We start from the raw sequence: 72089 nt of genomic DNA on the forward strand, positions 1-72089 counted from the left end.
CAGCCCTAAGCAGTCTCTAATCTTTCTATCTCTGTAGATTTCCCTGTTCATATAAATGGGATCATAAAATACATGGTGTTTTGTGACTGGGCTTCTTTGTTTGTTTTGCTTTTAACTAAGCTGCCTCTGCCTGTGAGAAGCTGTGGGAACCCAGTAGCTCTGAACAAGCCTACAGGTTTAGAAATTTTAAAGTTTTTCCACGTATAGCAGTTTTAAGTTTTCTTATTATAAAAGTAATATATGTATTGCAAAAATCTCAAAGGATATAGAATTAACAAAAATAATAAAATAAAAATTGGTTCTAATCCCACCACCCAGAAATAACCACTGTCAACATTTTGGTAAATATTCTTTCAGAGCTAGGCATATTATAAACACACACACATACATATATCATACTACATGTATTTAAAATTTTTTCCTGATTTTAAAAGTTATAGATGCTTGTGAATGGCTATTAAAATAGTATAGAAATGTAAAATTTAGGATAGAATGTACTTCAGAATCCTTCTATGTGTCTTCACTTAAGAATATATCAGAACATTTTCCATGTTCACTCGTAGAGATCTATTTCATTCTTTCCAACAGTTGTTAGTAGTCCACTATAGGAATCTGCCATTGTTTGTTTTGGCATTCTCCATTGATAAAATTTGTGTAGCTTCTATTTTTTTTCACTGAAATGACACAATCAAGATTGTGTCACTTGATTCTTTGTGTTGGTATTTCGTAGAAGTGGAATTTGCTGGGTCAAAGGGTATGAAAATACAGTGTTGTGTAACCTGTTTGTTTTGTTTGACCTATTAAGATATTATGAACATTTTCAAGAGCATTAAATATTTAATTTAGCTAGCTGGTTGTATAATCTATGAATATATTAAAATTTATTTTCCCAATCCCCTAACACTAGAAATTGAGTTATTTCTAAATTTTTCACTATTAGAAACAACCTTGCAATAAACATGACTATAGCTAAATCTTGCATGCATGCTTACAATTTTTTCCTTAAGATGAATTCCTAGATATCAAATTGCCCCCTTAAGGAGTATGTATATTAAAAATAATAACTTTTATTGTTTTCTTCTTATTACAGAAATAATACCTGGTTGGGTAATCCTAGATTAGAAAATATAGATAGGCAAGAAAATGAAACGTGCATTACTTTACCACCCAGAGATAACCACTGGTAATATTGTGGAGGTGATCATTCATAACCTATACTGTTTGTATACTTTTTTTACATGAATGCAAATACAGAACACATGTTGCTTTAAACTGCCTGTAATCAGTGTATTTTTATATCTGTTATCATTTAAAATATCTGCATAGTCTTATATCTTATAAATGTACCAAAATTTATTTGCACAGTCCTTATTGCTGAGCATTTAGTTTGTTAATGTACGTACTTTGAAAACTTCTCAGGTTGTTAATGTACGTACTTTGAGAACTTTTCAGGTGAGTGCTGTACACATGGAGGGAATCGTCTCACTGTTAAGAAGCCCAGAACAAAAGGCTCCTGCCTCTTTATAGACCTGAGAGACAGGGGGAGAAGGTCTAGGAGTAGAAAGGTACTGAGTCAAAGTGGGAAAAAGTGCCTCAGCAAAGCCCCCGGTAAGGAGGGCGGTGAATGAAGGCACCAGGGCCAGGATTGTGAATATGCATGGCTGGTTGGGGTGGGGAGAAGAAGGGCTGAGTTCTTGACTGCAACTCCCTTCACAAAGCTACAATGCACTGACAGTGCAAGTGTGGTATGGGGAGGCAGCTTCTCCTCAATCAGGCCTGCCAGACAAAGCCCAGTAATTGCTTATGATCAGGCCTGAAAGATCACACATAGGATTTTGACCTGGAGCTGGACTCCTTAATAAATAATAACAAATTGCCAAGACTTGTTCAGTCTCCCTCCCTACCAGAGTACACAACAGTGCCAGTAGAAATGGAAATGTGTCAGGGATCCCAGAGAAAAGACTAAAATGATTTCTTTTGGGGTGTGTAAACTGACAACTGAGGGCAGGTCAAAGAGTTCCAACATGACTGGGCAACTGAATGAGCCTCAGCGTATCCTAAGCAGGCTGAGCCAAGTCTGGTGTAATCTCCTTTCAGGAGATGAGACTGAGTCATTGCCATTTATCTCCTCTGAGGCCTCTACTTCTGGAGTGAATCCTAAGCACATATTGTACAAATGCTTGATTCTGCTCTATGACCTCAGAAAGTTATGATAAATTTCCTGAATCTTTATTTTTCCTTAATAAATTGTCTATTTTAGTTTGTATTTCTTGAGTTTCCTTTAAACCCTTTTGATATTTGCAGTTTGCACTATTTCACAGTCTGTTATCCACTGTGTGTACTGCTTGCGTTAAATTTTCCAGCTCTGGGTTGCCTCCGTTACACTTTCCACGATTTCATAAACTGTCATCACATTTCCTTTCCATCTTTATTGTTTTGGCTTGACCTTTTCTTTTTTAACCCATAAGATAGGTGATTCTCAAGCCCTTTGACCATATGTGGACCTTCCTGAGTTCTATTAAATTATTGTTACTGGCCAGGTGTGGTGGCTCATGCTTGTAATCTCAACACTTTGGGAGGCCAAGGAGGGCAGATTGCCTGAGCTCAGGAGTTTGAGACCAGCCTGGACAACATGGCAAAACCCATCTCTGGAAAAAAAACCAAACAACAACAACAACAAAAAAAACAGCTGGGTGTGGTGGTACATGCCTGTAGTCCCAGCTACTTGGGGGGCTGAGGCAGGAGGATAACTTGAGCCTGGGGGGTCATTGCTGCAGAGAGCTGAGATTGCACCACTGCACTCCAGGCTGGGTGACAAAGTGAGACACCATCTCTGTAAGAAAAATAAAATAAAATAATTATTACTACTACTACTATTACTACTATTATTATTTTAATTATCTATCATAGGGAAGCACTCTTGTAGGTTCTCAGAGAGGGACAAAAAGTTGAATAACTTACAACCCTTGATGAAACTATTAACTTCCCTTGGCCTATAGAAGTAGCCTATCAGGCCAAGTCTTTAGAACAGAGATATCAAAGAACATTCCAGAAGGACAGTCCATTTGCTAATTCACAGAGTTGCTCAAGTCTTTAGTAATGAGCATGAATGGAAATTAATTTTCTTAACCCTTTGTGTCATAGAACTAGACTCTCCCCAAAGGTAGGGGTGACTGGACCTCACAGTCCCAACTTCTGCCTAGAGATTCTCCTTCCCTATGAGTTCTAACACCAACTACCGGAGTTAGGCCAAACTGCCCTCACTTCAGGCAGTATCTGCTAGTTTAAGGTCCCCAGGTAACCCTCACCTCTGACCAGTTGGCTACAAAGAATTCAGGAAAGCACTCTACTTACAATCACAGTTGTATTATAGCAAAAGGACACAAATGCACGTCTCCTTTATTCTTGCAATCCCACAGTTAAGAATTGAGACTACAGATGTAATAGCTAATATATGACAAATTGTATTTTCAAGGATGGTATTTGTAATAGAAAAACCAAATGTAGCAAAAAAAAAAAAAAAAAAAGCCACAGAAAAACTGAAAAAAAATAACACAATAGGATACCTGTTAAATTATCTCATAATCACGCATTTAAAAACAATGAAAAGAATGAGATAGAGCTGTGTGTGTTGACATAGAAACAGCTCCAAAATATTTTATTAAATGTAAAAAGCAAGAGGCGACACAATGTGTATAAATCTTTAAAAATGAAAACTGCCTGTGTAAATACAAAACAGCACACACATATGTATTAATTGCTGGAAGCATCCATAAGAAACTTGAATAATTTCCTTAGGAAAGAACGACTGGGAGACCTTCAGTTTTCATTTGATACCTTTAGAAAATATTTGCATTTGTTACTAAGGGCATATAATTTTGTTAATGGAAAAAGTAAATAGGTTGCACACCAATGTGAATGTGCTTAATGCCACTGAACCGGACACTTAAAAATGGTTAAAATGGTAAATTTGAGGTTATGTATATTTTTCCATTTAATTTTTTTAGTAAACAAATATATGTAAACTTATTTTAAATAAAAGAAATATCAAGAGGGGAATCAAGAAGTCACAGGAACAGAGTGTCTGAGTGCATGAGAAGCTGCAGGGTGGCAGTAGAAACAAGCTCAAGGCTCTGCCTGTTGACTCCCTGAAGGCGATTTGCGTAGGAGGCCTACCTAGGCTTGGGTTCAGAAAGGAGCCAGGACATGCATATTTGTCTGAAACAGGTTGGGGAGGGGAACCTGGTAATGTTTTATTTCTATTCAAGCTGTTGATTAGACTCTGCACTGTGTGAAATTAGAGAGCAGGAGGATTTATTGGGCAGTGTGACCAGTTTTCTCCCTGAGTAACCAAAGTTGGACTTGTACAGATCCTATATAAAACCTGAGATGGATTCTTCTTGGTAGTTGAGAAACTGTCCTAGACTCATAGACTCCTTGAATATCAGAGCTGAAAAGAACCTTGGGGAGGTTCTCCTTTTACTTGAAGATACAGGACCAATGAATGACTTGTACTGGTCCAAGTCACATGGATGGTACGTGACTAAGCCAGGATTGTAACTCGGGTCTCCAGGCAAATACTGTTTTTCTAAAAAAAAAAAAAAAAAAAAAAGGGTGACACCACCAGCAATGTTCTAGGCATGGCTTCATTACCTTCACTCAGTTTCTCTTCCTGTTAACTGCCCAACTGCTTCTCAAATACCAAAGTCTGGGTATTTGGTCATTATTCTTTAGACACATTGCAGGGTTCCAGTTGCTAATATCTTATCTAGGATGATTGTGCCTGTACTCTATGTGTGAGGTTAATCTATAATTTTCTGGTAGTGTACTACTATATTTCACTGATTCCATGATGCATATTTTTTTCACATTTTAACATCTCTGAAATCAGGATAAGGCGGATGATTGCCGTTGGCCAGGGCCGTCATGACAGTTATCATCACCTGTGCCTGTACCTGTGCCTGTGTGAACTTGCCTGGAACCTTCCATTAACACCTGCTGGCAATAACAAGAAAGCTACAGCATCAAAACTTGCCAACGGAATGTCAGAAGTTTGGAAAAAATCACAGAGACGATAATGGACGCTTCTTTTGGAAAAGGTCATATTACTCATGATTTTTGGTGCAGAGAACAGTATTACATAGAGAAACGCTGACATCAGCAGCTTTGACTTGAAAAGTGATCCAAAAGAACAAAACTCTGAGCATGAAGCTATTTCCTTTTTTATAAATGCAGAAGAATGAGGTCGGGCGTTTTGGCTCACGCCTGTAATCCCAGCACTTTGGGAGGCCGAGGCGGGCGCATCACCCGAGACCAGGGGTTCGAGACCAGCCTGGCCAACATGATGAAACCCCGTCTCTGCTTAAAATACAAAAAAAAAAAAAAAAAAAAAATTAGCCAGACGTGGTGGCACATTCCTGTAATCCCAGCTGAGGCAAGAGAATTGCTTGAACTGGGAGGCACAGGTTGCAGTAAGCCGAGAACATGCCACTGCACTCCAGCCTGGATGACGGGAGTGAGACTGTTTCAAAAAAATAAAAAAATAAAAAATGCTGAGGAATGATCGATGTTCAAAAATCTCTTAAAATAAGCCCGAAGCAGGCCGGGCGCGGTGGCTCACGCCTGTAATCCCAGGCAGGCGGATCATGAGGTCAGGAGATCGAGACCATCCTGTCTAACACGGTGAAATCCCGTCTCCACTAAAAATACAAAAAATTAGCAGGGCGTGGTGGCGGGTGCCTGTAGTCCCAGCTACTCGGGAGGCTGAGGCAGGAGAATGGCGTGAACCCGGGAGGTGGAGCTTGCAGTGAGCGGAGATTGCGCCACTGCACTCCAGCCTGGGCGACAGAGCGCGACTCTGTCTCAAAAAAAGCCCAAAGCAGTGCTTTCGGTAAACTTAAAAATAAATATTCTAAGTGCTAAGAAGTGTAATGGTACATAATGTGAATTTTATAATCATTGGCAGATTAGATGAACTATGTTAACTATATTAATATTAAACTATGAAATGAACCGAGGAAAGTCCCTTTTTTTTTTCTAGGCCTTGACCATTTAAAATAACATTATAATTCAGTAAAAGTTGCAGTGGTTGGGTCGCGGCTACCGCTCTCCGGCGGCGCGTCTCCCGCGCTTGGTACAGCTCAGCCCGTCTGCCCCGAAGCCGCGAGCCCGCGCCCCTCAGTCGATGGAGCCCGCAGCCCCCTGTGTGGCCCGCGGCAGCTCCCCGCCCGCTCGCCCCTCGCCCGCGCCGGCCATGGTCAGTCCGCGCCGGGCCCCGTACCGCTCTGGAGCCAGGGGCCCCCTAGGGGGTCACGGCTGCCCCGCGCGGCCCCTCGCAGTGCGCGCTGTCCGCTAGCGCTCCTAGCCGGCCAGCCCCCGAGGCCCGCAGCCTCTGCAGCTCCGGGCCTGCTCGGCCCCTCCCATGAAAAGTGCTCGGGTCTTCGGGGCGCTGGGTGCCACCGGTCCCTCCTCACCTGGGCTCACCCTCAGGGGTCTGACCGTGAGTGAGCACCGGCTCAGCAACAAGCTGCTGGCCTGGAGCGGCGTCCTCGAGTGACAGGAGAAGCGCAGACTCTACTCCGACTCCACTGTAAAGTTGAAGCGCGCCCTGCTCTGCCAAGCCTATGTGAACCTGGAGACCAACCAGTGGCAGCTGAAGCTGATCATGCAGCTGATCCCGCAGCAGCTGATGGCCACGCTGAGACCCCTGTTGCTTGCTCAACAGGCTCTGCCGCATCATAAGCAACGGCTTCGCGGGCTGCATGTCGTTTCCCCACATCTCCCCCTGCAAGATGTGCGTGCTCATGTTCCTGTACTCTTCCAGGACGAAGATCTTCATGGGCTTCATCCCCTACGACCAGAGCGGCTTCGTCAGCGCCATCCGGCAGGTCATCACTACCCACAAGCAGGCAGTGGGACCTGGTGGTGTCAACTCAGGCCCAGTCAACAACAAGTTCCTGGCGTGGAGCGGCGTCATGGAGTGGCAGGAACCCAGGCCTGATCCCAACAGTCGGTCCAAGAGGTGGCTGCGGTCCCACGTCTACGTGAACCAGGGGAGATCCTGGGGACCGAGCAGTGGCCGAGGAAGCTGTACATGCAGCTCATTCCTCAGCAGCTGCTGACCACCCTGGTGCTGCTGTTGCAGAACTAGCGCCTGGTGCACTTCCACTTCACCAAGGACCTGGAGACGCTGAAGAGCCTGTGCCGGATCATGGACAATGGCTTCGCCGGGTGAGTGCACTTTTCCTACAAAGCGTCGTGCGAGATCCGTGTGCTCATGCTCCTGTACTCCTCTGAGAAGAAAATCTTCATCGGCCTCATCCCCCAGGGCAACTTCCTCAATGGCATACTGCAAGTCATTGCCAACCAGTGCAGGTCCTGTAGTGGAACCTGGAACAGGAGCAGCAGCAGCAAGGAATGGGGGGTAGTGGCTACCCTGGATGGGCCCCTTCAGGAGTCACAGACTAGGCCCCCGCAGAGACTGGTGACACGCTTCTGAGCAGGGGCCCCGGGGAACTTCGACTGCCCAGCAACATGGAGGATGGCGTCCTGGGGCCTCCAAGGACGGTCTTCACCACTGTACGTTTCCCCAGTAAAGCCTTTTAAAAACCAAGAAAAAAAGAATTCAGTAAAAAGTCAACTAACACTCAGCTGTGAACCCATGTAATCGTGGGATCTTTCCCAATGCAAGACTTTTAAGGACAATTCCAAACTTTTCTGTGCTAATTGATCTATTTATACCATCCTTATTTCAGAGTCAATTTTGGTAATTTGTATTTTTACTAGGAAATCAGCTATTTTCTTTAGGATTCCAGTTTGTTGCCATGGGTTTCTCTTATTATAATTTTAATTTCTCCTCATTTGTAGTTTTCTACAGAATTCTTAATTTTATTCCTTTTGCTCAGTCTTTTTTCTTAATCAGAATAGATCTTTTTCATCTTTTGCAAAGGATTTTGTATTTATTTGTCCATTCTACTGTTTTCTATTAAATTAATTTTAGCTTTTGTCTTTATAAATCCTCTTTCTAATTTTTATTTTTATTTTTATTTTTTTTGAGACAGAGTCTCACTGTCGCCCAGGCTGGAGTGCAGTGGCGCGATCTCGGCTCACTGCAACCTGCGCGTCCCAGGTTCAAGTGATTCTTCTGCCTCAGCCTCCAGAGTAGCTGGGACTGCAGGCGCCCGCCACCATGCCCAGCTAATTTTTGTATTTTTTTTTTAGTAGAGATGGAGTTTCACCATGTTGGCCAGGGTGGCCTCAAACTCTTCACCTTGTAATCTGCCCACCTCGGCCTCTCAAAGTGCTGGGATTACAGGCATGAGCCACTGTGCCCGGCCGTCTTTCTAATTTTTAAAAATTGACTTTGTTGCTCTTTTTTTAAAATTTCTTGAAATGAAATCTAACATTTTTTTATATTATTTTATGAAAAAATTAAGGTACACATTTTCTTCTGAGTAATTTCCACTGTGTCATTTGGATTTTGGTAAAAAGTCTTCTCTTTTTCGTTGCTCTATAGATATTTTATAACTTAAAACATTTTTTTCTGTGTATGGTTTCTTGCTATCTTTACATTATTTGTTTTCAATCTGTTGGCTTGAAATCAAGGAATGTGGTTTTTAGAGTCTGTTAAGGTTTTCTTCTTGGTCAAATATGACTGACTTTTGTAAATATTCTATCGGTACGAAAACATGTTTTCTTGTTGTTCGAGGGATGTTAGATCTTACACATAGATACCACATCATTTATTAATTGTATTATTTAATTCCTATGCCATCCCACATTTGCTATATACCAAATTTATCCAATTCTGAAAAAAAAATTTAAGTTTTCCAATATAATTTAATCAAATTTTTCTTGTATTTCTTACAGGTTTTGCTTCATATATTTAGCTATTATGTTGTTTCATATCTGCACTTATACATTCTCAGTCTGTGATTATCTAGACATATTTCATCTATATATGTCTTTATATTGACTTATTTGTTCTACATTTTGTTGCTCACTACTGAAGCAGTGTTGTTTGTCTGGGGTAATACTCGAGGTTCATTGCCTCACACCAAAGAAATCAAGGAAACAGACTAACAAGGAGTGAGTTTAAGAGTGAAAGTTTAATAGGCAAAAGAGAAAAGCTCCCTTGTGCAGCGGGAGGGGGTTCCAAATGGATCTCCTGGTACCTGGCAAGATGCGGCTGGTTTTACAGATGGGCTTGAGAAGGTGGTGTCTGATGTACATAGGGTGCAGAGAATTGGTTGGACCAGTGTGCCATTTGCATAGCATCCGAAGAGGCTGGCCACTGCACCCTAATCTTTTATTATGCAAATGAGTTTTCTACCTAGCTGGCACCATGTTCCCTGTTTCTTTACTGCACATGTGGTGACAAAGAAAATGGAAGATGGAGCTTCCATGTTGAACATGCCTGGCCCCCAGGTAGCCTTTTCCTCTTGACACAGCTGCCATCATTCACCTGTGCAAGCTTCCAGCTTGTTTATCTATGTCTGCAGCTCGATTTTACTGGCTGCTGTTTGTTAGAAAAGAAATGGTTTTGAGTGAAGCCTCACTGAGGACTCTCTTACCCTCACTAACTGCCTAAATAATTTCTTTTCAGCTCCTGTATCACTACCATTTCTTCCCTTCTTTATCATCTTGTAGTTTCTCTTATGGTTAATCTATCACCTGGCTAGAGTCACTTCTTAAGTATTTTCTTAAGGTGGGAAAATGTAGGCATTAGTCTTTGACTTCTTACATACCTACAAATAATTTCTTCCTATCACTCTGACAACTAAATGATTCTTTGGTTGGTCAATAAATTCTTGAGTTGGAGTCCATGCATTTCAGAAGTCTGCAGATATTCCACTAACTTCCAGCTGCTGCTGATGCACAAGAGGTCTGATTCGGTTTGCATTATAATTAATAAGGCAATTTATTTTTTCTGAGTGGAAAAGTTTGTAAAGACTTCTTTTTTTCCTTGGAGTTCCAGAATCTTTCCAGGGTATTGCTAAGGGTGTGTGTATGTGTGAATTTATCAATCCAGCCTGGAGCCTGGAACTTGGTGAATCCATTCAATCTGTAGATTCAAGTATTTCTTGGTCCAAAAATTTTTCTCCTTTCTTATGTTGCCTTTCCTTCTATGTGCCTTTTTCCCCATCTGGATCTCCCAATATAATATACTAAACTTCTTGGATCTATCCTCAAAATGTCATATCCTTTCTCTCACGATTTTAATTGCTTTTGTGAACCCAGAAAATCTGAGACAGGTCTCAGTTAATTTAGAAAGTTTATTTTGCCAAAGTTGAGGATGTGCCATGACACAGCCTCAGGAAGTCCTGGTGACACGTGCCCACAGTGGTCAGGGTAAAGGTTGGTTTCATACATTTGGGAAGACATGAGACATCAATCAATGTAGTTAAGAAGTACATTGGTTCAGTCTGAAAAAGCAGGACAACTTGAACTAAAGGCAGGAAGCAGGGAGGGAGCTTCCAGGTCACATATAGGTGATACACAAATAGTTACACTCTTTTGAGTTTCTGATCAGCCTTTCCAAAGGAGGTAAGTCAGATATGCATCTATCTCAGTGAGCAGAGGAGTGACCTTGAATAAAATGGAAGGCAGGTTTGCCCTAAGCGGTTTCCAGCTTGAGTTTTCCTTAGTGATTTTGGGGGCCCAAGATATTTTCCTTTCACATTTCCCCCTTTTCCTTTTTAAAAATCTTTTGGAGAAAGCATTTTACAAGAAAACGGTCTCTGGTCTCAGGTTTCATCTGATCTCTCATGGCTAGGACAGTTTATTCCTAGCTGGGTAGTCCCAAAAGCTCATTTTTAGCAGGTTGTGAAGTCTCATGTCCTGTGAAGAGAAAATAGCAGGGAGGAAGAGAGAAAAAATAAAATAATCATCCTAGAAAAATCAGTATTGGCCATATTACTCTGAAGTCCATACATTAGTAGGCAGCTATGAAAGTGGCTTATGTATGTAAATAGTTTGCTGTTATTTTCTTCTGAAGTTCAAGTTGTCTGGCTTCAGTTCACAGGGTCTTAAGAAAGCACAGCTTAGTGTTCAGTGACTCCGAATTAGGAAAAACGGAAAAAAGAAGGAAAAAAATTGAAAGCATTATTTTGAAGACTTGTAGCCAAGAAAAATTGGAATTCAGTCTGAACTGTAGAGAATATTATAAATTGAAAAAAAATTAGGCAAGACTAGAATCTAACAATAGGTCTACTGAAGTTTTGAAACACAATTTTTCTCTCTCCAGTTTCCCATTTTTACTGAAGACAAATCATGGTAGGACTGGTTTTTTTTATTATTATTATACTTGGCTAATTATTTGTATACAGTGCAGGAAGAATAATTAGTTTTTACATAGGCTTTTAAATTGGCTTTGATGGAACTTTGTTCCATAGGAGGAATCTCAGATAAGACTTTTTAAAGCTGAGCCTAGCCATGGATTTGTGCCATAAAATAGCTATGATTTGGGTGAATTTTCTCTCCTCTTGAGGTTCCAAGATAAACCTGGGATTCTGCACCTGTCAGAAAGTGACATTCTTTACTTACCACAGGTCAGACTCCCTGTACAGGGACTGTGTACACAAAATATGAGAACAGTTTTTTCAAGGGCTTTATTGGCTCCATAAGTTAAGTTTGATTCCTTAAAGGAAAGCACACCATTCCAGTCAAAGCCTTAGTAAAATAACCAGTTTCTCTAATTGTGGCCTATTGCAAAAGAAAACAGATTCTTATTGTACTTATTCAAATAACTATAATGCCATAAATTAAGAATACTCACAGAATAGTTTCCAAATTCTGGAGAAATCAGGTAGAGAGAAACAAATATGCTCCAAATTTTGTTCACAGGAGTATACTTTACTCAATTGTTAAAAGCTGTAAATAGCTTAAAAGAAAAGTTTTAACTATGCAAAACAAACTTTCAGCAATGTTTTAAGCAAAAGGTCAAAAAGATTACTTCAGTTTTCTATTGGTTCAGTTAATTCAGTTAACTCCTCTTCTGTTTGATAGTCATGAACATTTCAGCTATCCATGAGAGTTCTGAAAGTTTTTTCCTTTATTCCAATGTCACAATTTCCAAAGTCATCAGAAAACTTGCATTTAAGTGCACCTGTTAGAGTCCTATAGCTGATTATAAACCAACCTTTTAAAGAAGATTTAAAACAAGACAAAACAAGACAATTGTCTGTGAATGAAAAAAATGTTTTAAGGCAGCCATAGTTAAAAGACACAATTGGTCAGGCACAGTGGCTCATGCCTGTAATCCCAGCACTTTGGGAGGGCAAGGTGGGCGGATCACCTGAGGTCGGGAGTCCAAGACCAGCCTCACCAACATGGAGAAACCCCATCTCTACTAAAAACACAAAATTAGCCAGGCATGGTGGCACATGCCTGTAATCCCAGCTACTCAGGAGGCTGAGGCAGGATAATCACTTGAACCTGGGAGGCGGAGGTTGCAGTGAGTCGAGATTGCACTGTTGCACTCCAGCCTCGGCAACAAGAGCAAAACTCTGTCTCAAAAAAAAAGACACAATTGACAAGGAAATTTGTTACCTCTGTGGCACAAAATAATTTTAACATAACAATTATGATTATTACTGATAATGTACACTAAGTTGTATCAGAATTACAGGAGTTTCCCATAATTTTGGAACACATACCAATAACATATTTATACAAACACAGTCCAAGAAAACCAAATGCCATTTCATATTTGACAATGCTTCCTATATAATTTTTATACCAAATAAGCCAAATTATGTCATTTTTGGACTTTAGAGAAACTAATATTGTAAAGGATTAATTAGGTTAGAAAAAGACATAATTTATAGTTTGATTTTGGAAAGTTTGTCAAATATAAAAGGTTTAAAACTCTTGATATTACAAAATAAGATTACAGGTCACTGTAAAGTCATTTATTTAACCAACATGATAATTCAAGCATTTTAAAAAAAGCAAAAAACTTCATTCTTTGAGAGAGGAGACTTAATTGTCTAAATAAGAAGCCCTAATAAAAATAGCATGAAGCCAATTATATTTGTTCTTCAAAATTTTGTAAACAATCTATAAAATTTAATCTTGATTATAAAATATAACTTCAATAAGCTTTTTATAACCTTTATTAAGAAGTTGGTTAATGCTTCAAAAAAACCTTGTTAATCTGACACAGGGGTCCATATACTGGTTTTGTATCAGTGTGCCTTTGACATTAATCATTAATTTATAGAGAAACTGAACTTATTATATCTTTCAAAATTGGCCCTTACAATCTTACTTGCTCACCTCTTCTGTGATAGTTCCTGGGCCTTGAGGAGTTGAATAGCTTTAATTTCTTGCCCTATGTCTCAGGAATGCAGTTTGTTTTGACTGGCATCTTCTATGGGGCCTGAAGATGAGGCTTTAATTGCTGTCAGTGTTTAAGATTTAGCAGGACTTGGTGTCCTTTTTCAGACCCAGGAGTTAAAGCCCTGTAACTCAGTGTTATAAGGACTTTAAAAGCACATACAGGAAAATACATGGATATAATAACCTTTGTTTTAAAAAAAATTTATCTCAATTTTTTTCCCTAAGCCAACCAAAACTTAATAATAATATGAGAACTTGATTATATAAAAGTTTTTGGTGTTTTTTTTTAATATATAAATCCTCTTATTGTGACTTACACTGTTCATGACATGGTCGGACTTTCTGATTTGTTCTGAACATCCCTTCTTTTTAAACAACCAGTTATTTTATTTTAGGACTAAACTTACCATACAAGATTATTTGTTATATAAAATTATTTCTCTTTAAGCATTTTTACCTAAAATAAATAAATAAATAAATATCACAGCTGGGCACGATGACTCACACCTGTAATCCCAGCACTTTGGGAGGCTGAGGCGGGCGGATCACAAGGTCAGGAGTTTGAGATGAGCCTGACCAACATGGTGAAACCCTGTTGGTACTAAAACTACAAAAATTAGCTGGGTGTGGTGGCACATGCCTGTAGTCCCAGCTACTCAGGAGTATGAGGTGGAAGAATCGCTTGAACCCGGGAGGTGAAGGTTGCAGTGAGCTGAGATCATGCTACCACATTCTAGCCTGGGCAACAGAGTGAGACTCCATCTCAAAAAAATTTAAAAAAAAAAGCATCTTTATTTTTATAACTTTCTTTACATCTTTTTAAATTCCTGGTTCCTTTCCTCTTGTTTTATCCATAACCTTTAATAAGCTTTGAATTAGACAAAACTTCTTCACCTTTTTTTTAAAAAAAGGATATACTTTTCCTTTAGCAAGAGTGTTTTCCTACTATATATATATATGTTGGAAAATACCCAAATAATGAAATATCTATTCTCTAAGTTTATATTCTAAATTACGACTAGTTTGTCTATAAGTATTTATCCCCATTATATTTACCTAATTGTTTTAATTGTTTACCTGGATTATTTATGAAAACTGTGATAGTCATGATTTAAAGTTATTAAACTACCATTGCAAAATTATAACTGAGACAGTGAAGAAAAGATTTGACCTAACTGACTCCATATTGCTCTTAACCTCCAAGTTTTTCTTGTTTATTGCTGGGCATAGGTCAAACTAACTTTGGGAAGACCTTAGTTTATAGTTTAGCTTTGAAACAAAGATAACAGTCCTTTCCCAAAACAAATCTTATTGTCTGTGAACCCAGACTGATCAATGTCTTATTTATTAAAAATTACACAAGCGAAGATCATTCTGTTTTGGGCTGGGTATACAGTTTTGTAACCCTTATGCCAAATTTTGACACCTTATAGTATTTGGCAGGGATAAGTATGAAATTGCTGGATTAATAAATGCAAACAAAAATGTATGCTGGGCAATTCTTAAGACACTTCTAATATTACTTTACCAATAATTTTAAAGGTAACTTGTTTATTAAAGATTTTACTTAAGTTACATAAGCTTGAAAAAGCATTTGATTAGTCTTTTTTTAGTACCTAATTTAAGCACTTTTTTTTAAAGCTAGTTAGAGCTTTTCATATATTTTTAGTAGTGAAACATTCTGTACACAACATATAAATACATATAAAAACATATTAGGTATGCCGATGAAGTGCATTTTATAGATTTATAAAGACACCCCAACCCCCCTGCCTTTTCTTTCCTATCTTAGACTTTCAGATTCTTAAAACCCTGTTTCACAACCCTAGCCAGTTGTCAACTAAATAGCCTTAAATTTGCACATTAAAGGAAACAACTCAGGTGAAAATTAAACAGCAAAATATACATCATAAAGTACAGAGAGGAAAAAGTCTGGTGGGGCTAGAAGAAGACATGTTTATTTTAATTTGAGCCAAATTAAACATAAAATTAAACTACACTCTCTTAAAAACCCAAGAGTAGCATCTGTTGCAATAACTATTTTAGAAAACAAACAAACAAACAAATCAGGTGAAAACAGAATTCGGTCAACTGAGAAAAATAAAAAACGAAAAAGACAACTTTGGCTCCAAAGAAAGACAAGGTCTTGGGAGAGAAAAACAAAAAAACCCCAAAACCATGAAGGCCTTTCAAATACAAACACGCACACATGCACACACTCATCTTGGATGTTAGTCTTTTAATTAAGCTGGCTTTTAACCATTGAGCTCCTTTAAAAAAAATTTTTTTTTAATCTTACTACCATATTTCAGCTAGGACAAAATGCTGCTAAACTAACAATGATCACACAAATTACACAATTTCTGAGGGCTCTAAGTAGCAGAAATTAACACCAGCTGGTTGTTAAATGCTAACTACAGTCCTTTAAAAGGAATTTGCAAGACAGAATCCCAAACCAGCTTTTTACCTAGCGATGGGTCTCAGGTTGTAGGCTGCTCTCTACCATCCTAGAAGCAGAAAAAAACAAAACAAAACAAAACCCATCTCTGTTGGAAGCGAACTCAAACTCCATAAAGGAGTTACCTGCTTTCCATCATCATGGAAGCAGGAAAACTTGCCTTCCTGTTGGAAGAAAGTAAAACTCCAATAAAAGAGGAGTTGTACAGCAAAATAAACTTTAGATCTCTACCAAATTTTGGGAGATCAGAGATTCTCTGGAAAGGGTGCTCTCAGACCTCAGCAAATTTTCCTATTGGTTTGAGCCATAAAGTTAGCTCATGCTGGTACCAAGCACCGACAGATATGTCAAAGGTCAGGGGCATCTTCACTCAGAATCCCCCCGTGGTTACCAAAATGTGAGCCCAGAAAATCTGAGACAGGTCTCAGTTAATTTAGAAAGTTTATTTTGCCAAAGTTGAGGATGTGCCATGACACAGCCTCAGGAAGTCCTGGTGACACGTGCCCACAGTGGTCAGGGCAAAGGTTGCTTTCATACATTTGGGGAGACATGAGACATCAATCAATGTAGGTAAGAAATACATTGGTTCAGTCTGGAAAGGCAGGACAACTTGAACTAAAGGCAGGAAGCAGGGAGGGAGCTTCCAGGTCACAGATAGGTGACACACAAATAGTTACATTTTTCTGAGTTTCTGATTAGCCTTTCCAAAGGAGGTAAGTCAGATATGCATCTATCTCAGTGAGCAGATGAGTGACTTTGAATAAAATGGGAGGCAGGTTTGCCCTAAGCAGTTTCCAGCTTGAGTTTTCCTTAGTGATTTTGGGGGCCCAAGATATTTTCCTTTTACATTTTATATCTTTCCTCCTTGTTCTAAGCTATTTTCCCCATTTGATCGTCTAGCCCACTGATTTGGGTCTTAACAGTGATCATCTCCCTTCACTGATGTAAGGAATTTTAAGTTGGAAAATCTTTTATTTCTTTTTTTTTCCATTAGATATTAATATATTGTTTTTTCTTTTGTTGACTCAGTCGGGCTCAGGATTTGTTGTGGAGTATCCTGAGAAGCAGGAGTCATAGTAAGGGAGGAGACCACCCCTCATATTGTCTTATGCCTAATTTCTGCCTCCAAAGAAAAAAGAAGTAAAAACTAAAAGGCAGAAATGAAATCCACAGGCAGACAGCCCGGCACCATGCCCTGGACCTAGTAGTTAAAAATCAACTCCTGACTTAACTGCTTGTGTTATCTACAGATTCCAGACATTGCATGGAAAAGCATCGTGAAAATCCCTGTCCTGTTCTGTTCCGTTCTGATTCCCAGTGCATGTAGCCCCCAGTCACATACCCTCTGCTTGCTCAATCGATCACGACCCTCTCACTCAGACCCCCTTAGAGTTGTAAGCCCTTAAAAGGGACAGGAATTGCTCATTTGGGGAGCTTGGTTTTTTGAGATGTAAGTCTGCTGACGCTCCCAGCTGAATAAAGCCCTTTCCTTCCTCAACTAGGTGTCTGAGGGGTTTTGTCTGCTGCTCGTCCTACTACAATAGATGTGATGGAAGGCAAAGTGGTCTCCTCTGTTTGAACTCATTGTGTAGAGATAAGCTTCAGTCTTCTACTGAAGCTGGGAGGAAGACACCTGGCTCCCTGCTCTTCGTAAATCCTCTCAGAGGTAGGGAGAACAAGGGCCACCATTCAGTTCCTTTTGTCTTTTTAGAACCAGAAGTCACATATTCATGTGGGGGTGAAATCAACCTTTACCCTTAGGATCCGTAAGATCTCAGAGAACCAAGTTTTCCCTGGATCTACTGGTTTGTTCTTGCCCTGATTTCCAGTGATGGTGTATGTTGTAGGCTTTGGTGGGGGATCCTGGTACCCTTTCCTCTAGGACTGATTGAAAGCCCACAGCCTTATATTTACTCATAAATCCACAGGTCTTAGCTGTCTTTTGATTAAAGATTGGAGTCACTAATTGGAGGGAAGGAAACTATGTTTAAATTGCTGTCTTCTTAGTGTTCAAGTTCTCAACTACTTACTAAGCCCTTGGAAGACAAGACTGCTTCTTGTGTCCTCTATGTTTAATTCTGTCACTTATACATCATTATCATAATAAAAAAGAGGAAAAGAAGATTAAAAAAAGGCAGAGTGAGAGGGGGCAGAAAATAAGAGAAGAAGAAGAAAATGCAGGAAATCAATATAACAGTACCAAAAATCTTCAGTGATGCTGCTGTCTTTTAAAGATTGGTTTTTAGTACCAAGGGATTTCCTTTAATCAACATCTGCATCTAACATGACTTTCTAACCTTTCTAACAGCGTAGTTTTATTGGGTTGTGCACCTGTAGGGCTTGTATTTCTGGATCTGTTAGCATATGATTACTTCATCTTGTCTTGGTTCTCACTGTTACATAATAAAAGAGATTAGATGTGGACCTGGGGCTAAAGGACATGTACAGAAAATCATCTCCATCAGGGTAACAGGCTCATTAATTTTATGTACAATGACCAAACATCAATCTTTGGTCATACTTTCTGTGTGTAGTATGTATGTGTGTAGTATGTGCTCATGGGACTGCATAAATGATTTGGTTTTATCTTAATGTAAATATTGGTTTGACCCAGTTCAAGTTCCTTTCCTTAGTAGTACCTTGAAAAGATTATATTACCTGAGAATTCATAAAGATCACAAAGAATAAATAAAAGAGTGAATCTTCTCTTTGGGATAAGTTTATAATTAACATGTATGCATACATTTATGTGGCAATTTACAATCATATGCATATATAACTTCACTGTGGTTCAGGTATTAATCACCAACTTTCCTCGCTGGGGTAACCATGGTACACTCAGCCAAGAATGGCTGGGAAGTACGCTGTCTTTCTTTCCTCTTCTGGGATACATCAACTACACTAGTCTGGCTGCTTCTTAGTGTTGAAGTTGAAAGCTTCACAAAGGTGAAAGTCGAGAATTCCATTTTCTCAACTTATCACAGCTTAATGTCCATTCCTTATATTATTGGATTTATGTTTCAATTACATAAAGCTGATTCTGTTGTTCTCTTACTTTCTCTTCATGGTTGTTGCACAAACACTTAAAAGGTAGGAACTATTGGAAGTGTGACTCCTGTAAGGTTAGCCGAGAGAAAGGATGAGAGAGACTCAAGGTCAGGCAAGGAAGTTTATTAACCTGCTGGCTGCTCCACCACAGACAGGGGAGGCAGCCCCAAGCTTATAGAATGAGGGGTTTATATTGTGGAGGGAAGTTTGAGGGAGCTCTTTGGTACAGCCACATCCCGGGGTTGTTTGCTGGTTAATTTTGCCACATATCACCTTGTGACATTTATTACAGGAGGGTGTACGTAGTTTATGCTTCCCACAACTTCCCCCTGTGCGGTCCAGATGGTTTGTAATTGGGGTTTGCTTATTGCAGCAAGGTCTGATAAGTGAAGTCTGCTGGCTTCACTGCGGCACCTAGACAAGGGCTTAGAAATGTAGAGAGACTTGGGCGAAGGGTGGGCAGCACCAAGAAGCTTTCTTGGGGAAGTTTGTCCCTAACAACTCCTGTGTGCCTTGACGTTTATAGTCGTGGGAAGAATTGTGGATTGGGAGAAAGTGAGAGCAGCAAGATTTTAGAGCCAGACCAAGGTACAAAAATAATATAATGGGTAATGAGCGCACGTCTTAATGTCACTATGCTTCTCTGCTGACATAAACAATTTAAAAGTTATCTGCACGTCTAATATGGCTAGCACAAATCACCAGAACCTTAGAAAATACTTCCTTCAGCTGTGCACGGTGGCTCACGCCTGTAATCCTAGCACTTTGGGAGGCCAAGGTGGGCAGATCACCTGAGGTCAGGAGTTCGAGACCAGCTTGACCAATGTGGAGTAACCTCGTCACTACTAAAAATACAAAATTAGCCAGGCTTGGTGGCACATACCTGTAATCCCAGCTACTTGGGAGGCTGAGGCAGGGGAATCGCTTGAACCTGGGAGGCGGAGGTTGCAGTGAGCCGAGATTGCACCACTGCACTCAGCTTGGCGGCTGAGGTGGGTGGATCACCTGAGGTCGGGAGTCCAACACCAGCCTGACCAACCTGGAGAAACCCCGTCTCTACTAAAAATACAAAAGTAGCTGGACGTGGTGGTGCATGCCTCTAATCCCAGCTACTCAGGAGGCTGAGGCAGAAGAATCACTTGAACCTGGGAGGCGGAGGTTGCAGTGAGCCAAGATCAGACCATTGCACTCCAGCCTGGGCAACAAGAGCGAAACTCCGTCTCAAAAAAAAAGGAAAGAGATCAGAATTACACTCTATGTGTTTTCTCTTCTCCCTCAAATTTCTTGGGCCATCTTTGCCAAGAAGTCATCTGTGTTAGTCCATTTTCATACTGCTATGAAGAAATACCCAAGACTGAGTAATTTATAAAGAAAAAGAGGTTTAATGGACTCACAGTTCCACATGGCTGGGGAGGCCTCACAATCACGGTGGAAAGCAAAGGAGGAGGAAAGGCACGTCTTATGTGGCAGCAGGCTTGTGCAGGAGAACTGCCCTTTTCACAACCATCAGATCTCATGAGACTTATTCACCATCACAAGGATAGCATGGGAAAACCCACCCCATGATTCAATTACCTCCCACTGGGTCCCTCCCACTGGGTCCCTCCCACCACACGTGGGATTATGGAAGCTACAATTCAAGATGAGATTTGGGTGGCGACACAGCCAAACCATCCTATATATTAACCAGGGAAATGCTGAGTTTCTTCCATCTTAGCACATTTGAAACATTAGCTGTTTTACAAAGCACATGTCCTTGCTATCCACTCTATTTACACCAGCTCATAACCACAGCATTTTTCCATATCCTGGAATCTAGAAAAATGTTAGGTGTTCTAATGTCACCAAACTAATGGCACTATAAAATATTGATATGAAGTGCTATGTCAATGTGCTCAGTTAGAACTGTATTACTCTGGGTTAAGACTGTGTGATTCTGTACTAAATGCAAGAAATAACTGGCCTTAGTCAGCAGGATGATGTCACCAATTTCTTATTACAGCATGCATCCGTTAAGTCTATTGAGACTGTGGAAGCAGAAGGAAGACTAGTAGACAAGTCTAATTTATCTTATCCATTGCATCTAGAACAGAGTCAATGTTAGTACATACTTAATGTATGTATTCAATGATATAACAAGTAATCAGGCAAATATCAACATTATAGAGACTTTAATATAGAAATGGATTCCAACAAAACAGTTTTATTAAAATAAGGCACAATGCTTGATATGGCGAAATTCACATAGAGGATTGGCTAATATAAGATCTTTTGTATGTCCTGGGGGAAGGGAAAGAAGGTGGTAGAATTGAAGTAGCCCAAATATTCTTTTAAGAACATTTAGCATTACAAGGCAATACATAAATTTGATATTAATATAATAAACGGTAACTTATCCTAAAAATAAAAACTGTTGAATCATGTTGCTGAATTACACTTATTTCTACCATTAAGTTTTAGTTATCTATTTATCTACAGATGTAGATACTCCAAATTCGCAAGATTTCAAATACAGAAAATTAAGAAATCAGATCATAAAAAGTAATTTGACCAAAGTAAAAGTATGTTTTCAGTATCCTTCGTTAATACTTTGACATCCCAAACTTTACAAAAACTTACAATGCTGGTTATTTAAAACTTTTCTCCCATTATGTTTTTGTTTCTCATGAATACAAAGTGGGCTCAGAAATGCAAAAAAACCTCAACTGCAAGCACACAGGTCTTTACATGATTGTTGTAAAGTGACTGTTTAGGTTAATACTCTTTCTCAATATCACAATGTTAGCAATTTAAGTTAGTGAAAGGATTCTCTGAAACATAAGTGGTAGACATAATTAACCAATTTAGTCATTTTTGCAATACTGCAACAGCCTTGCAAATAAAAAAAAAGATAATGTCAATCTTATCCCCACATCTTCCAATAGCTGGAACTTACAATAAAAAAGTCTTATCCAATTTATTCACAGTCAAAGGAACAAGTACATTCTGGTGAATGCAGATGCTCTTTCCACCATAGTTTTGTGGTATGACAGTATATAAATAACCTTCATTAAACTAATATAATACACTTTAATATTTACTGGACTGAATACTGTCCTTTACAACAACTACTGAGAAAGACTAATGTTAGGGAAAAGTCTGGTAGCACCCAAATCAATATTGCCCTATGAGTGTTCAATAATATGCAGAGTTCATTAGTGAACTGTTTTTTTTTTAATAACAATTATTAGTAAATATAGACCAAGGGAGATAGAAAAAGAATGGGAGATATTCACATACAAAAGTATTCAAACATGTCTCACTTTCAACCTATATTACAAAGAAAACCAGTGGCAAAATACGCTAAGCCTTACAATATCTTCATATGATGCTATAAATATGAAGTTGGTTGGAAACTGCTGTCATTCTTTGGTGGCACCAGATAAATTTTTAAAATAATATATAAGAGAACGTATCTTTTCAGTGATTTTATTTCAGGGGACCCTGATTCTTATGGCTTTGACATTCTGGGACAGAATGCATGGTAGAGGTTCCCTCCCCAGAAGTCCTAGACTGATACACATTAGGCCATTTTATGAGAAGGAATCTTTCAGGATCACAGTCTTTTTCCCTCAAGTCAAATGAAAAAGGTAACAACACTGTCACAAACAACTTATTAAATAATACAGGTCTCCAAACTTTGGGTCTAGAGTAGAGGATTTAAGGCACATACTTCCTGACCACAACTGAAATCACTGATACCTTTAAAAAGATATGACTATGAAAATACAAAATTGCACATAATTTTTTATTTTTATTTTTTTTTGGGATATCGAGTCTTGCTCTGTCACCCAGGCTGGAGTGCAATGGCGCAATCTCGGCTCACTGCAACCTCCACCTCCTGGGTTCAAGCGATTCTCCTGCCTCAGGCTCCTGAGTAGCTGTGACTACAGGCATGCGCCACCACACCCGGCTAATTTTTGTATTTTTAGTAGAGACATGATTTTGCCATGTTGGCCAGGCGGATCTCAAACTCCTGACCTCAGGTGATCTGCCTGCCTCTGCCTCCCAAAGTGCCAGGATTACAGGTGTGAGCCACCACGCCTGGCCCCAAATTGTACACTATTAAATTCATTAATGTTATACAGGGCATAACACTTAATATGGAAACAGGGACATTCAATATAGAAGGAATCAGAACTATGCCTTATAGGTCACATTGCATAAAAATCTACACAGTAGCTTTTACTATTGTTAAGTACCTGGCACAACTTAAAAAGCCCACTATTTTGGACTAAATGGAGAGTAATATTTATAGTGACATAATAAAATCTCTACTTTTGGATAAAAAAAGAATCATTTAGGTAAAAATTAAATGTTCCTAACTAAATGCAGCTTAACTAACCTTATATATACATACTATAACTGATAGTTTTGTCTACCAAGGGTCTTATGAAAATTTAGGAATAATAACCATTAACTTTTTACATATATAGCAACTGCTAAAATGCTTTAAAAGATCAAGTTTTATTTGCACTATTTGCTTACTGTTTTTTCTTTTTAACATAGTGAAAAGGTAAAACATTAACCAAGGCTACCTGTTATACCACAATTCCAGGTTAATGACGTATTACTTTCTCCCTTTGGGAACAGCAAGGTTGGCTGTAAGAAGATCCTATTACTTGCTGGCCCTTAATTATGGAGGGATATGGATGATCTCCCAATAGCAAACACTGAACAAATTTGGTGATAAAGGTTTTTGGATGGTAGTCAGTAGGCCACTCAATAACTTCATTTAAAAACAATTCACTATTACTTTAAAGGGCTTTCTTGGCCTAGGACTGTCCCTAGGTGTTTGGTGACTTCTCTTCTAGCCCTGTGGCTTCTAAAACACTCCAGAAATCAGCCTCTTCCTTCTCTTTTTTTGTTTAAATCTGATAGTTACAAAATCTGGTAAAACTGGTGTGCACTATTACAAAACATTATTGTGGATTGCTTTTTACTTTTATTTACACAAACACAAAAACTTCTCAAATTGAGGTACAATTTACAATGCAAATCTTTTTTTTTGTTTGAGACAGAGTCTCACTCTCACTCAGGCTGGAGTGCAGCAGAATGATCTCAGATCACTGCAACCACTGTCTTCCAAGTTCAAGTGATTCTCTTGTATTAGCCTCCAGAGTTAGCTGGGACTATGGGCGTGCGTCACCATGCCCGGCTAATTTTTGTATTTTTAGTAAAGATGAGGTTTCACCATGCTGGCCAGGCTGGTCGCAAATTCCTGACTGCATATGATCCACCTACTTCGGCCTCCCAAAGTGCTAAGATTACAGGTGTGTGCCACCGTGTCCAGCTAAGTCTTTACTTTTAAATGTGGTAACCTGAAGTTCTAAATATCAAGAATTTTTTAACAAAAGACACTTCAGCACACATTCAGAAGTAAAATATGACCAGTCGCCTTTGGATTTACCTCCACTACTCAAATACTAGAATACTGAGGACCCTGGCCAGCTGGTCCTTAATAGTAGTCAGCCAATCCCTGGCACCCTGGAATCCATGTATCATATTCACTAATATTCCTATTGCCCAGAATCTTAGCACTTATTTCACCAACTCAGTTTGGTGATGCTGAGAGAATTGATTCTAGGGATAAAGACTACTAAGAATGCACAGTGTACTAATTCCAATTTAAAATACTAGTATTGAAGAATGCCATTCTAAATATGTTAATGTTATGCTTAAGCAGTTTTATCTGTAGTTTTGGTCACTAAAATTGTCCAAGTAGAGCAACATCAAAAACTTATTTCATTATAAAAATTAGACTTCGCTAATTCTGTCTTTTAAAAACCCCAATTAAAGATTATTTACCGTAATTAAACACAAGTATATGACTTAGGAACTAAAGCGACAGACTGTTATTTTAAATACATAGTTAGCTATATGACTTGGGAGCTGATTATCTGGTTTCTAGATTATCAAGTCCCTTGAATCTGACTTCTGGTTAATTTCCCTAATCAGTTACGAGAAAAGGAAAGGTAGGAAAAAGAAACAGGGAAAATCTTAGAAATTATTAGCTGCTCTTATAAAACGTTAGGTCAAAGATTTACGAAAGATAAAACCGACAGCTAAACGTATACTTCATTAAAAATTACCAAAAGACAACGGTACACTGATCATAGATTTTTCAACTATACATAGAACCATAACATTTTGTTGAAATAATACTGTGATATACATCTATATTCTTATATGCAAAGGCCAGAAACTCTCTGGTTGGACCTATTTACATCTGTAAAAGATGAAGCAGTAGACCTTCTTTCTAGGAAGTTGGAAAGGCTATGTAAGATTATATATTTACATACCTATCCATTTATTTTACGAAGACTAACTCTTAGAAGACTACTCAAGCAGTTGCTCAAGTCAAGTTGGTGATTGATTAGGAAGTAGGCATAAGCATTCAGGCCAAAAAAAGTTGGTCCTATCAATTCGAGTATTTTACCATGAATACATCATTTTCTATGAAAATATCTTATGTATCTTAGCTAAGTCACTTATTTACAAAACATTTTACATTTGTCACTTAGGCACAGCCTAAGTCATCTTCACCTTTCGTAATTGTACACTCTGTAGTTTGCTGTGGCTCACATGGAGAAGCAAGCAAAGACTTTATACCTCTATTCTTTATACCTCTATTTTATGATATAATCACCCATGTATTACTCTTCTAGCCAGTAGGAACATATTAGATTACTTCTATAGACACAGAAAATTTCTGAATGAAAAGGAAAACAAAATCTTACTACATTATAACAGGGTAAAGGTAAAGGGATTCATTCTATAGCAGCGTTTCACATCTGCAGTTCATGAAACTCTCATGTTTCATGAATTAATATACAAATAAACACATAAATCCTAAATTATGCTTGTTTCTTCTAAAATAAAATATATATATATGGAAAAAACCCTAATACATGTATATGTTATTATACAACAATCTGCTTTTAAGAAATGGTGTGCCATGAATGCCAGAAATCAGAAAAGGTATCACCTGATGTTCTAATGCCTATCTGACCTGTATATTTGACATTTCTTACTGCATGTTTAACATTTAACAAGTGATGTTATTAGTTATTTAATGATTACCAGTAAGCATTTACTTTATATCAACTTATATTGTACTTAAATTGTACTTAAAATTCAATTTGTATTGCATATTAAACTAGTTAATAAAAATTTGGTAATTTCTAATAGCAATTAATTTGTGAAACTATTTTCCTGCTATACATTAAGGATATAATATATTAATAAGTTTTTTCTATTTTATTACTACTTTATTTTTGAAAATGCTTCCATAATTAAAGTAGTTCTGGAAACTGTTTTATTAGGTATAAGGACAATGACAACTTTTCCCCATTTTTATTTGGCTTGTTGTGATATTTTTCTAGTTTTATTAGTTTTTCTTTAAAAAGTAGAGAAAGATGGTTCAGTACGTGACATGGGCAAGAGTCATATTTTTTCCCTACCCATTTAATGCAAGATATACAGAAGCTTTCCTAGCTTATATCTCTTTTAGAATTTTTTGTTAAAAATTCTTACTCTGTCTTACGATGACCAGACTGATCAAGACTATGGCCTACCATTAAGTGTAAAAGTAATGTGCTTATAAGGGATGAGTGCACATTTAAACAAAAAAATATTAAGAGGGCCATGGATATCAGACATACAGTTATTTACCTAGTTCTGCTAAAGAATATTTTTAAATGTTCTGCATGGTATGTCAGGTTATATGTTGCTCTGGCATTATTTCTTGAATACATTTTTATATCCTTGCTGGATTAAGGCACTATAACAATCACTGCTAGATTATATAAGGTTAATAGCAATCCTATAGAACAAAGGAAAAGAATGAAAAAGTTTTAATATCCCACTTAACCGTTATATGCCTTACTTCACCAGTTAGTTTGTCAGAAAGGTTTACGTCCTATGTAACCATCTGTGAGCTTCTCTGAACTAATCTAGACATACAGGCAATAAAAAAAGGGAGGGTTAATCCTGTTTATGGCATATAATACATATATATATATGGCACATATAGTATATATGGTATATAGTGTTCTACCTAAACCCAAGGGCAACTCTGGCAATTATAGCTTTGATTATTTCTCATTTTCTCCATCTCAACTGCCAAAAGGTATACTACTTATGGCTTATTGTAGAACTGCTCTTCAAAAGGTACCATTCTGCTTTCTGATTCAGGCAAAACTTGAGTGAAAACTGCAAACCATCAGCCAAATGTGGAACTATCATTCATAATAAATTATGTTAAAAGAATCCAAACGTGGGACTGGACTCATTCCTGCTGAATGGGTAGATGAAACACAAAATGTTTTATATCATCCCAGACTCTTTCATGAACACTTAAGATGAAGATAAGGTTTCTAGTGAACAGTGAACTTCAAGCTCTGTTTTCTTATCTAATCGCCTTTGCTCAGTTTTTTAAGTATTTCACACCAGTGTGCACTCCTATTCAACCAAGAAGAACTTTCTGCATTCTGCGTGCAGCAACACTAGCTTCATCTTCTGAGTCAGATTCACTCTGGGATGTGGAGCTGTGAGAGGCAGAACTGCAAGGGGAAGAGCATTCTGGGGAACACAAGTAGTGCATCAGTGGGAGGCGATACTTCCCACAGAAGTCCACAAATTTAATTTGTCTGACACAGCAGTCAAAGTAGACTCCTAAAGAGAAGAAGGAATACAAAGTAATCATTACAAAGCAAGGAACCAATTTCTTTTTCAGCCCTTTCTCCAGTGTTCTGGAGAAACGTCACATACCATTTTCTGTTATGAATTTTAAGCAGAAATAGTACTTGCTCGTATAGCTGTCTACAAGCCTCCTGGAAGGTCTTAAAGGTAGAATCTGGGTATAAAGAGGTAAACAGGAAATTTATCTTAAAGGGAGCAGGTACAGAAAGGACACTGTGTACCTAGCTTCTTTTCTCTGGGAGACTTGGGGCAATGGCTGATGGAGATTTTAGGATACCTGAGGTGCCTTTTCTCTATTACCCAAGCCACCCCCTTGGTACTACCCTACAGTCACAGACTAAAACAAAACAACATAAAAACTCCTTTAATAATTATCTTAAAGAATTAGTATACAAAAAATTTTCAGAAAGGGGATGACTTTTGGTACTCCTATTCTTATGTACTGGGAAGGAAAAATTGAAAGAAATAAAATGTCATTTTACATTTCCAAAGACTGTAAATCTTCAGGCCTCAGATCTGTTTCACTGATGATCTCACTTGATTCTCATACAATTACACACCTTCAGGTAAACTGAAAGTAATATCTGACCCTTTTTATTCCTAGGTTAGTGCTCCTCGACCGTGGCCCTTCGGTTAAGTAAAAACAGAGCTAGAGCCGAGAGGAAAGCAGATGTTGCTGTGCCTCTGGATTCTAGTTGGTCCTTAAAATGATACTGCAAATCTCTAACAGACAAAGACTGTCACAATGGTTGCAGTATAACCAGAACATCTAGAATTTTGGTCCAACCACCTCTCTGGAGAGGAATCTCAAGCTCTATACTCTGCCTAAGTTTCTTCTGGCACCAAATACTGTGTGTTTATCACACAAGGGACCAAAATTAAAAGATGTGATCCAAGCAAAGGAAAAACAATGAATTCTACTGCTATTTTTTTTTCCTGATATCTCAACTAACCATGTAGTTTTTTTGATCTTGTAGTAAATATAAAAAAGGGGAAATTTGTGGTATATTACTTGGAATGATTTAGGAAAGTAGATACATTCAGTAAGCTGGTCAATCAAAAACCGATACTAAATCCCCCAAAAGTAGATACATTCAATAAGTTGGTCAATCAAAAACCGATAATAAATCCCCCAAAATGTGTTAGCTTCTCGAAAACAGATGAAAGAAATAAAATAAAGCATTATGGGAGATACGATGAACTAAAGCAGTATAATACTATCTTGTGATTTATAAGATTTCAGATTATACAAAGAGAAAAATATCTCTGAGAATATAAAAGTACTTTTAAGTTAGTTTAATAACTAACAAATTTGAGGGGGAAAATGTCTAACAGATTATCTCAAATTTTAAACTGATAATTTTTTTTTTTTTTAAAGAGACAGGGTTTCACTCTGTCACCCAGGCTAGAGTGCAGTGTGACATGATCACAGCTCATGGGAGCCTTGAACTCCTGGACCCAAGCCATCCTCTTACCTTAGCCTCCTGAGTAGCTGGGACCACAGGTACATGCCACTATGCCCAACTAATGTTTTTATTTTTTGTAGAGATGGGGTCTCGTTATGCTGCCTAGGCTGGTCTCAAACTCCTGGGCTTAGGAGATCCTCCTGCCTCAGCCTCCCAAAGTGATGGAATTACAGACAGGCATGAGCCACCACACTCGGTCTTAAGCTGTTAATTTTTAAAGCATTTTTGTTCCTAAGATAAATGGCACACCAGTATACTAAAGAAGTCATTAAGGAAATATTTAAGAGAGAAAAGAGAATTCCTGTAGAGGTCCATTTCCAGAAAAGCATGAATTCAAAGAAGAGATTTAGACTTTCAGGCCTGAGGGTCTGGTGTGAATGCTGCCCTATGTGTTTTCCTCTGTCACTGTGAAAGCTAATTCAGGAATGGAGAATCACAGAGAAAAGCGTAAGCACTTTGAACTTGGCACAGTGCTGCAATCTCTACTTCTAAGAGTGGGTGGCCAGAAATGACCCAGAGCATTATCTTTTTTAAACTCAAAGTGTCTTTTTTATCTTTTAACAATCTTTGAATAATTTGATAATTTTCTCCCTTTTAATGTTGTAATAGCTTCAAGACAAGATCGGACTGCCAGAGAAAGTCTCACCTGGTTTTGAACATCATTACACAGCATTTCCTCAGTACCTACTGGATTTTTTAAAAGTAGTCTTTTATGAAGGAGCCAAAGTAAAAAATGACCTACTATCAGTCAGTAATTCTCACCCACACACCCTGGCACTTCAGGCTCTTCACAACCTGGACTCAACGTAGCTTTCCACTCTCATTACTCCCCTAACCTTACATTTGGGGCAAATTACTACTCATCCAACAGTCTGCCCCATACTCTTCCGTCTCCACTTTGTATTCTCCATCTGAAAAATTTCCTATCCTCAATCTTACCCTATCAAAATCTAATTCATACCTCAATAATTAGCTCATTGTTTCCAGATCTAATTAAATGTACTCTCCCCCTCCTTTGATTTCCAGAAGCATTTTGAATTCCTTGGGATACTTACCTGACTCTGCCTTATATCATTTGCATAATTCTCTCCAAATGCTCTAAACTCAAGACATTTTGAACCATGGACTTAAAGTAACATAAAGTTTTGTGTGCAATCTGTAACTGGCACACATTCAGCCCATTCTCATACATCTTGAATCATACCCTATTAAATCTGATACAGGGAATGGCGGGTCTAAGAAAATATCCTTCAAATAAATATAAAAGGTGTCCAAACATTTTAGGAACAGTTTTTAAACAATTAGAACTGTTTATACTTCCTTGAGTTTCCTCTCATTTTACCATCTTGATTTATTATCTTGTGACAAGACAGGATGAGACTTCCCGGGTATGTTCCTTATGTATGAATCCTAAAATATTATGAAAAATAATTCTTGGCCGGGCGCGGTGGCTCAAGCCTGTAATCCCAGCACTTTGGGAGGCCGAGGCGGGTGGATCACGAGGTCAGGAGATCGAGACTATCCTGGCTAACATGGTGAAACCCCGTCTCTACTAAAAATACAAAAAAAACTAGCCGGGCGTGGTGGCGGGTGCCTGTAGTCTCAGCTACTTGGGAAGCTGAGGCGGGAGAATGGCATGAACCCGGGAGGCGGAGCTTGCAGTGAGCCGAGATCACGCCACTGCACTCCAGCCTGGGAGCACAGCGAGACTCCGTCTCAAAAAAAAAAAAAAAAAAAAGAAAAATAATTCTTAAAAAAAACCCAGAGTGAAATGTCTTTTTCATAAATGAGTGAAAAAATAAAGGGAACAGAAATAGAGACAGCTTTTGTCTGACAGAAGACTTAATTTTAAAAAGAGCTAAATGAGTGGGAAACATGAATACTGAATTAACTTACCTCCACATTTTGGGTTTGGGCAATTGCTGGCTGAACCCAAGTATCTAAGAAGATTCCCAGGAAGGTCATAGGGAGTGTAGGAAATATTTCGGATCTTAATGGTCCGTGCAGCTAATTCCAGGAGAGTTGGAGGATCATAGGTTAGATCTCTAACAAAACGAACAACCAATGGATTTCCTCGTAAACTCAACTCTTCCAAATGAATAAGGTTGAGGATCTCCCGTGGCAGATATGTCAGCAAGTTATTGTGAAGACTTAGGGAACGAAGTGAATGCAACCTAGAATAAATGCAGTATAAAAACCAATGGCAGTAAGCAACATAACTATCAAAAATATTGAATATATGTGTATATACAGAACTTGATTTCCCCTTAAGAATGAGCAATTAATATTATGGTCAACTGAAGTAAAACAAAAAGGTGCTGAAACTAGATCAAAGTGCAGATTTGTAAATGTCATGAAGGACTTTTGTCCTTAGAATCTTGGCGAATTTAGAATACTTACAGAGTGTTCTGATGTGCTAACTGCTATAAAAGCTAGATTTGAAGATTAGGGGTGGGCAGTGGGCATGCTTTTTCATTTAGATAACTAAAAAAGGAAAGATTTCAAATGCAACAGAAATTAAGCTCCTTCACATTATAAAGCCTAATTAGGATATAAATGTTTCATATCAAATATAAAATCACTAAAAGTCCCATAAAACCTAAGGAAATAAATGCTAATGCTCAATTCTTTGATTACAGAAAATAGACTGAATAAATATTTTGAGGAATAAACCAGAGCATTTAAAAGTGAAATTTTAAAAACCCAGCTCGCAGCAAACCTCAGAACTATAATTAACATGTATCACTTACTTTGAGAATATCTAATTCTTTTCTACATATAAAACATGTGAGTGAATACAAGACAATAATTACTAAGCACAGATGTCTGTGTATATACAAATGCCTGGAACTACTCACTGTGAAAGCTGAGGAGGTACACTTTGGATTTTGTTGTCACATAATACCAAGTAATTCAGAGAAGGCAGATTTCCTAATTCTGGTGGGATTTCTTTAATGAAATTTCCTCCAAGATATAAGCACTCTAAACTGCAAAAATAAATGAACAAAACCAAAAAAGTAAATAAAGTTGAAAAAGATACCCCATTGTGTCTACTACAACAAACACATTTCATCTATTTATTCAGCAAATGTTTTACTTAAGATTTGCTATGTTCTATCCAGTCTCTAGAGAAACAATGCAATTTTCAGGGAGCTTATACCATAGCTAAGCAGACAAGACAGACCAATGTTAGATAACTTTACAATGAAACACAAAACAAGGCCAAAAATAGGCATTACAATACCAAAATAAGAGGGACAAACCATAAATGGCATTAGGAGTTGAATGAAAAGGAAGATAAAAGTTTTAAAAAGGCCACAGTAGTTCTGAATGGAATAGGCTTCCCCAAAGGGCTGTGACTTCAGCTGGGCTATGGACTTAGCCCATTTAGATGAGAAGAGAGAGTACACTTCAGGTTGGAGCAGAGGGCTTGTTAGGCACAATGAATATACCTTTTAATAGAAGAGAATTCATCTTGAGGAATCAAAGATTAAGGTTGTAGAGAGACCAGATTACAAGAACCCTGAATTCTATGCTAGTATGCTTGGATTTGATTGATGCCCTGACAGGCAACGGGAAAACCACTACCTTGTTTTTGAACAGACTTTAAAACTATGAAGCCTCTACATTTCTTCTTTGCTCTTATTATAGCAATTACATACCTCAGAGGCTGTGTAAATTGCCCACTACTATAAAATCAAAGTTCCAGGTAATTATACTGTTTTCCAACAATAGGTTAACATTTTAGACATGGCATATATTGCACCAAAATAGAAAAAAAGAGAGTACTCTTTGATGATTACTGTCGAAAGGCTTCCTTCAAAAGATTTTTGCAGGGGGTAGCACGATCAGTTCTATATATACACACACACACACGCATATACATACACATATATAGTATACAAACACATACAGATTTCTTCTCCCAATACTGTATTACTTTTATCTTCCTGTTAAATCTGCTAACTCAGTAGAACCACTGTTTTTTCAAAACACCTTTAAATGTGGGAGAAAACAGCCTACTAAAGTATTACCTAAACTTCCACAGTAAGAATTCCCTATGATATTTTTAAAGCTATGGAGTCCTGATCCCATCCAGATGTACTAAATCAGAGTCTCCCTCCCTTGAATTGCCTGTGAAGTGGCAGATTTTAGAATATAAGGTGTAATTTTAACAGATAAAGCCAAGTTACCTTGTGCAGTCATGGCTATTTACAAATCCATAATTGGCATTTAAGAGCACTCCTTAACCTACAACTTTGCCAACACCTAGTATTATCACCAGCATTTATTTATTTATTTACTATTTGATGGTATAAAAAATGGTACCATTCTGTGTTTTTAATCTGCAAATCTGTAGGTCCCTATTATTGAAGTTTAGCATCTTTTTATAGTTTTAGACATTTGTATATCTTTAGAGAATTACCTATTCATATCATTTACCTATTTTTCTCACAAATTATACAGCTTTATCTCACTGATTTGTTGGGAGCTCTGCTGTTGTTAAATACACATATTCTGCATAACTTTGTTCCTTTGTGGCCTCGCGCATGGTCTATTTTCATTCATGTATTATATGTACAAAAAGAACATGTAGCTATTATGATTGAGCTCTTAACTGAGTAAATTTTTTTTCTCTTATTATTTTGCCTTCTAGCTCTGGTGGTTAGTCTCCTACTATAAACATGATTTTCCTTCTTCCCTTAGAGTCCTGTCAATCTTTGCTTTCTTTCCCATTAATATACAGAAATTATACTACAGATACATTCAAGCTCATGACTGCTAAAAACTTCCTGAAGTGAGCCTTAAATCATATGAAGCATTTCTATTTGTTCTTTTTTTTTTTTTTCTTTTTTTTTTTGAGACAGACTCTCACTCTGTTGCCCAGGCTGGAGTGCACTGGCATGATCTCAGCTCACTGCAACCTCCGTCTCCCAAGTTAGGTCAAGCAATTCTCCTGCCTCAGCCTCTCGAGGAGCTGGGATTACAGGTCCCTGCCACCATACCTGACTAATTTTCACCATGCCTGACTAATTTTTGTATTTTTAGTAGAGACGGGGTTTCACCATGTTAGCCAGGCTGGTCTCAAATTCCTGACCTCAGGTGATCTGCTCACCTCAGCCTCCCAAAGTGCTGGGATTACGGGCGTGAATCACCGTGCCCGGCCTCTATTTGTTCTTTTTTTTTTTTTTATTTATTATTATCATACTTTAAGTTGTAGGGTACATGTGCATAACGTGCAGGTTTGTTACATATGTATACTTGTGCCATGTTGGTCTGCTGCACCCATCAACTCGTCATTTACATCAGGTATAACTCCCAATGCAATCCCTCCCCCCTCCCCCCTCCCCATGATAGGCCCCGGTGTGTGATGTTCCCCTTCCTGAGTCCAAGTGATCTCATTGTTCAGTTCCCACCTATGAGTGAGAACATGCGGTGTTTGGTTTTCTGTTCTTGTGATAGTTTGCTAAGAATGATGGTTTCCAGCTGCATCCATGTCCCTACAAAGGATGCAAACTCATCCTTTTTTATGGCTGCATAGTATTCCATGGTGTATACGTGCCACATTTTCTTAATCCAATCTGTCACTGATGGACATTTGGGTTGATTCCAAGTCTTTGCTATTGTGAATAGTGCTGCAATAAACATACGTGTGCATGTGTCTTTATAGCAGCATAATTTATAATTCTTTGGGTATATCCCCAGTAATGGGATGGCTGGGTCATATGGTACATCTAGTTCTAGATCCTTGAGGAATCGCCATACTGTTTTCCATAATGGTTGAACTAGTTTACAATCCCACCAACAGTGTAAAAGTGTTCCTATTTCTCCACATCCTCTCCAGCACCTGTTGTTTCCTGACTTTTTAATGATCGCCATTCTAACTGGTGTGAGATGGTATCTCATTGTGGTTTTGATTTGCATTTCTCTGATGGCCAGTGATGATGAGCATTTTTTCATGTGTTTGTTGGCTGTATGAATGTCTTCTTTTGAGAAATGTCTATTCATATCCTTTGCCCACTTTTTGATGGGGTTGTTTGTTTTTTTCTTGTAAATTTGTTTGAGTTCTTTGTAGGTTCTGGATATTAGCCCTTTGTCAGATGAGTAGATTGCAAAAATTTTCTCCCATTCTGTAGGTTGCCTGTTCACTCTGATGGTAGTTTCTTTTGCTGTGCAGAAGCTCTTTAGTTTAATGAGATCCCATTTGTCAATTTTAGCTTTTGCTGCCGTTGCTTTTGGTGTTTTAGACATGAAGTCTTTGCCCATGCCTATGTCCTGAATGGTACTACCTAGGTTTTCCTCTAGGATTTTTATGGTATTAGGTCTAACATTTAAGTCTCTAATCCATCTTGAATTAATTTTCGTATAAGGAGTAAGGAAAGGATCCAGTTTCAGCTTTCTACTTATGGCTAGCCAATTTTCCCAGCACCATTTATTAAATAGGGAATCCTTTCCCCATTTCTTGTTTCTCTCAGGTTTGTCAAAGATCAGATGGCTGTAGATGTGTGGTATTATTTCTGAGGACTCTGTTCTGTTCCATTGGTCTATATCTCTGTTTTGGTACCAGTACCATGCTGTTTTGGTTACTGTAGCCTTGTAGTATAGTTTGAAGTCAGGTAGCGTGATGCCTCCAGCTTTGTTCTTTTGACTTAGGATTGTCTTGGAGATGCGGGCTCTTTTTTGGTTCCATATGAACTTTAAAGCAGTTTTTTCCAATTCTGTGAAGAAAGTCATTGGTAGCTTGATGGGGATGGCATTGAATCTATAAATTACCTTGGGCAGTATGGCCATTTTCACGATATTAATTCTTCCTATCCATGAGCATGGTATGTTCTTCCATTTGTTTGTGTCCTCTTTTATTTCACTGAGCAGTTGTTTGTAGTTCTCCTTGAAGAGGTCCTTTACATCCCTTGTAAGTTGGATTCCTAGGTATTTTATTCTCTTTGAAGCAATTGTGAATGGAAGTTCATTCATGATTTGGCTCTGTGTTTGTCTGTTATTGGTGTATAAGAATGCTTGTGATTTTTGCACATTAATTTTGTATCCTGAGACTTTGCTGAAGTTGCTTATCAGCTTAAGGAGATTTTGGGCCGAGACAATGGGGTTTTCTAAATATACAATCATGTCATCTGCAAACAGGGACAATTTGACTTCTTCTTTTCCTAACTGAATACCCCTGATTTCTTTCTCTTGCCTAATTGCCCTAGCCAGAACTTCCAACACTATGTTGAATAGGAGTGGTGAGAGAGGGCATCCCTGTCTTGTGCCAGTTTTCAAAGGGAATGCTTCCAGTTTTTGCCCATTCAGTATGATATTGGCTGTGGGTTTGTCATAAATAGCTCTTATTATTTTGAGGTACGTTCCATCAATACCGAATTTATTGAGTGTTTTTAGCATGAAGGGCTGTTGAATTTTGTCAAAAGCCTTTTCTGCATCTATTGAGATAATCATGTGGTTCTTGTCTTTGGTTCTGTTTATATGCTGGATTATGTTTATTGATTTGCGAATGTTGAACCAGCCTTGCATCCCAGGGATGAAGCCCACTTGATCATGGTGGATAAGCTTTTTGATGTGTTGCTGAATCCGGTTTGCCAGTATTTTATTGAGGATTTTTGCATTGATGTTCATCAGGGATATTGGTCTAAAATTCTCTTTTTTTGTTGTGTCTCTGCCAGGCTTTGGTATCAGGATGATGTTGGCCTCATAAAATGAGTTGGGGAGGATTCCCTCTTTTTCTATTGATTGGAATAGTTTCAGAAGGAATGGTACCAACTCCTCCTTATACCTCTGGTAGAATTCAGCTGTGAATCCATCTGGTCCTGGGGTTGGTTAAATACATTTTGCCCTGAAATCTATGTCCTCTGATTATCAACACTGCTTACCAGTTTTATTTTTATTGGTATTTATTTCATTCAATTATTTCATTCAATCCCAGCTCCACAACTTACCAGTATAAAAATTTGGACCAGTTACTTAATCTTGCAGCATATTATTCTTTTAAAAATGGAATAATATTATCTATCATATAAAATGTCCAGTTAACAAATATGAACTAACACCCACAATGTGCCAGGCACCATTCTAGGGAATAGAATGCAAATAAGTTCAAGTTCTTGACCTGAATAAGTTTACATTTTAGTGAGAAGACAGACAATAAATTGATAACATGTCTATTATGCCAGATAGTTTTCAGAGTCACAAAGAAAAAGGGGGAACAATCAGATAGTGATAGAAGTGACACTCTAGAGAGGGTGGTCAGAAAAAGTTTCTCTTAGGAGATGACATCTGAACGAGATCTAAATGAAATGACTGAGTACAAACCCCATGGAAAAGTGATTGGTGTGTTGTGAAACAGCAACACAGCCAGTTTGAGTAGACGAGTAGATTAGAGTGACTGAGGTGGGACTGTGGTCATCAAAGAGATCAGGGAGGTAGTCTAGGAAGGCCACATCACTGAATGCCCTTTGGGCCTCTGTAAGCGCATTTTGAAAAAACAGTTCTGAAGAAAGCCTAGTCATTTAACTTGACTTTTTAGAAGGATCACTTTGGCTTTTGAGTGGCAAACAACTGGAGAAGTGGTTAGGGGAGCACTGTGGGCAGGAGTAGAAGGAGGAAAAGCAGATTGGAGCCTAATCCAGTACTTCAGAAGAGAAATGACAGATTTGCCTGGTACATCATTTCCTATCCCTTTCCTTATAACTTATTGGTGTAATTTTATTTTAAGTGTAAATCTTTATAAATGGAGCATAACTTGATGACTGATGTTCGGACTTGTGTTTTCTATTATCATGGTGTCTCCACTGTGTTTTCTATTATCATGGTATCTCCACATACTTTTTCCCTTTAGTTCTGCTTCTTATTGTGCTCCTCAAGTTTCTTTTTGTTCTTTTCCCTCTACTTCTACTGTTTTGAACTGTATATGCTATTTCTATTTTGCTAGGAGTTACCTCCTTCACTTTTCTTTGTACTCTCTCTCACTCTCAAACCCATACCCATGCTCTCTTCTGTCCTTCTCTTCGTATGATCTTCTAGAATTAGTTCTACTCTGATTTTCTACTAATGTATTTTATTTCCAATCAGTAATTGATTCAGATTTATCAATATGTTTTACCAATTTGTTCATCATTTTTTTTTTGAGGCTTATTTCTTTTAAGGTTTTTCTTGGAGTGTATCCTTTAGAAGTTCTTTCAGCAAGAACTCATGATTGTTAATCTTTGAGTCCTTTGTCTCCGGCATTTTAATTTTTCCCCCTCACTCTTGAGCAATAGTTTAGCTGGGCATAAAATCCTAGGTTGGCAGTTACTTTTCCTCGGCACTACGAAGATGCTGCTCCATTATCTTATTACAGCCAATATTACTATTGTTCCTTTGCAGGTAATATTTTTTTTTCTTTCTTCAATAGGAATAAGGATTTTTTCTTATTCACCTTTAATGTTCTGAAGTTTTACTATGACATGTTAAGATATCAGTTTAGAGAGCTCCCTTTCTTTGTGGGAAATTTCAGCCATTATCACTTCACACATTGTCTTTCTTTCATTGTCTTTCTAGAATTGCTCTTAGCAGTTTATTTTTTATTTTTCTTATTTTTATTTTTTGAGATAGAGTCTTGCTCTGTCACCTAGGCTGGAGTGCAGTGGCACGATCTCGACTCACTGCAACCTCTGCCTCCCGGGTTCAAGCAATTCTCCTGCCTCAGCCTCCTGAGTAGTTGGGATTACAGGCGCCCGCCACCAGGCCTGGCTAATGTTTGTATTTTTAGTAGAGACGGGGTTTCACCATGTTGGCCAAGCTGGTCTCAAACTCCTGACCTCATGATCTGCCTGCCTCAGCCTCGCAAAGTGCTGGGATTACAGGCATGGGCCACCGCACCCGGCTGCTCTTAGCAGTTTTAACTTCAGGATCTATCCTCTATGTCTTAATATTTCTTTCATACTTTCTATTTCTTTATCTCTTTAAGCTGAATTCCAGGAAAATAACTCAGTAAAATCATTCAGCTTATGGATTCATTCTTCAGCTGACTTCTGTTCACCTTTTAGTCTAGTTAGTTAGTTAGTTAATAATTATATTTTTTCATTTCTAGAAACTCCAATTGCGGTTTTCCTAATTGTCAGTTTTAAAACTCCCTATTCTTGCTTCACTGATGAAGGTCCTTCCTTTACCTCTCTGAAATTAGTAAATGTACTTAAAAATTCGTTGCAGATTGCCTTATTACAGATATTTTCTCAAGTATAATTTTTCTTTCATAATCTCAGCCTTCCTTGATGTGTGGTTATTCAAAATGCCAACTTGAATCAAACATTTTGTCTTTTTAAAAAATACATTAGGCCAGGTGCGGTGGCTTACACCTAATCCCAGCACTGTGGGAGGCTGAGGCAGGCGGATTACTTGAGGTCAGGAGTTCGAGACCAGCTTGGCTAACTGGTAAAATACCATCTCTACTTAAAAAACAAAAAACAAAAAACAAATTAGCCAGGCGAGGTGGCAGGCACCTGTAATCCCAGCTACTCAGGAGGCTGAGGCAGGAGAATCACTTGAACCTGGGAGGCAGAGGTTGCAGTGAGCTGAGGTCGCAGCACTGCACTCCAGCCTGGGTGACAAAGTGAGACTGTGTCTCAAACAAACAAACAAATATATGCATTAATGACACTTTAAAAAAAATATTTCTGATCGTGTAAAGCTTTTCAAAATTCCATTTCCCTCTTTAGACTTAAAATGTTTAGAAAAAGTAAGCTGATAACTTTGATTTTATGTTATTTTCTTTCTCTTTCAAAGATTATCTTGCAGCAAAAGTCAACTGGTTACAAGACTGAATTCTCCTACTGCAAGTGCTTAAGCATTGGTGAAAGAAGCTCCTAGGCAGGGTTTTAAAAATTCTACTAAGTATGGCATAAGTTACTGCCCAGTTACTCAGAAATCCCTATTTTTCAATGATGATAGTTACTTGAATAGAATAGAACGGAACAGAAAGGAATAGAATATTTGGAGTTCAAATAACAGAAACTACTAGGTTCCTGGAAAAGGAACTATTTCAATGAGAAGACTGAGGGAAAAAAACTGAGCAAACTTCGAAGTCCTTTTTACAAAGGATTTGATAGCTAAATAATAACTTGCAATATAGTTTAGAGAGGGAGGTAAAAAAGTGAAAAAAAGGAAGAGTGAGTCTGAGGGCAAGTGTAAATGTTATCCTTTCTATTTGCTTAGGTCAGTGTTACGGATTGAATGCCTGTGCCCTCCCAACATTCATGTTGAAACCCTAACTCCTTAATGTTAGGGTATTAAAAAGTGGTGTCTTTGGGTGGTAACTAAAGGATTAGATAAGGTCAAGAGGGTGGAGCCCTCATTAATGGGATTAGTGTCCTTCCAAGAGTCCCAAGGGAACTTGCTTCCTCTCTCCATCATGTTGATGTAGCAGGGAGGCACAGCTGGGGCTGCACATTCCATGGAGTTGGGGGGCACCCTGCCCCTTCTGTGTTGGGACCGGAGCTCCCCAGGTGCAACTGTGGTGGCCCAACCTGCAGCTGCAGACCCAGGCCTCCTGCTCTATAGAGCAGGGAAAAGTCCCACCCTCCTGGGTGGGGCTACAGCCACCTAAACTGCAGCTGTGGATCCCAGCCTCCCTGTGCTCTTGGGGGAGGGCTAGGAGCAGGCAGAATCTGCCTTCCTGCGAGCGGCTGCAGCTGTCCTCCCAGATGCAGGAGCTGGGTATCTCTGCAGCCTGCACCCTTGGGGGCCCTAGGAAGGATCCCCCCCAATCCCTGCAGGCTAAAGGGTGTCTTCTCCAGCTGCCTGGCCTCTCTCCAGCCCCTGCTCCAAGATGGGAGTGGGAGCTGGGGCTGAGCCAGGGGTCCCATGAATGGCAGCAGGAGGCAGATTGATTCCTGGGCAGAAGAGGGTGGGTCCCCAGTAAGGCCCCACCTTTGGGCCAGGGAGGGCCTGCAGGCTGGTGGCCAAGCTGCCAGTTGGGCACACAGGAGTGGGGACTCCTGGTGCCTCTTCCCGCCCACCCATGGTCACCCATGGACTAATCAGCATGTACTTCCTCCCCTCTGAGGTCCACAAAAGCCCTGGGCTCAGCCAGAACAGGGCAGAAGAGGCAGAAGACAGAGAGAAGATGGGATGGGGTGACCAACTGCAGAGAGAAGTATCCTCTCAGCTGAGCACTGCAGAGACGACCTGTCGGGAGAGAGGAACTGCCCTCTCTGCTGAGAGCTTCAGAGACCTCCAAGAGCTTCAGAGACCTGCAGAGACATTCAAATGACTTGCCTGAGGAGAGGGGCCACCCTCTCCCACGCCTCTTCTCTGCTGAGAGCTGAACACTTGAAGGGACGACCTGCCTACAGAGAGGAGCTACTCACTCCTCTGAGCTGTTCTAACACTAAATAATACTCTTCTTCTTCACCCTTCACTTGTCTGCGTATCTCATTCTTTCCGGATGCAGGACAAGAACTTGGGCAAAAGTGCCATGGCCACAGAGGTTTCCGGCCAGAAAAATCAACACCCCAGAGATCCCATAACAATGTGAGGCCACAGTCAGAAGACTGCAGTCTATGAACCAGGAAGAAAGCCCTCACCAGACATCAAATCTGCCACCACCTTGATCTTGGAACTCCCAGCCTCCAGAACTGTGATACATAAATTTGTATTGTTTATAAGTCACTAGTTTATGTCTTCTTATAGTAGCCTGAACTTATTAAGACAGTCAGGAACCAAGAAAAACTAGTCTCTGGTGGTCATTTGCTACTCAATGTCTTCTTTGAATGCTTTGGAAGTGGACGGGGAAGGTAGACGGAAAGGATGCCAAACATTAGTAGTTACCTTGACTTTGGCAGAAAAGGATTTGATGTTCTAAAATGTAACTAAGGCCATGATTTTGCAATTACGTAAATTCTCTTTTGCAACTGATGAATAACACTAATCAAATTACATAACCACCATATTAAATTTACAGTTTCAGTCTTATTTTTTACTTTCTAACTCAAATAATTTCCAAATTGCTAGGGACTTGACACCTTTTGATGATTTGTGGGAATCAAATTTCTATAACATACTCTACTGTTTCCAAATACACTTTTCTGTAAGAAGGAAACTGTTGCTGAATTTGTAGCAAAACTGTAGGATTTAAGTTCTTGTGGTTATCAACATTGCAACTCTGTTAATTAGGGTTGGAACAATTCTATTCTTTCAGTACTTGAGGAATACAGAAAACAAGAAAAGTACTCACTGAATTTATGGAACGAATTATTCCCTTCCTGTTTAGCATTAATATATTGACCTTAAAATTGTCTCTTGAAAAATAAGTCACGTTTCCAATCCTTAGGGATACTGCAGTGGATGCCTTTTCTCTATCAAGTACAGTGACCCACTGAAAAAACAGGCTAGCACAGGTAAAATTAGAAAATGCTTTCTGCTTCTCCAATCAAATAAAAATGACACCGAACATCATAAAAATATACATTAAGCTGGGCACAATGGTTCATGTCTCTAATCCCAGTACTTTTGGAAGTTGAGGCAGGTGGATCTCTTGAGGTCAGGAGTTCGAGACCAGCCTGGCCAACATGGTGAAACCCTGTTTCTACTAAAAACAAAACAAAACAAAATTAGCCGGGTATAGTGGCAGGTGCCTGTAATCCCAGCTACTTGGGAGGCTGAGGCAGGAGAATCACTTGAACCTGGGAGGCAGAGGCTGCAGTGGGTGAGATCACGCCACTGCACTCCAGCTTGGTGGACAGGGTGAGACTCTGACTCTAAAAAAAAAAAAAAGAAACAACAACAACAACAAAAAACAACCAAATAACAACAAAAAAACCCAAAAAACAAACAAACAAAAAAGTACATTAATCCTATCTTACATGGTTGGTTAAAGGGAGATGGAATTAAAGTAAGATAGGAATGTACAAAGAGGTAGAAAACAGAAAGGAAAAGAAGCAGAAAGATAAGAACATCTGTAGATAAAGAATGTTTTCGTGAAGTAGCATCTTTGTATTAAATGATTTTCAAATACTAACACCACAGGATTTTAAGGTACCTATATGTTCAAAAGCAGACACACAAATAAATGCATCATCTCTCTTTTTTTTTTTTAATACTTTAAGTTCTAGGGTACATGTGCACAACATGTAGGTTTGTTACATATGTATACATGTGCCATGTTGGTGTGCTGCACCCATTAACTCATCATTTACATTAGGTATATCTCCTAATGCTATCCCTCCCCCCTCCCAGATGCATCATCTCTTGATACTTGCCCCAAATTAAGGCAATAAAAAACGTCAGAGGGATGATGTTGAGAGCCAGTGAAAAACTCAGTATGTGACCCTAAATGTGGAAAAGTGTTTTCATTTAAACTTTACTGCATTCTATCATCTGGCTGAGTCATCTATCTCTTTCCTAAGATATCAACCTATTGTACACTAACTTCAAAACATTCCAGAGCATTAACTTTTAGCTTTCGTTTTGTCACACCCTCCTATTTCAATCTTTCAAAACCACATCAAACAGATGGTGAGAGGCATCACGAACAGAAAAAGGAAGGCATTACTTAAGAAGAAAAGATTGTAGAAGAGTACTAATGAAACTCAGTTGTGCTCAAACCTACTCTCCAAATATCTAACATACTGGATTTGCCAAACAATCCTGAAGTTTTGTTTACTTAAATAAAGTCTATTGGCCATTGAGTGATAAGCTATTAAGCTCTTCCTCAATTAATGTCTAAGCTGAGAAGAATAAAAGGTATGATTCAGAAAAATAAGTCAGAATATGAATTATACCTACTTTTTCAGCATTATGTAACAAAAACAAATTTGCCTATATACTACAGCCAAACAATTATATTTATTTGCTGAAGATTAAACACATTTTGATGGAAAGTATCTACATCCACAACTGCACAGTTCACACTGATAGCCTAATTTACTCCAGGAGAATGAAGTTAATCATAAAAATAAGTAAGATTTTCAACATCTACTTATTTGTTATACTTTGAAAGTGATCCTTCAGAAAATGTTAAAAAAAAAAAAAAAAAGAAAAAGAAAAAGATTTTGCCACTAGGGGAAAGAATCGATAGGGGATAGAAAACATAGATACCCTGCTAAATCTGGAGAGGTCAATGACACCAATTAAGCCATGAGTATTCATTTGTTAATTCTTTCCTTAAATGATGAAGAGTGGAAGGAGTAGGGGAGTTTTCATGGATTATATAGTCTGTACTATTTTAATAATTGCTGTTACAGAGGACACGTATATTCTTAATGTGCCAAAACACTAGATCTGGTTTAAAAAGCAGCATGGCATACAGTATACAATATAAATCAGAGCAACCAATGAAGTCTAGAGAATCCACAGATTTTTTAAGAGAAGATGGTATTCTTGGACAGGTAGTTTAAGAGACTAAACCTCCACCTCTACATTTTTGAAGCTTTAATGCATCATATTAGTAGTGAATAGTTAGCAGTGTTTGAGGGTTGAACCACATAACTCTTACTTGTCACTATCTGGCCTCAAGCAAAGTCACTGATAATAAATCTCAGTCTCCTCATCTGTAAATAGAAGGGGACGAATCGGCTCATTGCCAAGGCTTTTTCGAGCTCAGAGTATATTTCTACACAACCCTTTTAACTTACACTCAATCAGAGTTTACATTTGGAGCATAGCCTAAACCTTTACCGATTCTTAGCAGTAAAGAGAAATAAAGCATGTAACTGAAAAATGAAAACAGTGATGTTAAAGATATCATACATTACTGGAGTCAAAGACACAATGAACAATAAACACAGATAGCACAGGTGTTAGCCCAGAAAATTGAGTCAGAAAATCAGTCAACTATGTGAATGACTTTGACAAATCCTCCTGATCACAAATCCAACAGTACAGAAGTCCAAAGATTCAAGTTCTAGGGTGGGTGCAGTGGCTCACACCTGTAATCCTAACACTTTGAGAGGCAGATGGGTGGATCACTTGAAGTCAGAAGTTTGAGAACAGCCTGGCCAACATGGTGAAACTGTCTCTACTAAAAATACAAAATTAGCTGGCGTGATGGCACACTCCTGTAGTCACAGATACTTGGGAGGCGGAGGCAAGAGAATCACTTGAACCCAGGAAGCAGAGATTACAGTGAGCCCAGATCATGCCATTGCACTCCAGCCTGGGCAACAGACTGAAACTCCGCCTCAAAAAAACCCAAAAACCAAAACAAAACAAAAAAAACCCACGACCCTCCAACCCCTCGACAAAGATTCGGGTTCTAGTACTCTGCCACTGTGCAGAATTCAAGGGTCTGGAGTCATAGACCACAGAGGTCAAATACAGTTCCAACCCTTAGTAGCCTTGTAATCTTGTGACTTAATTTCTCTGAGCCTCAGTTTCTGCCTCTGAAAAATGGGAGCACATTATCTCATGGGATCATTGTGAGAATTAAAAAGCATATTTAGCACCTATGACAGGATCTACTGCATTGTAAGTATTAAATGGGATTTTTGCCTACTTTTCTCTCCATAAGATGGAAATAATACTTTCCCTAGGTTCCTGTTAGTATATTAAGAAAATTCCAAAGCTGGAATTATGTAACATTAAGATTAGAAGGAACCAAGGGCTGTCAATTTTACCTATAAATCTTTTCTCCATATCTTCCATTTCTTATCATTTACCCTAGTATCACCCTGGTATAAGCTACCATCATCTCTCGTCCTACTACAATGACCTCCTTCAAACCAGCCCTCAAAATCTCTATCTCTTCACCCTCTCCTCACTCCATTCCTGCACAGCAACAAGACACATGCTTCAAACTCTCTCACGTGCACTCAGAATAAAATCCAAACTTTATGGTAGCCTTCAAGACCTGACATGGGCTGACTTGCCCGAATTTATATTTGCCACTTTCCCTCTTGCTCACTTCCCAGTACAATGTCCTTCTTTCAGAATTTTAGTAGTTACCCTCCTTGCCTCTGGGCTTTCCCATGTGCCTCTGTCATTTGTCTCAAGGCATTCTGTAGGTCTTCATAGAACTCATAACCACTGTAATTAAATAATGAGGTTCACAGTTAGTTGTTTAACGTCTGTCTCCTGGATCATGTTCACCATTGTACCCCAATACTTGGGACAGTGCCTGACACAGGGCAGGTATTCAGTAAATATCTATTGAAGAGTAAACAAAGAGACATCTTAACCAAATGCTTCATTTTGTAGATTAGAAGGCTACAGTTAGGATATGCTACAGTTAGGATACAAGTGACTTGCCTAAGGCTGAGGCACCAAGAGTTCTTTTTTCCCAGGCCAATATTCTTTTGCTACACTTAACTCTGAGGTCCCTTCTACCTTTAACATTCTATTATCTCTGAAAATACAATAAAGTGTGAAAATATCTTACAGATGGAAGATACCTCTTTTTCATTTTGTACAATACATTTCGCTCTATTTTCCACTCCGCCACCGGGCACTTTTATTATCCTGTTTCTCTGCTTCCTCCTAAAGTTAAATTTAACATATTTACTACATAATCTAGTAGGCGAAGCAGATAATTCCTGTAAACAAGGAATTATATCCAATAAGGTAAATGCAACGGCAGGATGAATGAAGCACAGAGAAAGTACAGTATAGGCTGTACTTTTTTGTGTAGGGAGTAGTAAAGAAAAAAATTGTTGTGCAGGGAGTAGTAAAAAAGGAATTACAGAGATGATAACTTGAGATAGCTTTTGAAGGATGATAGGCGTTTGCCAGGTGAAGGAAACATTCCAAGCAAGGGAAACAGCACGTGTACAGAGGCACCGCATCCATTCAACACATACTGAGTGCCTACCAGCAACTCCAAGCTGCTTTCTCTACGGGGAAAATGGATAGGTCACTGAACTCCACAAATGGTAGTTGGTACTGCCACAGAGAAGACGAAGCTGCAAATGTAGTGGAAAGCAAGGGTCAGGTCAGAGCACCTTGTATGCCATGCTCAAAGGCATGTACTTTGATCTATAGAGATGGAAAACCACAGAAGACTTTTGAGCAAAGAAGTGACAAACTCTGATTTACATCTGTTTTGAGTTCCCACTCAGTTCGGATTACGCCCCAGATTCAATAAGGAAGACAGAAAAAATGCCTCGAGAATCCGCATAGGCCAAACACAACATACCAAACGGTCACACAAACGATCATACTAGATATTTACAACAACTTGCTGAGATGGTTGGGCAGAACTCACTACCGCACAGTTAAAGACAAAGCTTGGAAATAGTTACGTGACAAATGTGAGGCGTCCAGGCCCGGCGCCCCAGGGTTCCCGGACACCGCCCGAGGCCTCGCCACCCTCCGGCACACACCCGCTCACCTCTGCAAGTTCTCGATCTCAGCCGGGATGCTCTGCAGCTGGTTGCCGCCCAGGCTCAGGGTCTGCAGCGCACGCAGCTCTAAGAGCGAGGCAGGCACCTCCTGGAAACAGTTGCCGCTGAGGTTGAGTACCTGGAGGCTGCGGCAGAGCGGCGACTGGGCCAGGCCCTTGGGCAGCGCACTGGGCCCGCCGAGCCGGTTGTTCTTGGCCAGCAGCGTGCGCAGGCCGCGCAGCGCGAGCAGCTCCGGGCCGAGAGCGGTCAACGCGTTGCCGCTCACGTCCAGCAGCTGGAGGTGCGGAAAGCCGCTGCCCAGCGCCCGCGGCAGCGACACTAGACGATTGTGAGGCAGCAGCAGCCGCAGCAGTGCCTCCCGCGCGCCGCGCCGCTCCTCGCCCCGCGCCTCCAGCTCAGACTCCAGCGTCTCAGTGGACACGCTGAGGCGGGACCAGTTCAGTTCGGCCTCCCCGGCCGTGACCACCGCCGCTCCGGCCTCCTCCATCCTAGCCACCGCACGGCGCTTGGCGCTGGATTCCCCAGAGCGCCGCGCGGCGTCCACAGGCCGGGAGCTCCGCGGCGCCCCGGAACCTGAACCAAGAGCTGAGTCGGAAGTGGCGCGGGCGGGCGCTAAGCCTGCGCGCTTCGGCCGAGTCACGCGACGCGAGGCCGTGGGGTGCGCGCGCCGCTCCGGGGCGGGCTCTGCCTCACGAGGCGCGGGGCGCGGAGTGGCAAGAGCGTAGCGTGGGCTGCGCGGAGCTGAGGCCGAGACCCAGAGGCTGCCAAATTGTCATCAGAGCCGGGCCGGGTTTCGGCGGCCGCGCTTTATAGTCGCTGGAGCCTGGTGACCTATTCCAGGGCTCCAAGACTGCCTCGGCAACAGCCCAAGGATGTTCGGTTATCTGGCCTTGAGGGTTCGCGCGTCACGTGCCCCTTCCCCGCCCCCCGCTTGTTTTTCAGTTTAAAAGTGGGGCCGGTGTCTGCAGGACTCTGTGAGCACACAGGAATTTAGTGATGATTTATCTCCATGACAGAAAACCCCAGGAATTTAAAGTCCGAGGATTAACAAAACCGACTTCGAAGTGTGAAAGCAGCTGGACTAGACATCAGAACCCCCGATCCTTACTGGGGGTTCCGCTGTTAAATAGCCTAGGGCAGGGATTTGATTTCAGCTGCCCCATGCATAAAATATGGGTAATACCCGCACTACTTGCCCCACAGAATTATTTTTTTCTTTTTTAAAGCATAAATGTATATCAAGTAAGGACGTTTTGCCCGTTTTAATTATAGAAGCACATACGTGGTTTTTGGTCTAAGTTGTGTTTAGGAGTGAATTTGGAAGTCTTGGAGGCAGTTCCATGACTTGAGATAGCTCAAATTAATGAGTTAGTTTAAAAACTCAGAAAGCATTGAGTTTGTACTGCAGGTCAAAACTACAGTTTGGGAAAATCCTGATCTGGTACTAATTTAGTAATTCTAATTAACATATTTTTCATCCTTGTCCCAAACTCAATCTTTTCTGAAATTACTTTTTATGATTTTTGAAAAGTCATGAATAGAAATGAGAAAAAATGCTTAGCTTTTTTTTTTTTTTTAACAAAGCTTATACATAAGAAAGTTAAGTGGTTGTGTATAATCAACGACATTAAATTGCTTTCCTCCTTTGAAAAAGAGGAAAGTCGTTTTTTTCTTGCCAGTCATTTATCTGTCTGAGAAACTATGCCTTTACTCTGCAGTCAAACTTTAATTTCTGACTGAGTTGTAGTTATAGAAGGACGTACTTTGTATGTTTAACCTGATGGTGGAATGTTTTGTAAAACTGATGAGTCATATGTTTTGGAAGAGGCCTTTTAAGAACAGACTTTATTTTGGGTCAAGCCAGCATTCTAACAGTAGTCCTAATTTCTGAAAATTACAAATATTTAAAATAATAGGGTTTTTTTTGCTTTAAAATATTTATCTGGGATTTTAAAAAGTGATAGGAATGTAATGTAAAATGGGAAAAAGAAAGGATCCAAACATAATTCAGAAATAAGAGTTGGCCAGGTGCCATGGCTCGTGCCTGTAATCCCCGCGCTTTGGCCCAGATCAGCAGATGGCTGAGGTCGGAGTTCCAGACCAGCCCGGCCAAGATGGGGAAACCCCGTCTCTACAAAAAATACAAAAATTAGCCGGGCCTAGTGGCACTCACCTGTGTTCCCAACTACTCCACAGGCTACTGGGAGGATTGTTGCAGCCTAAGCGGTAGACGTTGCAGAGAGCCATGATTGTGCCACTGCCCTGCACTTTTTTTTTTTTTTTTTTGGTCTCAAGAAAAATAAAATAAGAGGTAAGATTACAAATCAGTGGAATTAAAGGGAGAAGATAACCTCAATAATAGCAAATGAGGCTTCCTAGTACAAAGTTTGGAAAAAAATACTTAGGATGGGAACTCCACATTGTATAGAATAAAGGAAAGGATAGAAAAACAGTGGTGTAGGTAAAGAAATGAGTAACCTGACAAATTTTGAAAACCTGCTTGCAATGCTGTACTGGGAGCTATTTTAATTTAATAAAGTCTCCAAATAGTTCATTGTTGAATTTAGGATAAATGTAACTAGACCATCGAGCAGTTGAGATAACTGAGAAACTGCTTTCTAAAAGTTGAAAATTGTGTTTCTGCCTCTTTGAAGCTATTGGCAAGAAAACTGTAAATTTCAGTGTAAAATGCATATCTCATGTCCAATTAGAGTAGGTTCTTACTTACATAGAATGACTATCTTTATTCATCTTTGGATTCTCCCTCACACCACCGCCATCCCCCATTGCCTAGCATGATTTCTTGCAAATAATTTGGATTGATTGAGTTGGATATATCTCTTAGTTAGTGGACTTATTTTTTGAATAATTAGATTAAATTGTAAAGTCCTTGAAAAAAACTATTTTATTATTATATACTCATCCCCTAACAGTGCCTGGTCCATAGGAGGTACAAGTACTCTATATCTTTTGAAACACTGAATATATTTGTAAATACTAAGTTTTAGTTGAAAAGGAACTTTTATTTATCAAACACCTACTTTTATCACAAACCTTAAAAAATGTAATTCTACTTATGGCCACATTTATAAAAAATAATGTTTATCCTCATTTTAGAAATGAGGGAACTCAAGCTCAAAAATGATGAGTAAAGTTTGCTATCACAGAGAGTGAAAGACTAATTAGAAATTCAGCCTTAGGGCTGTGTGGCTCCAAAGTCCACATTCTTTCCATGACACTACACTGCTCTCTTGAGCTTAGTTTTTTTTTTTTTTTTTTTTAATGATTCAAAGCAATAAGATCTTGCAAATAGTGTCAGTATTACAAGTGGCATTTATCCATTGATGGTTCTTTGAAATATTGTGATTGTTGGAATTATACGGCGCTTGTCTTAAGGATTGGGGGTTTAGTGGGCTTCATACACAAAACTGGAGCAGAAGCACCTGAACCAAACATAATTTGGGTTGCCATCCTTGTATCATATGACCTCGCTTCAGAACCTATGTTGATTAGAGCCAAAGTGGACATCTGACCAAGGTAAGCCCATCAACAGACTACCTGGTGGCCTATCACTTACAAGGCACTGCCCAAACAGAAGCAGTTAAGATTTTTTTTTCTCACTCTCCCAGGAATTTAATCCAAAGAACCCAGAGGGAAATTGCAGTTGGTGGCAGATGAGAAAGAAATCACAGTTGAATCAGAAAGAAGCAGACATGGGGAGTGTCACTAATTTTTTGTCAATTGTGGAACATAAGTGCAAAGATTCATAAAATACTGCTGCTGAAATCTAGGACTGCCTTATATCCAGAGTAACGCACCAGGTGCAGCTTCACTGAGGCCAACTTGTTAACAGCTGGATTAAATGTGAGCATCTCATTACTGCCCAGTATAATAACCCTTCTCTATCTTAGATAATGTGGATGTATCTCTTTTCACTGCAGCCAGATGGGTTTAAATGAAGCAGCATCCCCCAATCCTACAGTGGCCCTTGAAACCATCCAGTCAGCCTGGAGAATACTGAAAACTTTCTGGGAGGTAAAAGAGCTATGGTGGCTTGTGAGCCCCCCACAGTGATGGGGTTCATCTGTGGCTAGCTGAAAGAGATGCCCGAGAGGGGAGTGGGGGCACTGGAGAAGGTAAAGGACAGAGGAGACAACAGAATATGTTACATAGGGAAAGGAACATGGGTTACGGGGAACTGGGGAAGTACATGGCCTGTTTGTCCACTTACCAGAACTTCACCATTGTGTCATGGTTGGTCAAATTGAATACATTTCAGGATGAGTCTCTTGACTGGAATAGTATTGGACATTTAGGAGACCAAATGACTTGTCCTCCTCCTTCAGCTTCCTTGTCTAGGCTTCCTGAAGGCAGGAACTGCATCTGTTTACCATGGTATCCCCCAAGACATCGTAGGTAGTAAATAGTGAGTGAATAAAATAAATGCATGAATAGTTTTTGATATACCTGACTTAAATAGGCCCTGTTGACCTACTGACTGCAGAAAAAAACAAATAGTCTAAGTAGAGAATCCTTTCATAAGCCATTCCAGTTAGGAGGCAGCATACTGATGCAGTTAAAAGAGTGGGCTTTGGTTTTTATCAGATATAGGTTTCAAAACCCACCTGTAGAAATCAGATTTCTCTTACTTAATCTTGATTTTGTTACTTAATTTCTGTAAGGCTTGATTTTATCATCTGTGTTATAAAGTATATGGTCTGTTTCATAGGATCATTGTAAGGTGTAAATCTAAAGTGCTTAGCATAGTACCTAGCACAAAGTCAATACTCTGTAAGTAGTGGCAATTATTATTATCAGCTGTAATAGTTGTTATTGTTATAACTATTGCTCTCTGCCACTTGTTATATCATGATCAGGGTAGAAAAACAAAATTGAGAACAGTCTTTACTCATGATTTCACAATTTTCTACATAAACCATGGTCCTCTGCTCTGGGCCATTCCATGTCTTAGAGATTAGGATTTGGGAGGTTGGTCTGAACTCTATTGCCCTAGATTTATGCTTATTGTCTTTTTCGTCTTCAAGGTATATCAGGACTTCATGCCTCCTAAACCCACTCTTACCTTTGTTTTAGCCACCTATGATTCAGACTATCCTTTCTAAAGCACTGCTCTCATGATTTCAATCCATCTCTTCTCCTCCTGCCTTTACCCCATGTTTCCTCATTGCTTATCAGATGAAGGCCAGTTGCTTAGGCTAGCATGCAAGGTTTTGATTTATTTCCACTGCTAAATCCCTCTCAGTCTGGTTTATCCATATTGGCCTAGGATGGTTTAAAGTTCTGCCATCTTCCTGCCAGTTGTCCAAATCTCAAAAAACCAGTTACTGTATGTTTAGGGCAGCATTAAAAGTAGAGGGAGCTATAGTCTTTCAGTCGATCCTGAGGAGGAGTTGGCTTCTATATTTATAGGGGCCAAGAGTAAGTATTCAGCCAGTTTTGTGGTACAAGGTCAGCAGTTTGATTTTCAGCAGTTCTTCCTCTGCCACAGTTTGCTCTTGCTGTAGAATTGATAGATTAAAATGCCTCCTTAAATATGTCTCCAGGCTTCTTTATTGAAGTTTAGGCCCTTTTATTTTGAAGATTCAAATAATAACATGACATCTTTGGATATCTTTGGAGTCTTAGACTAAGCATTTTTAGAGCTATAAAAGCATCTTCATGGCTACTCCCATTGAATTCACTCCGTTTAGGGGTTTATCTTAGACCTGGTGCGGTGTTTTCCTTATTGATTGTTTTGGGAATTGGAGTGGCTATCATTTAAATTTTACCCACTTGCTCAGCCTATATTGATTCCATATTGGCTTGTTTGACCTTTTCATAGATAGCTAGTCATAACTACAACTATAAATGAGCTAAAATAATTTTAATCCCTAGTTAATTCATTCACATATAGACACTGAGTCCCTACTGTATGTAAGAAACTGTACTATATATTGCAAGGCATAAAAACTAGTAAGAATAATAGGTAATGTTTATTGGTTATTTTATAAATGCCAGGCATTGTCCTAGGGGCTCTGTAGTCATTATTTTTATTTAATCCTCACATCCCTTCTATAAGGTACATATTATTATCATCATTCTTCAGACAAGAAAACTGAGATGTGGGAAAATTAACTTGCCAAGTCACGTATTTATGGTGTGCTGGATAACAACATAGTAGAATGTTCATGATTTTGTTCACATACAATCACTGCCTTCAAGAGATTTACTGTATGGTAACAGAGATTAAACATGAACCTATAAAAAATCCAAGTTAAAAAGGGCAAAAGATCTGAGTAGACATTTCTCCAAAAAAGATATAAAAATCACTGATAAGCACATGAAAAGATGATCAACATCATTAGCCATCCAGGGAAATACAAATTAAAATCACAGTGAGCTACTGTGACATACCCACTAAGACGGCTAAAATATAAAAGACAACTAATAAGTGATGGTGCAGATGTAGAGAAATTGGAACCCTTATAGACCAATACTGGTGATGAAAAAGTGGTGCAGCCACTTTGGAAAATAGTCTGGCTGTTCTTCAAAAGGTTAAAAAAAATAGTTAACATATGACCCAGCAGTTCTACTCCCAGGTATACACCCAAGAGAAATGAAAACATATGTCCTCACAAAAACTTACATATGACTGTTCTTAAAAGCATTTTTCATCATAACCAAAAAGTAGAATCAAACCAAATCTCTACCAACTGACAAAGGATAAATAAAATGTGGTATTTACATACAATAGAACATTATTCAGCAACAAAAAGAAATGAAGTGCTGATACATGTTACGACATGGATGAATCTTGGAAACGTTATTCTGACACATAAGTGAAAGAAACCAGTCATAAAAGAACACCTACTGTATGATTCTATTGCTATGAAATCCTCCAAAATAGGCAAATCTGTAGAGATAGAAAGTAGATTTGTGGTTGCCAAGAGCTAGAGGGAAGGGAGAATGGGTAGTGGTTGCTAATGAGTACAGGGTTTCTTTTTGGCAGGATGAAATTGTTTTAAATTCATTGTGATGATGGTTGTACAACTATGAATATACTAAAAAGCCATTGAACTATACACTTTAAGTCAGTAAATTGAATGATAGGAAAATATATGAAGTATATATCAATAAAGTTATTTTTAAAAACATGAACCCAAAGTAACTAAAATATAAAGTAGCATTTGGTAACTCATACAGAAACATAACCAAAAGCTATCAAAGTTCAGAGGAAAAAGACCATTTAGGCTACCACAGTTAGGGTAGCCTTCAGAAGACAATGGGATTTGGATGGAGCTGGGATGAGATATACAAAATTGAAGGAAAGAAGAAAAATATTTCTTAGAAAGCATAGCAAAAAGAAGGAAAAAAATTACAGCATATATTTGGGAAATGGTACGGGATCTGGTTTGGCTGGCATGCTTAGTGCTGGTGGTTAGAATAGACAAGTATTGATATGCTTTAGATAATTATGGGAGAAAATATTTAAAATTTTAACTTTGCCCCTCAAAATCTAAGGTGTGTTGTCAAGATACAGTACAGAGGAAGAGTAGTAGACTTTGAAATGATAGGTTTGTCTAGACCTTGGAGAAAGACGTATGAATACTAGGTAGGAAATCACCTCTGATTCTGCCCTCACTGGAAGCTCCAGATCCCATTTCCTTATTAGCTCGTGTTTCCTTATTAGCCTTGCAGTCTTGGGAGAGTCTGTGGATTGTGGCACCTGTAGAAATAGTCTTATATCTGAGTACAAAGTATTCCTCATGGTTTCTCAATACTGTGCTGGCATCAAGATATTCCTCCTCTGCTTCAGGTGAAAGTCAAATGTAAGTCAAGCCTCAGCCCCCATAGCATGAATTCGAGAAGTGACACAAACTGGTCATAATTATTTCATTCCATTACATTCCAGTTGTTTTCTTGAGAGCCTACTATGTTAAAAAAAATTGTAGTAGATGCTGTTGGGGCTAAACAAAAACAAAACCGAAACAAAAATTCCTCAACAGGTTGTGTTAATGGATATAGCTTTATTTTGAAACTGCATAGGTGTTTCCTTCACTCAGCCACTGATTAGAGAAACTGAGAGGTTCTGGAGATGCAAAACCAGGAGCTAACTGCTTCATTCATAGTCTGATGGGGCGAGGAACTTAGGGAAAAGCTCCCTTTTGCACCCATTCCCAGCAACAGGCCTCCTATTCTTGTCTTCTTCTTATTTACCCTGTTGTAATAAGTATATTTACCAAGGGAAGTGTTCCTTCAAACCCTTCTCTATCGTTTACCTGGACTGTGCTGAATGTCAGGACTAGGTCAACCCAGCTCAGACCCAGATGTAACCCATGTGCTGTGGGGTTGGAGAGAGAACGGTTCCCTAACAAAGAATTGGCCACTACTGAACTTGAGCCTCAAGGGTAATGGAAAAGGCTTCAAACAGGAGATACAAACCACGCTTATGCCTAAGAGGTGGAGAGTAAAGAACAAATCTCACTCTCTCCTTCCTGTACTGTCACTCACTGTACCACATTGTATGTGGTCTCTTCATTTCTTAATTTTTTCAATTATAAAGTATTTATTGTAATGTAAATGTAAAAGGTCACTTTAGAAAATTCGGAGATATGAAAGGAAAACAACTGAAATCACACACAATCTCATCATCCAGAAACAACTATGGTTTACATTTTGGCGTATTTCTTTCTTTTCCTATATGAACATATTTCTTCCCACAAAGTTGAAATCATACATATATGTGTATGTATATTAAGTTTTATATTTTTATTTTTTTACCAACAGTTGAATAGTAAGCATTATTCTCATGTTATTTAATTATTCTTCAAACATGTTACTTGGAACAAATAGGTTGCAGAATAATTCCCCAACATTGAAAAATTATGGAGTTCCTTTTGATCCACTCTTCTACCATAATAGCTTGCAAACACTTTTTTTTTTTAGCTAACAAATACAGCCATTGAAATATTAAGTCTCATGGAACTCTTTGCTGAGCTTTTGTAGCAACGTTTGGTAATAACAGTATCACCAAGCACGTTCCCTGGGGATAGCAACAGGTGTCCCTTCAAAGACATGCTGACTCCACCTCACTTGCTTCTCACCTGGTTGATCAGAGGAACCAGCTGTAATACAGGTAAGCTCTTTTGATAAAGAGACTATTTATTAAAAAAGGATGAGTTTGTGTCCTTTGTAGGGACATGGATGCAGCTGGAATCCATCATTCTTAGCAAACTATCACAAGAACAGAAAACCAAACACCGCATGTTCTCACTCATAGGTGGGAACTGAACAATGAGATCACTTGGACTCAGGAAGGGGAACATCACACACCGGGGCCTATCATGGGGAGGGGGGAGGGGGGAGGGATTGCATTGGGAGTTATACCTGATGTAAATGACGAGCTGATGGGTGCAGCACACCAACAAGGCACAAGTATACATATGTAACAAACCTGCGCGTTATGCACATGTACCCTACAACTTACAGTATAATAATAATAAATTAATTTAAAAAAAAAAAGAGACTATTTATTTGGGAGAAATTGTTGACTGTGTTTGTAAACTGCAGAGTCAAATGATGGATAATATGACTGAAGTGTTGAGGTATCTACATTCCCTTGACACTTTGTTGACACCTAGAGCTGGTTCATTAGAGTTCTCATTGTTCTTCTACAAACCAGAGGTGAAAAGGGTACAATGCAAAATCTGTGTGCACTGCTAGAATTTTCTGTTTTGGGATAGTTTATACTTGTCTTTAGTAGTATATGATTTTTTTTTTCTGTCTTTGTTGTTTTTCTTTCTTCTTCTTCCTGGTTTTTGTTTTGTTTTATTTTGTCTTATTTGTTTGTTTGGTTTCTCTAGATGGAGTTTCATTCTTGTTGCCCCGGCTGGAGTGCAATGGTGCAATCTCGGCTCACTGCAACCTCCACCTCCCGGGTTCAAGCAATTCTCCTGCCTCAGCCTCCTGAGTAGTTGATATTACAAGTGCCCATCACCATGCACGCCTGGTTAATTTTTTGTATTTTTAGTAGAGATAGGGTTTCACCATGTTGGCCAGGCTGGTCTCAAACTCCTGACCTCAGGAGATCCATCTGCCTCGGCCTCCCAAAGTGCTGGGATTACAGGTGTGAGCCACCATGCCCGGCCTCTTGTTCCTGTTATAAAGTGAAACTTTGTAAGAATCTTACACCAAATTCAATTCGATTCAGTTAATTCAACGAATACTTACTGGGTGCCTACAACTTGTAGAACACCATGATGGATATATGAAAGACAAAGAGAACCTAGCCATGCGCTTAGGAAACTTACAGTCTAGCAGGGCTGATTAGATAGGCATATAAATAACTGCAAGACAAAGAAGACCAGGCTATAAGAATATTTAATGAAGGAGAAATACTCACAAAATAGTGTCATGAGGAAAATTAAACTAGTCACTAAACTGTATATACAAATTGAGTTTTCTGAAAAACTACACATATAAAAAACTGAAATACTCTAAAATGGTAGTAGTGGCTGTCTGGGTGATGAATTAAAAGTGATTTTAATGTTCTTTATTCTTTTCTATTTTTTCAAAAAATTATTTACAGGGAAACTGTGCTACTATTAGGATAATTAAAAATAAGCTTTACTAAGTGAGAGTGTTATGCAACAATAGAAAATGTAGTGCAAGTGGTGAGGAGCAAAGATTATAACTGACTGGGGTGGGGGAATTAGAAAGGCTTTAGGATTTATGTCTCATAATGATGAAAAACTTTTTTTTTTTTTTAATCTCCCTCTGTCACCAGGCTGGGGTGCAGTGGCACGATCTCAGCTCACTGCAACCTCCGCCTCCCTGGTTCAAGTGATTCTGTTGCCTCAGCTTCCCAAGTAGCTGGGACTACAGGCACGTGCCACCACTCCCAGCTGATTTTTGTATTTTTAGTAGAGATGGGGTTTTACCATGTTGGCCAGGATGGTCTCGATCTCTTGACCTTGTGATCCACCTGCCTCGGCCTCCCAAAGCGCTGGGATTTTTTCGCTTGTTTGATTTCTTTTTTTGAGACAGAGTTTTGCTCTTGTTGCCCAGGCAGAAGTGCAATGGCACAATCTTGGCTCACTGCAACCTCTGCCTCCTGGGTTCAAGTGATTCTCCTCTCTCAGCCTCCTGAGTAGCTGGGATTACAGGCGTGCGCCACCATGCCTGGCTAATTTTTTGTATGTTTAGTAGAGATGCAGTTTCACCATGTTGACCAGGCTGGTCTCGAACTCCTGACCTCAGGTGTTCCACCCACCTCGGCCTCCTGAAGTGTTGGGATTATAGGCTTGAGTCACTGCGCCTGGCCGAAAAGCTTCTATATCTTAGAAATAGTAATAAAGTTTTACTGAATTGAAAAGACATTATATTTCTACAATTTTTTTCCCATGGCATTTGACTATAGTCTCTGTCTCCATTAATGATAGGCTGGGTGTAGTGGTTCATGCCTGTAATGCCAGCACTTTGGGAGGCTGAGGTGGGCAGATCACTTGAGCCAGGAGTTCAAGACCAGCCTGGACAACATGGTGAAACCCCATCTCTACTAAAAATTACAAAAATTAGCTGGGCGTGGTGGCATACACCTGTAATCCCAGCTACTGGGGAGGCCAAGGCAGGAGAATCGCTTGAATCCTGGATATGGAGGTTGCAGTGAGCCGCAATTGTGCCACTGCACTCCAGCCTGGGCAACAGAGCAAGACTCTGTCTCAAACAACAACAACAACAACAACAACAACAACAAAACCTATAGCTCTAGTAGGTGCTATCTGCCATAGTATCTTTTAAAATTTATATTATTTTAGATATGTCTTTAAAATATTTTACTACGTACCATGAAGAGATATTTTCTAAATCAGAAGATGATGTCAATCACTAATCAGATTTATAGAGTATATAGACTTGGCAAATAATCTTACCACTTGTTCTGCTGAACCTAGAAATGCTTTATTTGGTCATTGGCTGGAATGGCTACTCCTTTGTCCTCCTTTTCTTCTGTATTTCAGATTTCTGTATCTGTTACTGTTCAACCCACAGAGCACATATTTTTCAGTGTCTAATAGGCTCTAGAAAGAGTTCCTAAATATTCTGCAAGTCATCTGCTTCATCAGCCCATGAGCGTCCTGTTTTGTTGGATGCCCTGGGTGATGTGGCTTCCCATGGTGTGTGGGTGACATAGCAGAGGTTTGTCAGGTCAGAGTTTAGGTGGAATGTACAGGCCTCAGCTAACCTACAGAGTGAGAGTCTTGTCTCTGTGTAACCTGGATGAATTATTTATTTTCCCTCTGCCTTAGTTTCTCACTTATAAAATGAAGATAATAATAGTACCTACTTTATAGTAGATTAAATTTGGCATTTGTAAACATTTGATGTAAAGTTGCTATGATGATGATGATGTATCATAGATAGACTTGAAGGACTGTGGTAGAATTTTTTTTTTATCCTAAATAGATAACAGGAAGAAGAGGAGAAACTAACATATGCTGAGCAAGTACAATTATGTTATCTTTGTTTTCTTGGAAATAGTGAGGGGCCAAAGAACAAGTAAAGAAATAATTGTCATGCAGTATGAATCACGCAGCAATAAAAGTATGTTCAAAATAAAGAAGAAGAAATGATGAACTGCATATGGGTCCGGGAATGCTTTGAGAAGTGCTACTTGGGCAGAGTTGCTTTTTGTTTTGTTTTGTTTTGTTTTGTTGAGACGGGTCTCGCTGTGTCACCCATGCTGGAGTGCAGTGGTGCGATCTCAGCTTACTGCAACCTCTGCCTACTGGGTTCAAGCGATTTTCATGCTTCAGCCTCCTGAGTAGCTGGGATTACAGGCGTGCACCACCACGACCCAGCTCATTTTTTGTATTTTTATTAGAGATGGGGTTTCGCTATGTTGGCCAGACTGGTCTCAGATTCCCGGCCTCAAGTGATCTGCCTGCTTTGGCCTTCTAAAATGCTGGGATTACAAGCATGAGCCACCGAGCCCAGCCTTAGGCAGAGTTTTGAATAAGTGAGTAGTTGGGGAGTGGATGAGGGCAGTGGTGATAAGGGATATGCCAGGCACGGAGGATTTGGACAGCACCATAACTTTGGGATGGTAGGTGGAACGTAAAGTACAGGGGAATAGTGAGAGATAAGGTCAGAGAGGGAGGCTGGATTCTGTCTGTGAGAATCAGTGACTTTACCTGTATGTAGATGTGCATTTATGTCAGAGTTTCTCGAAAGGGCTGAGTGTTCCTAATTCCTTTATTATACCCCTTCCAAAGCTATCCTAAGCTTTTTAATGCCATTCCTATTAAACTGCGGCCCTGGCTGGGCAGACTCATTTAGTACTGTCTCTTGGTTATTTTTCTCCATTTGGGAAGCATTGCAACAGGACTTCTAAGATACACTTGTAAAATCTGCTAGTTAAATGTCCTCCACTTTGGACTTGCACCAGCAACATCCAGAAAGGCCAGTAAGCATGGCTTGGGAAGCATGGGAAACTGTCTTTTGTCGCTCATACATCTTCAGGGCTGACTTCAGATCCAAATGACTTCAACTGTGACTCACTTAGAGAGGCAGATTTTCATATTATAGAAAGAGAGTTCCTGGTTCATGCAGCAAAACAAACAAACCTGCACAGGATTAGCCTGTGTGAACTTGACTCAGTAGACATTCCCACATGGGGTACTGAGGTGCTGGAAGCCTGTCTACTAAAGTTGCACTGGTGGGCGTGGAATCTAAAGGGGTGTCTGTGAGGGCCATCCTGGGTCCCAGCAGCAGGTGGCTCCATGGTTATGCTGCCCCACACTTTCTTGGCTGAAGCAAATTTTCTGCCTTTCATTTTGTTCCTTACAGAATGTCCTTCTTTTTGGTGACTGCTAACATACTTCTTCACAGTGCAGGTGAGTCATTTTTCAAAAAACTTTGTGGGCTTTTATGAAATAGCTTTGGGGATAGTGAGGAAAACAGTTGTTTGAAGATAAACGACATAATCTCTCTGAACCTCATTCTTTTCATTTGTTAAATGAAAATAAATTTATTTTTTATAGGAAAAATTATATTTATTTAAAAAATCTATATTTACTTCACAGGAAATGGTTAAGAGCAGATGGGAGAAAATAACAGACGCATATTGTAAATCATTATTGTTTACTCTGCTTTCTTTTTTTAGTGAGAAAAACTTCCATCCCACCCCCCAATTTGGTTTGTCCATTTGAAGCTGTATCTGAATCTCATTCATATCTATAGTATGAACCTCCCAACCAAACCAAACCAAACAATACTAGACGCCCACTTTCAAGTGACTCTGACAAGTGCCAATTTATATAAAGTGTAGTATCCAAAATACTTGAAATAAGGTCTGTCCTGAAAAATCTGGATGGGCAGCCAACAAAGGGTTTATGTAACTCTTTTTGTACTCAAATCTTCAAATCTCTTGGTGACAAACAATATACAGATGTTGGAAATGTTAATATGATTCAACTAACCAAAAGTCCATAAGCAAAAGTTTTTAAAAAAAAATACCGTGTATTCCAAACCTGGCTGTATAACTACTCCGTAAAGTGATCAAACACATTTACAGTCTTCAGGCTTATGCCATCTTCCAGAGACCTGCAGCAGTTCTGTCAGTCCCTTAAAGGTGGCAGCAACTTGAAGGCATCCTCAGGCTCCAGAGTTCAATTTCAGGAGTTAGTACAAGGCCTGGTCAACCCAGGTTACATTTGCTGGCTCTTTTCTCTTGATGTTTGATTATTCTGTGTGTGTGAGTGTGTGTATGTGGTGGGGAGGAGGGCAGGGGTGCCTGGATATGTGTGTGTGTGTGTGTGTGTGTGTGTGTGTGTGGGTAGGGGAGAGCAGTAAGCAAAGTAAGGTGGTAATCCACTCATAGTTACGAGAAACTCAACCAAATAAAGGAATAGGTATGTATGTAGGCAAGAAAGGGAACGATCTATTGGTTCTAATCTCACATTTTGTAGTAATATTAAGAACTTAATACTATGTGCTAGGTACCATGGCAGGTGCTTTAGACAGTATCTTTCTACATTTTTCTAAGTGTTTCCCCACATTATTAGCCTTTTCCTGAGCTTTTGCCTTGGCCTCTTAAGCCTTGGGAAGCTAAAGACACATGGTCTAGAAATAACATAGATTGAAATTGACAAAGGAGTTACTCAGATTCGAGCAGGGCCATCTGCAGACATATCAGTTAGAAATTGTCTTTTATACCAGTCACATTAGCAGGAAGTTGTGTTTCATGATGCATTGGCCAGAGCCTTTGAATTCCTGAGTTTGAGACACCTTCCCCTGGGCCAGAAAGGGTACAGCTGTAGCAAGAACTCCTGAGTATAACTGGAGAAGCTAGAATCAAGGACCACTCACGGGTAAACTACATATTCTTGTGAGAGACACTGGGGTGGGGGAACAGCTTACTAAAGTGTCCACTCATCTACTGTACTCCTGTCCCTCTGAAAAATGACTGAGCCATGTCATATAAAAACAGTCCCTAAGATCCCATGGTATTTCATTAACACCTGGGGCAGGTGTTATCATTCTAATTATACACAAGGAAACTATAACTCAGAGAGATTAAGTGCCTTTCCTGATGCCAAATGATTAGTAAGGGGATACTTAGAACTAGAACTTGGATTTACAATTGGTCAGACCAGGATTTTACTCTAAAAAAAAAAAAAAAAAAAAAAAAATCCCTCAAAAACTATAATTAAACACTGCTTTTTGGTGATTACCACTTCAGAAAAATAATTTGAGCAAGAAAGCACTTCGTGTTTTTACTTGCAAATCAATCCTTCTAAAGGTTATGCAGGTTATTTCTCTTTGCCTTCTTTCCATCCTGTCTTGTAGTCATTCATTCATTTAATTCGTCACTGATCCATTCATCAAACTTCGAACCAGTCCCTACTATTAGGAGACGAAAGAGCACATTTCAATTGGAGAGCTTTGGAGTCAGACTGCCTGGTATTGAATGATAGCTCTACTACTCACTATCTGTGTATCTTTGAGTAACTTACTTCACCCACTGTGCCTTGGTTTTTTCAGTAGTATATTGGGGATAATAACACTACCTGCCTCAGTGTTAGTATCAGATTAAATGAATTAATGCCAGAAAAGCTCCTAGAATATGTTTAGAACATTGTAAATACTTGATAAATGTTACCTGATATAGTCAGAGTTCTCCAGAGAAACAGAACAAACTGGAGAAAGGGGTGGGGGGGGGGTTGGGGAGGCAGGGGGAGAGAGAGAGAGAGAAAGAGAGAGAGAAAGTCTGATTTTTTTTGAAGGAATTGGATCATGCAGCTCTGCTGTGGAGGTTGAGAAGTCCCAAGATCTGCAGGCAGCGAGCTGGAGGTGCAGAACAGCCTATGGTACAGTTCTAGTCTGAATCTGAAGGCAGGAAAAGACTGGTCAAGCACTAAAAGCAGGAGTTCCCTCTTACTTGAAGGAGGGTTGGCTTTTTTGTTCTATATAGGACTTCAACTGATTAGATGAGGGCACCTACATTAGGGAAGACAATCTGCTTTACTCAGTCTGTCCATTCAAATGTTAATCTTATCCAGAAACACCCTCATAGACACATTCAGAATAATGTTTGACCAAATATCTGGGCACCTCCATCAACAGCCACGTGGTTGTCACTACTGGAATGAGCAGATTATATCTATCATTCACCTGGAATGTTCCCTACTACATGTCTCTTGGGCTGCTCTTTGCTGGGCTGATGGCTTGGAAGCTTCCTTGTCTACTAACTTACCATTTGAATTTGCTCTTGATGCATAACCTATTTTGTCTTCTATTTCATCTCACCTTGATGAAATTATATCATTATATCATTTGATATAATGAGGTGAGATGAAATATCAAACAGTATTCTTATTTAGGCTCACACTGACCAACTCTTCTGTCTTTCCACTGCTTGTTTGTTACCTGCATAGTGTCTCTAGGAGGAAAAAAATTGCCTTCTTATTGGAGTCCTTATTTTCACAATGTTTAAGTCTCATTATTCTCTCTTACTCAAGCTGAAAATTTGATTAGTCTTTTATGTTCAAAGGTTTGGTAACCATGACCCTAATGGTCCTTTTTAAACTCTGAGAGGTCTTATTTCTTTCTGAAGTGGTACTAGTATCTTACTTTGTGACCTTAAGCAATTTTGCTTCCTGGGAATCAGTTTTGTCTTTTAGTAGCAGAGACATTTTACAAAAGAATTCGATTTGGAAGCCTAATTCATAAAGTAAATTAGAGAGGGATTGTTCTGATTGAAGTGTTAAGGCAGTGGAGATCTCACTGATTTGGTCTTCACCTGGTCATCAGTGGAAACCTATGAGGTGGGCTTGGGGAAGATAGTTCAAAAACATTGAATCAGAGAATTTGTAAGCTTTCTTGCAAATATAACACACCAGCATTCTATTCCATGTCATTATTCTATGAATATACATAGTGCATGGCTATATTCCCTGTAGCCCTCAGGTCCTGCTATTGATAGCTCTACCCAGATATTTGTGGCAGGTAGAATACACTTACTTACTGAACATCTTTTTCTGCCTTTCTGATGTGCATTCCTGGATTGCTGAAACTGGAGAGTAAAACATATCTCCAAGATTCCTTTGCAGTTAGGGTTCCGGGAATGACTTAGAGTGTGCCAATCAGATACATTTTCTCAAGAATTAAATGGCAACTGATTGAAGTGGGGAGAAAGGTGATAGTGCATGAGGCATCCTTTCTTTGCAGTGCAATCTAGCAGGTGCAGATTGGCTATGGAGGCAACACCTGTGGTGATGACTGCCTGCATCACCAGCTTCTTGTTAAGGCAGAGGCAACTGTTCTTCCAGAAGACTACTGCAGTATTGTTGAGTCTAGCATAATGTGAGGGAGGACAGACACACGTATTACACGTCTCACCTTCCATGCCCTTCTTTGGGCTCATTTCTTCAGCCTTCCAATGATTTTGTAAATGTCTAGTTCTCTGTACTAAATCCCCTCTGCATGAAATAGCTAGAGTGATTTCTTTTATCGCTTACTAAATCTCACCAGATGCAGTGCTCATTGGTCTTTACTAACTTCATTTCTTTGACATTCTCAGTGTCTACAGAGGAGCTGCAGGCCCATCCATTCACTGATGTTACCCTCTCCTGTCGTTTCTCCTTTGTGAAGGGCACTGAAAATCCTGAGTTTTCTTGGGAAAGAGAAGACATCAAAGAGGAATATGAGGTAGAGGATGATAAAGAAAATTACCTCTTTTTCAAGTACTATGATTTTTTTTTAAGTTTTCTCGAAGTGGTTTACCAGTTTCACAATAACACAGAGCAACTGGAAGATCAAAACTCCTTGTATGAGGGAAGAGTATCTGTGGATCAGGCTGAAATTTCTGAGGGGACTCTATCACTTTTACTAATAAATGTGGATTTCATGGATGAAGCTATCTACAAGTGCTCAGCCATCACACCAGGTGGAAGAGGTGAAAGTACAATTAAGCTAATGGTAGAAGGTAAGGAAATTTATTGAATGAACTTGATTTCAAGCTCTGTTTCTATTCATAAGTTATAATAGCAACAACTTATCTAGTTCCCTCACTTTTCCCCTTTTACTCAAATTATTATAAACTCTTCTTATTCCTATCATGTCAATTCATCTTAGCTAAAAATATTGCTCTGAGCAAAAGATGCCGTATCTATACCTATGTACATCATTCATTCACACAAACAAACAAAACATTAACAAAAACAACAACCACAACAACAACAAGCACTGGTCTATCAAAAACTCTACAAACAAGTTGTAACAGTGAAAAATCAAAATATGATATAACGTAACAGTCTTACATGAAAACACTGAGATATGACATGTGGTTTAGTGAGAAGAGCCCTGCCTTGGGAGTCAGGAGGCCCATATTCTAATTTTGGATGACTTTGGGCAACTCGTTTAGTGTTTCTAGGCTTCACTTTTTCTCACTATTAAAATGTAGGTTGGACTGGATCAGTGGATCTCCGTAGTGATCCAGGGGTCCATACCCTTCACAGGATTGCATGAAGAGCTTTTTCCCCACCAGAGACTTTCGGGGACTGGGGAAGGCATGGCAGAATTCCTCCAGGATAAGAGTTGGAAGACATGAGAAGGTGGTGGTGGTAAGAATAATTCGTTATCTTCTGTGTTTCTCAGTAGGGTATCTGGAGTTCAGTGGAGAAACTGGAATGAATCCACTCAAAGAGGGGAAGTTTCCAAAAACTAAAGACAGCAGTGATAGATAAGAACTGAAAGGCAGGAGCATACATGTGTCCTGTTCTTCTCTTACTATGCTTGGATCAAAATTTTAACTACAGTGAACCTCAAGGTATGTTGCCTACTTAAGGGGTTAATGTAAAAAGCGAGAGCATGTTTTCTGCTAACCTGAGCCTCTTGGGGCTGAAATAAAAGAGGAACTAATTGTTTTGTTATTTTTTCCGATCAGACTCTGAAATGCCCCAGGTGCAGTTTGACAGGATTGATGATGAGGATGTGGCCACATGCATCTCAAAAGGACTGGTACCTCACGCCCATTGTGACATGGCTGGACCGGGCAGGGAGGGACCTGAGCACCCACAGCATCGTGGAAATCCTGGAGGAGCAGATGAATGGCTTCTGCAGGGTGTTCCCCATCCTGAAATACCTTGTCAAGTTAAATGAGAAATATGTCTTCACATAACAGAGACAGATGTGAACAACCAGCTCTTCAGAATCATCCACAAGTACCCAAGTAAGTGCAAATCTGAAAGGAACAGTGAAAGTGGGGTGCATTTCACCACAAAAAAAGTCACCATTCATTAATATTTACTGAATGTCAAATATATCAGGCATGCCTTGGCACTTTGGGGATTTAAAGAAGCATCATGAACATATGCTTGGAGCCTTGGGCAAGATAAGATGGTGAAGTGGGGTCTCTGGGTTTGAAAAAAGAACATGCTTCAGGGACTGACAGCTTTCTCCTGATAGATGTGACTCTTACTATTGATGAGGCTTCTTTTCCTCTGCACAGAGCATCAGCTTTATGACACGGCAGGCTGAGTAGTCATAGTGCCCATTTATTAGCCTCTCACTGTGTGCCTGGCACTTTACACATGTCATTTTAATCTTTACCTGCATTTTAATTGTTATTACTGTCCCCCTTCTATATGAGAAAACCGACAAGTTAAATAATTTGGCTAAGGACATAGATAACAAGCATAAGTATCAGGATTCAAACCCATTCTTTCTGAATCTAAAGTTCATGCACTTCATTTTTCTTATACATATACCACACTGCACTTACAGATCTAAGACTATAGACTGCATGAATAGATCTAAGTCATATAAGTTCAGAGAAAGGGAGTCCTTGTGTAATAAGCAAGGAGGCAAGAAATGGAGTCACTGCTCCCACTCATAAATCCTGGCCTGTCTTTAAGTTGCCATATCAAAGGCTGTCTACATTCTGGGGAATCTTAATAGAGTCCTCCAGAGAAAATTTGATGGATACATTTTCGTGTAGCTATTCTGTTCCTTCTAAACCATCTAAACTTTTTCAAGTCAGGAATTTGAACACACACACACACACACAAAAAAAAAGCATGTTAAAAAAAGAACAGGTACTTGCTGAACACATACCATATGCTAGGGGGGACCCAGGTACTTTTGCATAAGGTATTTAACCTCACAATGACCTCTGAGTTAGATACTAATATTACACTATTTAGCAGAGAAGGAAACCAAGGCTGAGAGAAGGTTAAGGTATTTACCAAAGGCTACACAGCTGGCAGTCTTAGAACCCAGGACTTGAACTCTCATCTAATTATTAACAAAAGCTTGGGCACATTCCACTGTGTGGTTGACTCGTGGGCCTTAAGTTCCTCATGTTAAAGTATCCGTAGCTTCAGGCAGAGGTCATTGATTTATTCTGCCACGTGTGACCTCACCTGCCTCTCCATCAAGAAGGAAGGGATGGTGATGAATAAACTTGCACGGTGAGCTAATTCCGTCTACTTACCTGTATCTCTGACTTAGAGAGCCTTACTAAGACTTCTTTGGAGGGTTAGCTCTGGCAGGGACTTTAGCCATCATCTACCAATCACAGCATGTAGGGGTGAGGAAACAGAAGTCCAGAGAGGTGAATAATTGGCCAAAGTAATACAGCCTCTATACAAGAAGTATTAAGGGAGTCTGACTTCATGCAAAGGTTGGGCAGTTACCTTTCAGGTCTAGTCTGTATGGGCCTGGCAATTAATCAAAGCATTCAAAACACTATTGCAATCCTGGATCTCCCAGTAACTAGCCGTAAATATTTACAACCATTAAGAGTATTTATTTAAATTTTTAGTGACTTGGGAAAATACCCACACTATCATGTTAAAATTTTACAAAGCAAAATAGTAGCTTGTATGTGTAGCATGAGCCCAAGTTGTTTAACTATATGGAGATGTAAATGATAGGATGTATTATTATTATTATTATCATAATATGAACAGTAATTACTGGTAACCTCTGCATGATAGGATGCAGGCATTTTTTGTTTTCGCTTTTGTACTTGTGTTTTATGCAACATTCTATAATGAACATACATTATTTTTAGTCCAAAAAAGCTATATTTTTAAATATTTAAAAAATGACTTTATGAAAAATGGTTTACATGCCATAAAATTCACCCATTTGAAGTGTACAATTTAATTGTTTTTGTATATTTATAAAATTGTGAAATCATCACCACTATATCATTTAGAACATTTTAATTGCCCTAAAAATAAACCCCATGCTCATTCACAGTCATTCCCCATATCTCCCAGTCCTAGGCAACCACTAACCTACTTTCTGATTTGCCTATTTTACATCTTTCGTATAACTGAATTTATACAATATGTGGTCTTTTTAAACTGGCTTCTTTTACTTGGCGTAATGTTTTAAAGGTTCATCCATGTTGTAGCGTATGTCAGCACTTCATTTCTTTTTATTTCTGGATAATAGTTTATTCCATTGTATGGCTATTACCACATTTTATTTATCTATTCATCAGTTGATGAAGATTTGGGTTGATTTCACTTTTTGGCTCTGATGAATGATGTTGCTGCGAACATTCACATATACGTTTTTATGTGGAAATCTATGTTAAATTTCATTTATCTTGGGTATATACCTAGAAGTGGAATTGCTGGGTCATATGGTAACTATTTTTTAACCCTTTGAGGAACCACCAGACTATTTTCCAAAGCGGCGGCACAATTTTACATTCCTACCAGCAATGTGTGAGGTTACTGATTTGTCAACATCCTTGCCAGCACTCATGATCTTTTTTTTTCTAGTCATTCTAGTGAGTGACATTTGAGGTTTTGATTTGTATCTCTCTGGTGGCTAATCTTGGGCATCTTTTAATATGATTACTGTTGCAATCCTGGATCTCCCAGTAACATCTTCTTTTGAGAAATGTCTATTCAAATTCTTTGTCCATTAAAAATTGATTATTTATCTTTTTATTATTGAGGTGTAAGAGTTGATATATTTTGAATACCACTCCCTTGTCAAATATTTGACTTGCAGAAATTTTCTCCCCTTCTGAGTTGTCTTTTCACTTCTTGATGATGTCATTTGAAGCAGTAAATTTTCTGATTTTGATGAAGTCTAATTTATCTTTTTTTTGTCACTTGTGCCTTTGGTGTTATATCTAAAAAATTATTGCCTAATCTAAGGTCACAAAAATTTACTTGTATGTTTTCTTCCAAGAGTTTTATAATGTTAGTTCCTACCTTCAGGCATATGATCCCTTTAAATTAATTTTTTATGTGGCATGAGATAGGTGTCCAACATCCCAGGACCATTTGTTCAAAAGGCTATTCTTTCCTCCATGGAATTGTCTTGATGGCCTTATTGAAAATCAAATTACTATAAATGTAAAGGTTTATTTCTGGGCTTTCAGTTGTATTCCATTGATCTATGTATCTGTACTTATGCCAGTACCACACTGTCTTGACTACTATAGCTTTTTAGTAAGTTTTGTCACAGAGGAGTGTGTTCTTTTAACTTTGTTCTTCTTTTTGAAGATTGCTTTGACTATTCATATTTTGGCATTTTCATATGAATTTTAGGATGAACTTGTCAATTTCTGCCGAAAAGGCACCTGGGGTTTCAATAAGGAATGTATGGAATCTGTAGATTCCTTTTGGGAGTATTGGCATTTTAATGATTTTTAGTCTTCCATCTATGAACACAGATGTTTTTCCATTTGTTTAGGTCTTTTTAAGTTATCTTCAGTGATGTTTGGCAGTTTTCGATGTATAAGTCTTATAATTCTTTTGTTAAATTTATTCCTAAATATTTTATTCTTTTTCATGCTTTGGAAATGTAATTGTTTTCTTAATTTCATTTTAGAATGTTTATTGCTAATATAAAGAAATACAGTAGATTTTTGTGGATCCCTTCATATTTTCTATATAGAAGACCATGTTATCTATGAATAGAAATAATTTTACTTCTTCCTTTGCAATCTTGATTACTTGTATTTAATTTTCTTTCTAATTGCCCTGGCTAGAACCTCCAGTACAATGCTGAATAGAAAAAGTAAGAGTAGATCTCTGGGAGAAAGCATTCCATCTTTCATCATTAAGTATGATATTAGCTGTAGGTCGTTGTTACTGTAAATGGATAATATCGGGTTGAGAAAGTTCTCTTCTGTTGCTTGTTTTCTGAGTGTTTTTATCATGAATAAATTTAGGATTTTGCCAAATGCATTTTCTGCGTCTGTTGAGATGATCATGTGGGCTTTATCCTTTATTCTATTAATATGATATATTGCACTAATTAATTTTTGTATATTGAGCCAACTTTGTATTCCTGGGATAAGCCCTACTTGGTCATGGTATGTAAGCCTTTTTCTATGTTGTTAGATTCAGTTTGGTAGTATTTTGTTGAAGCTTTTTGCATCTGTATTCATTTGTAAGAGATATTGGTCTGTAGTTTTCTTTTCTTGTGATGTCTTGGTCTGGTTTTGGTATGAGGATAATATTGGTCTCATAGGGTGAGTTGAAATATGTCCCTTATCTTCTGTTTTTTGGAAAAGGTTGTGCAGGATTGGTGTTAATTTTTCTTTTAATTCTTTAACTTTTGGTTTTATTTTCCCTATTTTTCTATTCTCTATTTCGTTTATTTCCATTCTAGCCTTTGTTATTTCCTTCCTTCTACTTGCCTTCGGTTTAGTTTTATTTTCTTTTTCTAGTAATTTCATTTGAAAGATTAGGTTATTGCTTTGAGATCTTTCTTCTTTTTTAATATAGCCATTTCCAGCTGTAAATTTCCCCCTGAGCACTAGTTTAGTTGTATCCATAAGTTCTGGTATGTTGGTATGTTGTGTTTTCATTTTCAATCATTGCAAAATATTTTCTAATTTCTTTTGAGATTTCTTCTTCGGCCCATTGGTTACTTAGGAGTGTATTATTTAACTTCCACATATCTGTGTGTTTCCTAAATTTCATTCTGTTATTAATTTCAAATTTCATCTCATTTTTGAAAATTGGAGGTGTGAATTCTTCAACTTTGTTATTTCTCAGAAATTTTCTGAATATTCTGTATCTTTTGCATTTTCATATGAATTTTATGGTCAGCTTTTTCAACTTCTGGTCAAAAGCAAACTGGGATTTTAATAGGTATTATGTTGAATCTACAGACCAATTTAGATAGTACTGTCATTGGGTTAGTCTGTTTTGCATTGTTATAAAGGAATAC

General features: G+C 39.0%; 1 protein-coding gene and 1 pseudogene across 2 annotated transcripts; one reads left to right on the forward strand and one right to left on the reverse strand.

Annotated features, from left to right (window-relative positions):
- The first annotated feature begins 6253 nt into the window (after positions 1–6253).
- LOC112618693 lies at positions 6254–7612 on the forward strand (annotated as a pseudogene). The gene has a single exon (XR_003118113.1). The product of XR_003118113.1 is annotated as a prostate tumor-overexpressed gene 1 protein pseudogene (transcript).
- A 13389-nt stretch (positions 7613–21001) lies between these two features.
- On the reverse strand, positions 21002–47984 carry LRRC58 (leucine rich repeat containing 58). Its single transcript, XM_025376065.1, has 4 exons — positions 47366–47984; positions 31914–32042; positions 30952–31229; positions 21002–27562 (listed from the first exon to the last, which is right to left on the reverse strand). Exons 1-4 carry the CDS (start codon positions 47863–47865, stop codon positions 27354–27356), a joined length of 1116 nt encoding a protein of 371 aa, XP_025231850.1. The 5' UTR covers positions 47866–47984; the 3' UTR covers positions 21002–27353.
- Between the last annotated feature and the right edge of the window lie 24105 nt (positions 47985–72089).

This window comes from Theropithecus gelada, chromosome 2 (genome assembly GCF_003255815.1).
Source record: "Theropithecus gelada isolate Dixy chromosome 2, Tgel_1.0, whole genome shotgun sequence".
Classification (NCBI taxonomy): Eukaryota; Metazoa; Chordata; class Mammalia; order Primates; family Cercopithecidae; genus Theropithecus; species Theropithecus gelada.

Excerpts from the sequence above, each read along its gene's own strand:
- LRRC58 (XM_025376065.1), bottom strand. The coding sequence starts at position 47,865 with ATGGAGGAGGCCGGAGCGGCGGTGGTCACGGCCGGGGAGGCCGAACTG. Across the intron at positions 32,043-47,365 it reads GAGATCGAGAACTTGCAGAG|TTTAGAGTGCTTATATCTTG; the intron begins GTGAGCGGGTGT and ends TTATTTTTGCAG. Across the intron at positions 27,563-30,951 it reads CCCAAACCCAAAATGTGGAG|GAGTCTACTTTGACTGCTGT; the intron begins GTAAGTTAATTC and ends TCTTCTCTTTAG.